Below are 70,611 nucleotides of genomic sequence, written 5' to 3'. Positions count from 1 at the left end.
ATTTATGGGAAGTTTCCTGGATCTGTTCCCTGTTTCTGGGATTTAGCTGGTTGGGCCAACCCTTGTGTCTATATTGCTCGGGTTTGAGCCTTAATCTTACGCCCTGTCCATATGAAGACTTGTTAGGGTCAGAAAAATCCGATCTTGATCACATGCAAGCCAGAGCCTCGAGCGACCACAAGTGACCTGTAAAAAGGGGAAGAACGGGACTCCTCTCCATAATTAAATTAGAATGTATCGAATAAAGGTAGAAGAATTGAACTTAGGTTTTAGGAGTACCTAGATAGGTATTTATAGAAGTTTCTAGATATTTGCATCGAGATATTGTAATCTGTATAGAATATTTGATTGCACGTAACAAGTAGATGTATTTTTCATATATGTGGTTGGAGATAGGAAATATCTCGTAAAGATATAATATATATATATATATATATCAGGATAATGTTCTAAGATAATATGAGAAATATTAAGATATATAGGTAGAGAAATATGCTTAATAGAATTTAGTTACCCAATATAGAGTATTAATGTGGGTGTAGGACGGTAAGTCGAGCCTAACAAGTCGGGCCAAATTTCTAGTCCCAAACATAAGGGCCCCACTCCTGTGAGCTCTAGCTTTGAGAGGTCGCGAGAGTAGATCATCGCCGCATGATTGCCATCTAAGGCATGTAATCAGGAAACCTACAAAAAGACTAAACCTTTGTCGTTTAGATAAAGCGAAGGGTGCTCCTATAGGCAATGAGGCTCAACAGATAGACATTCGATGTTCAATAAGCGAAGGGTACTCCTATAGGCAAGGAGGCTCAAAAGATAGAACTTTGCTGTTAAATAAGCGGACGGTGTTCCTATAGGCAAGGAGGCTTAAAAGATAGACTTTTGTTGTTAAATAAGCGAAAGGTGTTCCTGTTAAACAAGAAGGCTCTAAGAATGGACTTTCGTTGTTAATTAAGCGAATGGTGCTCCTATTAAATAAGGAGGCTCGAAAGATTGACATCCGTTGTTAAGTAAGTGAATGGTGCTCTTATTAGCAAAGAGGCTCAAACGATAAACTTTCATTGTTAGATAAGCTGAGGGTGCTCCTTCTAGGCAAGGAGGTTTTAAAAGATTAACTTCCATTGTTAAATAAGCAAAGGGTGTTGTTCAAATTACCTAAAGGAAGAAGTACCCGGAAACAAGTAGATGCAACATTTTTGCGAAAGTTTATTTCCATTGATGGGAGAGCATCATCGTTGCATAGGTATCAATATGTATAAATATTGAAAATAATATATAGCAATGCATATTTAAGACTATGACTAAATGATAATTTGATAAAGTAAAGAAGGATAGGAGTATTGCTCATCAGAGAATTAATCTACGAGAGTTTTTTTCTCTTGGCGAGAGTGGTTGCTTGACGGGTGGGTTGTTGAGCGAAGCGTGAGTTGTAGAGCGAAGTATGGGCTGTAGGATAGAGCGAATGATATGCCAGCCCCCCTTGCTCATTGCTGTGAAGTGGAGACTTGGATGCTTTCATCTGGTTCCAGGCATTTCGCAGCTTCCTACAATGTATGTCATGTAAAAATTATAGACTTCATGGGCCGCTAGATATAAAGACAGATAATGCACATTGAAATGAAAATTGGGGAAAGCTTGAATTGTTGAAGAATTTTTTTTTTTAATTCAGCTCGAACGCTTTGGAGAAAATCACTGAGATCATAGAATGAGAAATTATGGAGGAAATTAATTAAATTGTTGACTGCATTCCCTAGAAATGATTTGTATTCTTCTTTTTAAACTCAGCAGGGATTCAAGTAATAAACACCCAAATAGCAATTTGGAAAAGCTGAATATTTAATATTTGATCTAACAAAACTTTCTTTCTCTTAATTGAGATTGGGTTTTGTCAAGGAAAGTCGATAAACTATTATGTGAAAAATGGAGGGGAATTGATAGGATTTATGACAAGATTTCAAAAGTAAACATTGATTTGAATTTTGAAGATCAAAATTTTCTTTTGACCGAATGGTGATAATAAAAGTTGAGAAGCGGGGACTTAGCTTTCTTAGAGCAAAGGCATCAAATATCTCTCGCGAGGAGAGTTGCGGCCGTCATGAGGTAGCTTGCTATGGCACTTTATTGCATCGATCTCTGCAGCTTGTTCTGAGGGGTACGCTGCCCCCCATTCTTGAGTTGAGGTTCGCTTCGCTTCTTATTGTAAGAATTGTCACTTCTTGATGTGGTGGAAAACAGCTGATGTAGATGACTTTTCATGTCGTTTCTCACAAACGGCGCCTATGTTGGGATCGGAAAAATTCGATCTTGATCACGTGCAAGCTACGAGCCTCGAGCGACCACGAGCGACTTGTATGAAGGGGAAGAATAGGAGAGAATCTCGATTTCCCTTTTCGATGTTTAAATGAGAATGTATCGAAGAAAGGTGAAGGAATTGAACTTAGGGTTTATGAGTACCTAGATAGGTATTCATAAAAGTCCCGAGATATCTGTATTGAGATATCGTAATTGTGCGCACCCGAATTTCGTCTCGTCGGGGCACGCATGCGCGCGCCTAAATGCAACGCGGCTTGGGAGTGTCCACCTTCCCGGGGACGCGCGACGGACGCACGTGAGAAGGAGTCGCCACTTGCCATTTTACGACCCGAAGATCGAGGGCCGGCAAGTTACCCAGGTCTAGGGGTACGGGGTACACCTAAAATGCTAAGGCAATGGTCTGTACAGAACCGAAAATTCCGAATTCGGAGGTTCTATTACGTGTGGGCCTATATCCCACACACCCTTTCGGTACTCTAGCTTGTCTAGGTTTGCCATTTTAATTTAATTACCGCTTAATTAGGTTCCGCTCGTCTTATGCGTTTTGACACCGTAAATTCGCAGAAGCACTCTGACCGTCCACTCTCCGACCGGTATTTTACATGAATGTATGTATAATATAAAACCTCACATTGTTCTCTCAAATAAATAAAAGACAAGGTACAATGACTAAATCCCGGTCGGTTTGCATTCGGCCATAATTTCACTCATGCTCACCGTATATTTTTGGAAAAGACCGAAAATTAAATTAAATGCGCACTCAGTGTATGGGAATTAGATCCCGTAATCTACGATTGGGGCGTTGGACCCCATGTGAATCGTATCCTAAAGGATCGGGCTCGACCCGCATAACAAAAAAAATGTAACAAGTAAGCGCAAATAAACAAACAATGAGATTTTGTTATTGCCGAATTTACGTGAGTTAATCAATTATTATCCAGGATATCTTGGCATACAAATCTTACCCTAAAACAAACAAAAGGGATGATGGATAGGGTATGTGGCATTCGGCATTATTTTAACGGACTCGACAGACATGATGTTTGTACTCAAGTCTCGAATGAGTGGGTTATTTTTATATTATTCTGTATCGCGACAATATGGCTTTTACAGATTAAGAGTATTTTCACCTAAAACCCAAAAGACATAACCCTTTATTTGACTATTACCCGTATTTGGTTTAAGCCGAGTTTGAAATTAATCCCTTTTTTTCATGTTTTAACCCGTTCTAAACACAAACCTACACTAGAGTGACGGCAGGACAAGAACCGGTAATCATGCCTTGAATCGATAAATATGTGTGTGCATGAAAATCAAGATTACGTTGTACGTATCTCGGTGCTTTTGAAATTGTGAATTTTGAAAAGGGCATGACTAACAGTTCTTGAACTGTCGACGCGATTACAGATTATTAATCGGTTCGTACAATTCATTTAAAGAGTCAAGTGATTTAATTTAGCCAAATTTAACGTCCCGATTATCCCGTATGTAGAATTTTAGGTTAATTAGAAATTTGCCGAATGCTTTAGTCTACGGATTTCGAGCCGTCGAGATAATCATTAATTGACCGCCCGATAAACTCTAATTTCCGACATGATCACATATTACAAAAAAGTAAAATATTTAAATGGAACACATACATTGTCGGTGGGTGATCCAAGTAGGAAAGGGTCGGATATTTTAGAAAATGTCCAGGGGACTGAATTGAACGATTTTAAAAGATCAGGGACTGATTTGAAAATTCTGAAAAAATTGGGGACTGATTTGAAAATTATGAAACAAATGGGGACTGATTTGAAAATTCTAAAAAATGAGGACTGTGTAAAAAATTACTGAAAATGTCCTAGGACTTATTTGAAATGGATATGAAAATCGGGACTGATCTGAAAATAAAAAAAAATGGCCCCAGGACTAAACTGAAACAACTTGGAAAGTTCTTTGGGATGCTTGAAAAATTCTGGGAATTCCAGGACTGATTAAAAAATAATAAAATGACTGGGACTTTATTGAAAATATTTTTTGAAATTCGGGGCAAATCTGAAAAGGGCGAAAAATGGCCCCGGGACTAAACTGAAACAACTTGAAAAGTTATTTGGGATGCTTAAAAAACATTCTGAAAAATCCAGGACTGATTGGAAAATAGTAAAATGATTGGGAATTGATTGAAAATAATTTTAGGGTTCGGGGAAGATCTGAAAAAAATAAAATGCGTCCTCTGGACTGAAATGTGACAAAAGGGAAAGTTCGTAAAATCGAATTCGGGACAAATCCGATCACCCACGTGACCCAAGAACACTCATTTCATATAATATCCATCAAGCAAGCAATAATATTCATGAAAGGAACCCTAATCATGCCACTAAGTCGAGAATTTACCTAGTTTGGAAAGTTGAGGGGCTTCTCTGTAAAAAGTAAAAAAAATCGCCGGATGAAATCGGGTCGGATCGGATCGCCCGCCCGAAGGAGAACTCGGCCGGAAGAGCGCTGGGCCGGACTGGAGCGCGTTGGGCCTGGCTAGGCTTGGGTTGGGCCTGCGAAAAAAAAGGAACTGGGCCGAGGCCCGTTAACAGGAGGCGGTCGGGATCGGGGGGTAGCGGCGGCGACGGTGCCGCGGGAGGCGGTTCTCGCCCCTGGACGCCGCGGTGAGGGCCGGGATGGACGTCGGTGACGGTTCTGGACACCGCCGACGCTTCGCCGAGGTCGATATGGGCCTCACCGGAGTTAAAACGGTCGGGATCGGGGAGAATTTTTGGGTTTTCCGGCGAGGGTTTTCGAGCTCAATCGATCTTCAAATCCGCCGAAACGAGAGCAAATTGTTCGATTCCTTTCCCTGGGTCCTCTTCCTCTCCTCCCGAATTAACTTTCTGTTCATTTAATCTCAATTCCATCCCATTTTCCGTTAAGATTTCGGCCGATTTGGCCGAAAATCGCGGAAATCCGATTCGGGGCTTCCTGGGCTGGCGGGGATCGCGGGCAGCCGGCGAGCGCTGCCTGGCCCCTGCCAGGCCTGCCCGGTCTGCCCGAATCTTTTTTTTTTTAATTAAATGGCCGGCGGGTCACGGGCAGTTGGTCAACGCTGCCCGGCCCCCGCCCGGCCTGCCCGGGATTTGAATTTGAAATTTGTTTTTTTATATAAAATATATATATATATATAATTTAATTTAAATTAATTAATTAATTAATTAATTAAATTAATTTTTTTTTTTAGAAAAGGTAATAAATTGGAAAAATGACGATTTTGTCCCCTGGAGCCGATGGACCGAAATGGGGTGCTGACAGCTTGCCCCTCTTTGGTTGTGTGCTCGGATAGAGGATGCAGCCAAAGACCATATGAAGTACCCCATTTGATCTCGACGACCATCCTGGCATCTTCCCCCATAGCCACTTGTTCTCTCTGATTTTGGATAAATGGGAGGGAGTTGGATAAACGTATGTACCTGAAAGCAGTGAAGAGGTGGTTTATGGATCTAATAACAATAATGGTGGGCTTATGGCCCTAAAAGCAGTAAAGATGGGTTTACGGGCCCAAAAAAAGTAAAAAAAAAATGGGTGTCCAAACCCCAAAATAATAAATGGTGGGTGTCCAAACCCAAAGCAATAAATGGTGGGTGTCCGAACCCAAAGCAGTAAAGGTGGGTGTCCGAACCCAAAGCAGTAAAGGTGGGTGTCCGAACCCAAAGCAGTAAATGAGGGGTGTCCAAACCCAAAGCGGTAAATGGGGGGTGTCCAAACCCAAAGCGGTAAATGTGGGTGTTCAAACCCAAAGCAATAAATGGCGGTTGTCCAAACCCAAAACAATAAATGGCGGTTGTCCAAACCCAAAGCAGTAAATGGGGGGTGTCCAAACCCAAAGCAGTAAAAGGTGGGTTCGGTCATCGAGGATGGCCCGAGAACGCGAGAGAGTTGACTTGGGTCCGATAATGCCAACGGATTTGTCAGATGATGGTGCGAGGTGCCTCCTTGAGGGCCCTTCGCTCGGGTTTGAGATTACGATCTTGTCGCATGAGGCAGACATGAGTCCGTCAGGGAGAGACGCCTCTTAGGATCCACATGCCCGTACCTGCATAGGAGGGTAGCAGCTAACGGTCGTTGTCAGTCGCGTGAAACTGCTGGAATTACGATGTGCAAAGGAAATTTATGTAATGATGCTTCGGGGATCTGAACTTGGTGACCATTTAAGGGGTGGGCATGTCCCAAACTCATGTTTGACCAAAAGAAAGGCTTTTCGCAAAATAAGGGCATGGCCCACAGAGCTTTGAATAAAGGTAAATGGAAGGATCTTTAGGATCCTCCAAATCAAGGATACGACGATTCGACCCCATTTCGAGGCGCGTCTCGAGCCTTGAAAGTCGAGGAGAGTTTGCTTGCGTTGAGCACTGTCGAACCACTACTAGTTGTAGCTTCACGTGGGGTGTTGCTGTTCTTTCGTGGTCGAACCGACAATTGCCCCTAATTTTTGCCCAGGCCGCAAAATGCGTGGCGACCTGACGGGGTATTTTATTTTGACTTTTCTCTCATGAATGCTCTCCTTTTACTACGACCGCCCAAGATAGGGTCCGATCGCATCTCTCGATTCCTCTAACTTTTGCCTAGACCGCCCTTTGCGGGTTTTCAGCCTAGCAAGGATATGATTTATGCTCTCATTTTGCCACGGCTTCCCTTTGCAGGATTTTAAGCCGTGCCCCTCGTTCCCTAACTTTTGCCTAGGTCGCCTCGAGGAGGTTTTCAACCTAGCGGGAAATTTATTCTTTTCTCTCAAATGTGATCTTAGATGGAAAGAATACAGGTGCTGATGACAGAATGCGCTGAAGCGGTATGAGCATGGCGTCTGAAGAATACAGAAGAAGACAAAGGTCGGAAATGAGGCTTGCAGCCTGCGGGTACATAAAGAGGCTGCAGAATGACGAAGAAGGCTATCAAGGATAGTACTTCTTGAGGACGTCAGCGTTGACTGGGAGTGCGTTTTCGGTCCCATCCATGTCGCTTAGGATAATTGCTCCTCCAGAGAAGGTTTCCCTGACGACGAAGGGTCCGTCGTACTTGTATGCGAACTTGCCCCGAGAGTCAGGTGTAATGTGAAGAACCTTTCGCAGGACAAGGTCACCAGGGTTGAACTCGCGGTGGCGGACTCTTGCATTGAACGCTCGGGCCATTCTTTGTTGGTAGCATTGGCCGTGGCATAGCGCTGTTAGCCGCTTCTCGTCGATGAGATTGAGCTGTTCGTAGCGTTGCTTTGCCCATTCTGCTTCTTCGAGCTCGGACTCGGCAAGGACCCTCATGGAAGGAATCTCCACTTCGATTGGGAGGACTGCTTCCATGCCGTAGACCAGAGAGTACGGAGTTGCCCCGGTGGAAGTGCGGATAGATGTTCGGTATGCTAAAAGAGCAAAAGGGAGCATCTCGTGCCAATCCTTATAGGTCACCGTCATTTTCTCGATGATCTTCTTGATGTTCTTGTTCGCAGCTTCCACCGCACCGTTCATTTGGGGACGGTACGGTGTGGAGTTACGATGTTGCACTTTGAATTGCTCGCAGAGCTCGTCGATGATCTTGTTGTTCAAGTTCTTAGCGTTGTCAGTGATGATTGTCGCGGGGACTCTGTATCGGGCGATGATGTTGCACTTGAGGAAGCGTGCCACGGCCTTTGCGGTGACCGAAGCAAGCGTTATGGCCTCGATCCACTTAGTGAAGTAGTCGATTACCACCAAAATGAAAAGGTGTCCGTTGGATGCTTTGGGATTGATAGGGCCGATCACATCTATGCCCCACATTGAAAAGGGCCACGGGGCCGCCATTGGATGTAGCTCATTGGGGGGTGCTTTGATCTAGTCGGCGTAGACTTGGCACAAGTGGCAGTGTCTGACGTGTTTGGCGCAGTCGGCCTCCATGGTGGACCAGAAATAACCCAAACGCATAAGTTTCTTGGCGAGCATGAGCCCGCTCATGTGAGGTCCGCAACTTCCCTCGTGTATCTCTCCCATAAGGCGTTGTGCCTCAATCTCATCGACACACCGGAGTAGTGTGGCGTCGAAGGAACGGCGATAAAGGACCTCTCCACTCAAGAAGTAGTGTGCTGCGAGTCGCCGAAGTGTTTTTCTGTCACGCCGGTTGGCGAATGTCGGGTATTGGCCGGTTTGCAGAAAATGTTTGATGTCTTCATACCACGGCTGTTCGTCAGTTGCCTCGATTGCGTCGCAGTGAGCAGGGCCCTTGGCAATCTCGATTTCGAGTGGCTCAATGAGATTCTCTTTCGTGATGCTCACCATGGACGCGAGCATCGCAAGTGCATCTGCAAATTGGTTCTTGATGCGCGGCGTATATGTGAATGAGATTTTCTCGAAGTTCTCCGCTAACTCCTCGAGATACTCGTGATATGGCACTAGCTTCGCATCCTTCGTCTTCCATTGCCCCAACGTCTGGAAAATTGTAAGCATGGAATCACCAAACACTTCTAGTTCCTTCACCTTGAAGTCGATCGCTGCCTGCAGGCCGAGGATGCATGCTTCGTATTCGGCCACGTTATTAGTGCAAGGGAAATCAACCTTTGCTGCGACCGGATAGTAGCGTCCGTCGGGGGATATCAGCACTGCGCCAATGTCGGACCTAGTGGAATTTACTGCGCCGTCGAAATACATCCTCCATGCGAATTTGTTCTCCTCACTGTCCCCTTGGAGAATCCCTTCGTCCGGAAAGTCAGAGTTGATCGGCGTATCGTCTTCGATTGGGAACTCCGCTAAGTGATCCGCAATTGCCTGCCCCTTAACTGATGTGCGGGGCACGTATTCAATGTCGTATTCCGTCAGCTGACATCGCCACTTTGAAATATTCTTCATGGAAAATGGACTATCGAGCAAGTACTTCAGGGGATCCGCTTTTGACAATAAGCGGATAGTATGATAGAGAGTGTACTGCCGAAGCCGCTGCATGACCCACACCAGCGCGCAGCACATCTTCTCAATCTCCGGGTAGTTGGACTCCCCTTCGGTGAACTTCTTACTTAAATAGTAAATGGCATGTTCTGCGTGCGTGGACTCGTCTTCCTGCCCTAACATGCATCCTAGGGATTGCCGGCGCACTGTCAGATAGAGAATAAGAGGGCGATCTGGAGTAGGCGGGACCAATACCGAGGGTTGAACCAAGTATGCCTTGATAGTGTCGAAGGCCTTCTGACATTCTTCGTCCCACTTAATCGCTGCATTTTTGCGAAGCAAGCGGAAGAGTGGTTGACATTTGTCTGTCAGGTTTGCAATGAAACGCGCAATGTAGTTCAGCCGTCCCAGGAAGCCTCGTACTTCGCGAACTGTCGATGGTGGAGGTAACTCCCTGATTGCCTTCACCTTGTCGGGATCGACCTCAATGCCTCGTTCGCTGACCACGAATCCTAACAGTTTCCCTGACTTGGCGCCGAATGTGCACTTTGCTGGGTTAAGTCGAAGCTTGTATTTCTTGAGTCGGTCGAAGAGGCGTTTTAGATTAACGAGGTGATCCTCTCCTTCTTTTGATTTAGCAATCATGTCGTCGACGTAGACCTCGATCTCTTTATGCATCATATCGTGGAATAGCGTGACCATGGCCCTTTGGTATGTTGCCCCGGCATTTTTGAGGCCGAAAGACATGAGTCGATAACAGAAAGTGCCCCACATTGTAATGAACGTCGTCTTGATCTTGTCCTCATCGGCCATCCGGATCTGGTTGTATCCGGAGAAGCCATCCATGAAGGAGAACAATGTATGGCGTGCTGTGTTGTCAACTAAGACGTCAATGTGAGGCAGGGGGAAGTTATCCTTGGGGCTGGCCTTGTTGAGGTCCCGATAGTCGACGCAGACTCTGACTTTTCCATCTTTCTTCTCTACCGGCACAATGTTCGCCACCCACTCAGAGTAATTACAAACTTCCAGGAAGCCCGCGTTGATTTGCTTGATGACCTCTTCCTTAATGCGGAGGAGAAGGCCGGCTCGCTGACGCCGTAAGTGCTGCCGTTTGGGTGGAAACCTCTCCGTATCGAGCGGAAGGAAGTGCTTAACTATTGAGGGATCCAAACCTGGCATGTCGGCATAAGACCAAGCAAAGACTTCTTGGTACTCCTTGAGGAAATCGATCATCCGAGCCCGCTGTGTGGGGTCGAGACCCGTCCCGATTTTCAGAATGTGAGGCTCTTCTTCGGTACCCACGTTGAACTCTTCTGTCGGCTCAACTGAAGTGAATTGACGGTTCTCAAGGCGGCGCAAACTCTCCTCTATCTCGGGCACTCGACCATCCTCGTCGAGTCCTTCCCCGAAGTATATGGGTCGGGACTCTTCGAGGTGTTCCTCGGATGAGTTCGAATCGACGTGTCGATGATTTGGATTCGAGTGGAGCCTGGCAATTTAAATGAGTAGTCTTAGAAATTTAGAGCGTTGCGAGATAAGTGAAAGAAAGGAGAAAGTAGACGCGGAAATTCAAAAAATGCGTGCAGAGATTTTATTAATGGTGTAAGCATGAAGCCATAACAAAATCCCTCTTCCGTCATGTGGCTTATGGCTATGCCGACACGCGGGGAAACATCAAACACATAGATAGCCTTACACATCGGCGATCACAACCGAGTAGCACGGGACTGAGGTCCAGTTGTTGAGCTCCTCATTCTCCTGTGCAAGGCGGATATGGACCCCTAAAGGAGTCTCCTCAGTGACGGCGCATATGGCTGGCAGATCGACAGCTCGACGTCTGAAATCGAGGACGGGCCTTCAAGAGTACCTCCGACGATGTGCGGCGGTGCAGGAAAAAAACGAGAGAGTGGGAGAACTGGGATGCCCCTGTTGACTTTCCCGTAAAACGCGGCGAGATGGTGGAGGTGTTTGCCCTTACGGGCCTCAATAATCTCTTGGCAAGAAGGGCGAAAACCGAGTCCCCTTCTGTTCTTGTACTCTTCAATCTCGATGGGGCAATTGATCCCCTGCCCCTGTGCTCCAAGCCCGGTACCAGGAACGTAGTTGTGACGCAGAAGGACCTTCCCGACCATGCGGTCAGCACGAGATGGACGAACCTCTCCATAGTCCCGAATGACGGAGATGGTCTCGAATGAATGGAATGGGAGGTTCTCGTCGTCTCCGATGCTAATATAGGGCACAACCGTTTCCTTGTAGATGGCGTAGTCCTCTTCACCCTTGACCGTAATGAGCCGACCATCCGCGATGAACTTGATCCTTTGGTGCAGAAACGAGGGAACGGCTCCAGCTGAGTGGATCCAGGGTCTCCCGAGGATCAGGCTAAAAGCATTCGGGATGTCAAGGACCTGAAATGTGACGCTGAATGAGCACGGGCCGACATCGATCAAAAGGTCAATCTCCCCATTCACTTCCCTCCGCGAGCCGTCAAAGGCTCTAACCGCGGTTTTGCTCGGGCGGACGCGGTTGAGGTCCACATTCATTTGCTTCAACGTGGACACTGGGCAAACATTGAGGGCGGAGCCGTTGTCGATCATGACCCGGCCAATGATGAAATTGTTGCACTTGCAGACGATGTGCAACGCCCGTGAGTGTGCCCACCCTTCGGAGGGGAGCTCGTCATCTGAAAATGAGATGGCATTGGAGAAAATCGAGCTGACGGTCTCTTCAATCTGATCCAGGGCTATCTCCTTAGGAACCTGTGCTGCAGTAAGGACCCGTAGGAGGGCTTCTCGGTGTGGCTCCGAACTCAAGAGGAGAGCAAGTAGTGAAATATGAGCTGGAGACTTACCCATTTGTTCTACTACCTTGTACTCGCTCGCCTTGATCACTTTCATGAAAGCCTCAGCTTCTTTTTCGGTCACCTTCTTCTGTGGGATAGGCGGGGCTTCCGGAGCAGTTCTGGATGCAGCGGGAGCCTTACCCTTGCCTGCGATCTCCGGGTTCGTGTACACCCGGCCCGAGCATGTCACGCCCATGACACTGAACTGCTGCTCAAGATTCCCGACACTTCCTTCGTAAGTCCAAGGGACCTTACTGTCCTGGTACGGCTCTCGAGCGGGGACTTCTATTATGAACGGGGCGGGCGCGGCACTAGACCCTGTGAACCCTACGGTGGCTTCCGCGGGGACATACTCAATTATAAATGGAGTAGGGCCCTCCTGTTGGCTCTCGTCCTCTCTCACAGTGCAAATACTGATCATATTGATGGTGGGCCCCGAGCTCGACCCATGATCAGGGAGAGGGTTAGCTTGCACATTCGGGGGCCTAATGGCATTGAACGAGATCTTTTTACTATTGATCAACTTCTGAACGTCCTCCCGCAATTTCCAACAGTTGTCGGTGGTGTGCCCGGGTGCACCTGAATGGTACTCGCAGCGTAGACTCTGATCTTGGTTTGCCGGAACGAAACTGGGACCGGGAACCGTTGGTCGGATCATTTCGCCGGCTAATAGTTGCCTGTATATGTGGGAGAGCGGGGTAGGCAGGGGTGTGAATTGTATGCGCTGCCGAGCTTGCATTGCGCCGCCTTGTTGACCCTGTGGGGCTGGGGCCTGTTGCGACGGCTGAGGAGTTCTCGAAGCCGGAGGCCTGTACTGCGGGGTCTGAAGAGGAGCGGGAGCATAATGATGGACGACTTGTTGCGGGGCCGATGGAAATGTTGTCGGCGGAGCCGAATAATAAATCGGTTGAGCGGGATGCTGAGACGGATAGGGCGAAAGCAGTGGAGCATACGCCGGGGTAGTAGATGTTGCGGGCGTGAAGCTCACCGAGTACTGTTGCGGCGCGTTGTGGCCCACATTGACGGCATTGACTGATGCCTCCTTACTTCTTCTGCAGCCCGTGGGGGTGGCTGCTGAGGCAGTCCTCCTCGAGGACTCTCCTTCCCCTTTCTTTGTCGGGCCCTCTAACCTTCCGAGTTTGATGCCCAGGTCTACCTGCTTCCCGGCCATAATCATCTCCGAGAAAGTAGACTTGTGACCCATGAGGTGAGAGTAGTAAGCCCCCTTGAGAGTCCCATGAAACATTTGGATTTGCTGCGCTTCGCAAATTGGAGGGAAATGTTTTGCTGCTTCCGAACGCCAACTCGTGGCGTAATCCTCAAACTTCTGCCCCTCTGCCATTTCCATCGTGCTCAACTCGAGGAAGGACGGGGGCGTCTCCATGTTATACTGATACTGCTCAACAAACTTCTTGGCTAGTTCGGTCCAGGAGGGGATGTCCTCCGCTCGGAGAGATATGAACCAATTAAGAGCCGGTCCTGACAGGCTCTCCTGGAAAGTCGCGATGACGAACTGTTCGTAGTCCCAGTAATGAAGCATCTTTTCGTTGTAGTGACGGAGGTGGTGTCGCGGGTCTATAGTTCCATCGTACTTCTGAAAATCGGGTACCTTGACTTTCGCCGGTAGCTGCATTCCCGGGAAGAGAGTCGAATCTAGATAACTAGTGCTATGTCGGGGATCACTAGCTTGGAGGGCCCTGATTGTCTCTTCCATCTTCTTCATTCACCTTTCTTGCTCAGTTTCCGTTTCAGGAAAGAAATTTGTGGGTGGAGCTCTGGGAGCCGCTTGAGTCGGCGTGCTCGGTTCGGAGAAAGTAATATTTATGGGAGGTGGAGCTTGGTAAGGGAGGCTGATATGGGGTTGTGGAGCTTGGTGAGGGAAAGGCTCAGTTGTGTGAGCAGGAACAGGGGCGCTCGATGTCGGGAAGCCCATCGGCGGAGGAGCAGTATAAACGGTAGCTGGAGCTGGCACGGACACAGGAGGTGGTGCAAACATGGTCGGATCTGGCACGGGAATCGTCATGGGCGGAAGTGAGACAGCTGCTGGAATGGTGGACTGAGGATGGCCGAAGTCGACCGGGTGAATTACCGGCGCGTGCTTCGGATGAGGAGCAGGCACTGGGATAATTGCTGGCGCGGGGGCGGCCGCTATGTCGCCCTCTGATGCATGGGTTGGCGGGACCCAAGGAGCGGGGTCGACAGTTGGCCCGCGTGCAAGAGGCGGGATAGAGCTCGAAGACGCGCGATTTGGCCCCCTGAGCAAGGCCATCATCTCGGCCATATTAGCGGCCATAACGTCAACCGTGTTTTGAAGAGTTGTGACGTTGCCCTCGAGCGTGGCCATGCGAGTAGGATCATGGGCAGGCGGTGGTGTTTGAGTCGCCGACGACGGCGCGTGCATCGGTGGTGGCGGCGAGTGCCCAGGTGGTGGTGGTGCGTACCCCAGCGGTAGTGACATGCTTGATGAAATCGGTTGTGGGAGATGGGCCGAGGGAGTCCCATGATGTGCTAGTGGTGTGCCTGCAGTGGTAAGTGGGGGTGGCGCGTTCATCGTGGGCTGTGGAGAATGAACCGGCGTTGGTGATGTATTCCCTTCGAAGACAACGAGTTGATTTTCTTCTGCCATTCTTAATTGGAAGCGTGTGGGATACCGGTGGGGCGCCGCCAGTTGTTAATACCTGGATTCCATAAGTGTGTGAGTTTCGATGCAAGAATATTCTTTTTTTTTTGTTTTAAATAAACATGCAAAGTAATGAAGAGGGAATGCATGAGATGCATGAATTTTGAAAACTAATGCTGTCATTTGTATTAACTCTGAATGGTTCAAAGTGCAATACAAATTTTGAAAAGATAGTCCTAAGTCGATTTTCCACCGCGCCCGGGGAGCAAGCGACCATCGCTATGGAAAGCCCTAGTTCGAGGGCCCAGCGGAGGTGTCTATCCTAGGGTGCATATGGACCCCGCGAGCCCTTTTCCTGGACCTCTCCAAAGCAGCGTTCGCTCGTACCAATTCCTGATCGCGCCTCTGTAGCTTGGCACGGGTCTGGGCGAGCTCTCTCTGTAGTTGGCGCTGATCAACAAGCTGCTCGTCCTTCTCTGCGACTTCCCGGCGAAGACGATCTCTTTCTGCTCTGAGATGAGTGAGTTCGGCTTGAATGGCCATATACGGAGTGGGAGTTGCGACGAGTGACCCGCCATCTTTAACTCGCGGAGAGTTGAAGAGATCCTCGTGTGCTGCTGGACCCCATCGGTAGAAGCGAATGATGTATTCTTCTGTAGCTTGGAAATCCCGCTCATCAAGGGTCGGATGCTCGGGGAAGTATGGACGCTTAGTAATCACAGTTTGCCACGCATCCAGGACCTGTTTGACGTTACTTTGGCGATCTGCGGGTGTCTGATCCCCCCGCCAAGTATGTTCAAATCTAGTTCGCGCCGTATCCTCGGGGACCGTCTGTAAGCCACCGAGCTGCCTCACTACTCGCGCCGAAAAATAAGTGGTGGACCCCGCATGACTCATGAGTGGGACTCCATAAAAATCAGGACACCTAAGGGAGATGGGTCCCGGTGGCATCCACGCAGCACGCCACTTGAAGCCCCTAGGTGCTATTTCAAGAAAAATTTTGATCCACTCAGAGATCTTGCGTTCTTCCACACGCAGGAGGGACAACAATCGAGAAATGATCGACTCTGGGCCATTAAAGTACATAACCGGGCGCACTAGACCGAAGGGGTTTGCGTGGCTTTGAAACCAAATTTGCAAAAGGATGGGGGATCCTCTTATTCTTCGGTCGCGTGTTCTCAATACACGGTCGAGTGACCGAATGGTCTCAGCTACAAGGGCTACCTCGTAACCGCGCCCTCCGACCACTTGGAGGACAACGCTGGCCAAGGCCGCGTCGATGAGACCATGCGAGCGAGGAAATAAAAGGGTCCCGAAAATTAGTAGTAAAACAGCATGACATAAATCCTTTCCAAGAAAATCCCCCTGGACCCTGTGTGCTCGGGACTCAATAAAAAGGAGAAGTTTCTCGATTGTTATCTCCGTGCTGCCGGAGTATGCGAGTTCAGCATTCAAACGAGTCGTCGGAACCCCGAGTAGGCGTGAGACTAGGGTTGATCGGGCAGTGTGGAAGTTGGGTTCCACAATGCTGTGGACAACTGTGGTTCGACCGATGAGTGTCCGGTATTCCTCTATGGTCGGCGTGAGCTCGGTACCCTGTATGTCGAAGACGGCGCGACTTGGGTTCCAGAATGTGATGGCGGCCTCGAGGAAATTCCAATCGACGTGTCGGGTAACCAGCAAGGGAATATCTCCCACGAATGCAGCGATATAGTGGCGGTCGACCGAGCGCAGCATCGTCCATATGCGGGCAATCTCCTCGAGTGGCGGTATGACTCTGTCGAGGCGTGGGCAGGAGATCGGGCGTGACATCCCTTACCAAGATGAAAGGAAGATCGACTTAAGACTAGTTAATACAAATGACACCCTAATTTTGAAATTGGATGATGCATGCATGCAGAAGATAAAATGCCAACGGCTTAATGAATAGTATACATCGTACATCTCTCTCGAAATAGGAAAAGACTCAAATGGCACGCAGGCCGACTCAAAGGACGATTGCTGAAGTCGAGTTGGAAGTTTTCATGGAGCTCCTGCAGAATGCATAGTTTTAGTACTACAGGGACCGTGCTACGTAAGGATGGGGGCTCCCGACTCAAGGGTGTCAATTCCTTGAAATCGAGCGGGGATCTTTGGGGGCCTAATCGACGGTCCAACCGTGCGACGTACCCTTACTCGGAACCCCTATCTAACCTGTGTTTCCTAAAATCGGTCGTGGGACGCGACCCGTAGGTACCTAGAAGCTAGTATGATATGCAATGCGTGCGCATAAATGAAAGTGCGTAAAGTATATAAGCGAGAAATTACAGAAAGCGATAAATAAACAAGCAAACAAAGCAAGCGAGAACGAGCCCGAACCCTCTAAGTGTCCCCAGTGGAGTCGCCAAGCTGTGCGCACCCGAATTTCGTCTCGTCGGGGCACGCATGCGCGCGCCTAAATGCAACGCGGCTTGGGAGTGTCCACCTTCCTGGGGACGCGCGACGGACGCACGTGAGAAGGAGTCGTCACTTGCCATTTTACGACCCGAAGATCGAGGGCCGGCAAGTTACCTAGGTCTAGGGGTACGGGGTACACCTAAAATGCTAAGGCAATGGTCTGTACAGAACCGAAAATTCCAAATTCGGGGGTTCTATTACGTGTGGGCCTATATCCCACATGCCCTTTCGGTACTCTAGCTTGTCTAGGTTTGCCATTTTAATTTAATTACCGCTTAATTAGGTTCCGCTCGTCTTATGCGTTTTGACACCGTAAATTCGCAGAAGCACTCTGACCGTCCACTCTCCGACCGGTATTTTACATGAATGTATGTATAATATAAAACCTCACATTGTTCTCTCAAATAAATAAAAGACAAGGTACAATGACTAAATCCCGGTCGGTTAGCATTTGGCCATGATTTCACTCATGCTCACCGTATATTTTTGGAAAAGACTGAAAATTAAATTAAATGCGCACTCAGTGTATGGGAATTAGATCCCGTAATCTACGATTGGGGCGTTGGACCCCATGTGAATCGTATCCTAAAGGATCGGGCTCGACCCGCATAACAAAAAAAATGTAACAAGTAAGCGCAAATAAACAAACAATGAGATTTTGTTATTGCCGAATTTACGTGAGTTAATCAGTTATTATCCAGGATATCTTGGCATACAAATCTTACCCTAAAACAAACAAAAGGGATGATGGATAGGGTATGTGGCATTCGGCATTATTTTAACGGACTCAACAGACATGATGTTTGTACTCAAGTCTCGAATGAGTGGGTTATTTTTATATTATTCTGTATCGCGACAATATGGCTTTTACAGATTAAGAGTATTTTCACCTAAAACCCAAAAGACATAACCCTTTATTTGACTATTACCCGTATTTGGTTTAAGCCGAGTTTGAAATTAATCCCTTTTTTTCATGTTTTAACCCGTTCTAAACACAAACCTACACTAGAGTGACGGCAGGACAAGAACCGGTAATCATGCCCTTGAATCGATAAATATGTGTGTGCATGAAAATCAAGATTACGTTATACGTATCTCGGTGCTTTTGAAATTGTGAATTTTGAAAAGGGCATGACTAACAGTTCTTGAACTGTCGACGCGATTACAGATTATTAATCGGTTCGTACAATTCATTTAAAGAGTCAAGTGATTTAATTTAGCCAAATTTAACGTCCCGATTATCCCGTATGTAGAATTTTAGGTTAATTAGAAATTTGCCGAATGCTTTAGTCTACGGATTTCGAGCCGTCGAGATAATCATTAATTGACCGCCCGATAAACTCTAATTTCCGACATGATCACATATTACAAAAAAGTAAAATATTTAAATGGAACACATACATTGTCGGTGGGTGATCCAAGTAGGAAAGGGTCGGATATTTTAGAAAATGTCCAGGGGACTGAATTGAACGATTTTAAAAGATCAGGGACTGATTTGAAAATTCTGAAAAAATTGGGGACTGATTTGAAAATTCTGAAACAAATGGGGACTGATTTGAAAATTCTAAAAAATGAGGACTGTGTAAAAAATTACTGAAAATGTCCTAGGACTTATTTGAAATGGATATGAAAATCGGGACTGATCTGAAAATAAAACAAAATGGCCCCAGGACTAAACTGAAACAACTTGGAAAGTTCTTTGGGATGCTTGAAAAATTCTGGAAATTCCAGGACTGATTAGAAAATAATAAAATGACTGGGACTTTATTGAAAATATTTTTTGAAATTCGGGGCAAATCTGAAAAGGGCGAAAAATGGCCCCGGGACTAAACTGAAACAACTTGAAAAGTTATTTGGGATGCTTAAAAAAAATTCTGAAAAATCCAGGACTGATTGGAAAATAGTAAAATGATTGGGAATTGATTGAAAATAATTTTAGGGTTCGGGGAAGATCTGAAAAAAAAATAAAATGCGTCCTCTGGACTGAAATGTGACAAAAGGGAAAGTTCGTAAAATCGAATTCGGGACAAATCCGATCACCCACGCGACCCAAGAACACTCATTTCATATAATATCCATCAAGCAAGCAATAATATTCATGAAAGGAACCCTAATCATGCCACTAAGTCGAGAATTTACCTAGTTTGGAAAGTTGAGGGGCTTCTCTGTAAAAAGTAAAAAAAATCGCCGGATGAAATCGGGTCGGATCGGATCGCCCGCCAGAAGGAGAACTCGACCGGAAGAGCGCTGGGCCGGACTGGAGCGCGTTGGGCCTGGCTGGGCTTGGGTTGGGCCTGCGAAAAAAAAGGAACTGGACCGAGGCCCGTTAACCGGAGGCGGTCGGGATCGAGGGGCATCGGCGGCGACAGTGCCGCGGGAGGCGGTTCTCGCCCCTGGACGCCGCGGTGAGGGCCGGGATGGACGCCGGTGACGGTTCTGGACACCGCCGACGCTTCGCCGAGGTCGATATGGGCCTCACCGGAGTTAAAACGGTCGGGATCGGGGAGAATTTTGGGGTTCTCCGGCGAGGGTTTTCGAGCTCAATCGATCTTCAAATCCGCCGAAACGAGAGCAAATTGTTCGATTCCTTTCCCTGGGTCCTCTTCCTCTCCTCCCGAATTAACTTTCTGTTCATTTAATCTCAATTCCATCCCATTTTCCGTTAAGATTTCGGCCGATTTGGCCGAAAATCGCGGAAATCCGATTCGGGGCTTCCTGGGCTGGCAGGGATCGCGGGCAGCCGGCGAGCGCTACCCGACCCCTGCCAGGCCTGCCCGGTCTGCCCGAATCTTTTTTTTTTTTAATTAAATGGCCGGCGGGTCACAGGCAGCCGGTCAACGCTGCCCGGCCCCCGCCCGGCCTGCCCGGGATTTGAATTTGAAATTTTTTTTTATATGATACATATATATATATATATATATAATTTAATTTAAATTAATTAATTAAATTAATTTAATTTTTTTTTTAGAAAAGGTAATAAATTGGAAAAATGACGATTTTGCCCCCTGGAGCCGATGGACCGAAATGGGGTGCTGACAGTAATCTGTATATAATATTTGATTGCACATAACAAATAGATGTAATTTCCACGTGTGGTTAGAAATAGGAAATATCTCGTAAAGACCCATCTTGCATGTCATTGTGCATCACATCGTCATGAATAATCATAGAATAAAAAGTTAGCATAATATATAATATATGATATATCTCTTTATATATATAGTTCACACGTTCTATTAAGAGTTATTTAGAAGTTAGAACACGTATATAAGTCATTAAGGTGTTAGAACATGTAGGCTAGTTCATATATCTCGAGCCATGATCACACGTCAATGTCATTAATTCAAGTTATCTTGCTCAGTTGCATTGGCACATGAAACATATAAAAACTAGCTAAGCTAATGCGACGTCCAACTTAGGGAGTTTGTGTGTGAAGCAACCCCAACTGAATAAAAACAGAAGAAGCCCAGGTCCATTTGTTGAAATCCAAATAATTCATAATTTAATTTTATCATGAGTCAGAAACTGTTTCAATGTATATATAAGTACCAGAAAGTTTTTTCACCCTATGAATGAATCGATTCCGAAAATAAAGTAACCTGGAAAAAATAAAACAATGAGATTCCGGAAATAAAGTAATCTGGAAAAAAAAATAATGAGATATATTTATTTATCACATGGTATATAAGCACTCTAAAACAAATCATTTCAACAATGACTCCGACAACATGAAATTTGTAAGAATATACCTCATCACCGGTACAGCCGATGCATACATTTTAATTGCGGGGAAATTCGTTTGTTGTAGGCGATGTGGGATTGATGCAATTAGAAACAGAGAAATCGAAACTCTACCAACGGAGATATGTGGTGGTACCCAAATAGAGAAAAATATTCACCGGTAAAATAGAAAATATTTATCAAAAAGAATATAATGTAACGATACATGTCATCGCCTGGTAATCAAGAGGTCCTCAATTTGATGCTCAGATAGACCACTTGTACTCTTTTATTAGATATATAATATTTCTATTTTATTGTTCTAAGCATGCCTTTTTAAGTAGAAAAGGTAATATTTATAAATTAAAAGCCTTATATATTTCTCTCCATCCTATACCCCATTACGATCCCGCACATCAAAACGAGTCGATCTCTTATTTTGCCTATCTTCTTACTCTAGAACCTAAGATTATCTCCAATGAGTCTCTTGATTTTAAATCTCTGAGCTGAGCCATGCTTTGCCATATAGTTGCCACATCAGACAGAGACAGACTAAAAAAAAATAGAGATACCTACTCCAATAGTTTTTTATTTTGGTATCTCTGATTCGAGCTCACATATATTATTATATTAATTAAATGAATTTAAGTAATATTATATATAATTAATATTTGCTAATTATAGTAATATTATATAAAATTAATAATTAATATATATTAAATAGTAATTGAGCGGGGGAGAAGAAGGTAGCAGAGGGACGACAGCCATGGGAGGACCTTCCCCCATTTTCGAACGGCGCCAGCTCCCGCTCCGGTAAAATCGACAAAAGCCCATGCCATCTCCTCCCGTGCTTCCTTCAGTGGTTGCATCAGACCACAACCTCGAGCCACCGGCAAAATCGACATCAGACCGCTGCCCCTCCCTCCTTTATCGTTCTTTGACCTTCACCGGCTGCCGTGGGTGTCCTGCCAATCATCATTCTACATCATTCTCCTCCAGAATCAAATCGAACCAAGATCGAATCGCACACCATCACCCACAAAGATCTCCATCGTTTTCCACCACACGGCGAGTCACACCCGATATATATGTATATGTCAAGATATATTCTTGAATTACGGTATATTACCAATTTTTCAGTATGTATTCTAGTATTCTGAAACTCAATAAGGCTCCTGCTAATACAATCGAGTCGGATCAGCCTACTAAGGGGTACAACTCTCCTAGTCAGGATTTTCTCTAATCATAAGGCTCGAACCTCATACCTTACTTAAAGAAATAAACATTTTACTGCTTAAATCAATACATGTTGATATTATATTACCCCTTTAAATATATGTTGAGATGGTACAAAAACCAAACAATCTAAGAAATTAATGGAATATTTTTCGCTTTGAGAACGCCCAACGACTGCGGTCGCACCTTGCTATCTTGTCTGACTGTGGTCGGGGCTCTCCAACCGTGTCCAGCAAGCATTGATTCTGCCTCAAGTCATCATCGTTACAGCAAAATAAACCCCGACTTCACTTCCCTGGCTTCTTTTGGTAGTTTCTACCTCGTTTATCTAGATCTTTCAGTTTTCGAACTTAACGCAAGACATCCCAACACATGAAGTATAAGAGCCATCTGGCATCTCCTTAATCATGGAACTTCTAGGGCCGTAGACTCTTCATGTATGGACGTGCATATTACATAGATAAATATAAACATGGAGTGCTCAGAGTTCCATGTGGTGCGTGAAGGTCATGAAAACAGATGAAGTTCAACCCCAAACATCATTATAAATTAAACCTTAAACAGAAAATTAAAGTCAGATAAGCCCCCAGCCACTAGAGGATCTTTATTTTGCTGTAGGTTGTTGAATGAAGCGTGGCCACAATTAGAGGATTCTTACGAAAATCCAATACCCAACCCAGCGTGCGCATATTTTAATCTGTCCATGTTAAGTGATCAAAAATAAAACACTGGAATCTTCGTGAAGATCTTCTAATGGTGCCCAACCGAGGCATTTCTGGAGTCTGGGCTCACATATAATCAGGGAAATTGATGATTGAAATGATGAATTATTTGACGACTTTGACTTAGTGCTTCGGAAAAGAAAGTGGAGGACAATAATGGATAATGAAACGGCCGACATTTACAGACCACATATTACTGTAGACCATTTTGACAATTTTTTTTTTGTAAGCATTTTACCCCCTTTTTTTTTTCCAGTGAAAGTCGAAGTATCCTAAGCCTCTTTCCCGGTCATGCATTGGATTGGCCCGCATCTTTATCGTAAGATTTTTCTGATGAGTTTTGGACATATGCAGTGCAGGTGAAATCTGCTCACTTTGAGCTCATTTTCATATTCTCATGGTTAATTAGCATTTTGAACTTTAGTCTTGATGATATGACTTGGACTAAGGCGCGGCATAAAAAAAATGCCGATATATTGGAATATCACCCCCACTTCATTATTTCAAGATTTGATGCTGCAGGTTATTGGTTCAGTTTATTACCTCTGCCTCATTCACTTAATATGTTGCCATCACCTCCGCAGATTTTGTGGCAATGCATATTTTGCGCCAAAGTCAATCACTTACAAAATATAAACACATGCTTTCTTTGTCAGCCGAACACGTAATTAGTTATTTATTTATTGGCAAAGTAATTTTGACATGATAATTACGAAAAGTCATTTCACAAATAACGAAGGATAGAATAGGGAATGCGTATAAGTATTATGTGGTTCAGGACGATAGCGTATATTTTTACATCCACGAAAAAGAAAGATCGATTGATTTTCTTATTATGCAAGTAACGTGGAGTACGAAAATAAAAGCCCTACCGCACAGAATCCTGAACTCTCAACACAATTTGAATTTTGTTGTTTCCACTTAATCAAAAGGAGACAAGAAAATTCACCCACCAAAAAAAATATATATCAATAGCTCATATTGACTAAATAGGTACAGCATGAAAAGACACTCTTCCGAGTTACACCTACGCTAATGTATGTATAAGCAAGCATCAGTGCAAATGCATGGGAAGGGCATATGTTTTCTGACAATGCCAGTTATCAAGAAGAGACAAAATTTTCATAAATATAATAGGTATAAATAATCTAGAATATATATATATATATGTCTAAAAATAAAGTGCTCAAATTCACCCTAAAGAGTTTTAATTTTTAGTGGGCCAACTCAATTTGATTAGATTAGTCGGGACCTATTGAACTTTCGGATATCATAGTATTTAAAAAAAAAAAAAAACGTTTGTTGGGTTGCATGCCCTATCACTGGAGCAAAGCCCCGCCTCCTCAAACTCGAATGTTTCACATGGGGCAGGGATCACCGAGAGATAGTGAGACTAATGGTTCTTTCACTAGGGGGTCAATAGGGCAAGCCTCAGATTCCAAGTTTTCGAAGGACTGCAAGAGCAATGGGAGTCAAAAGACCCATTTAAGAGTCCGGAGGAGACTCATTCGGGACCTCCCATTGAAAGGCCGGTTGTACAGACTCCAATCCACTATAGATACGAATGTGGATCGATATAAAATTGAAGGGATGCCTGCCACATGCAGTCTGAACATGAGAGTTTCAAGCATCACTTAGCCGCCCACAATATGTATATATACGAAGTTCACTTCTTTTGCGCATTGTAGAAGTTGAGTACAATTTATCATGGCACCTTCACTATTCCTGGCTTTCCTATTACTATCATCAGCTGCATCATCGGCAAATTCATCTCCTATTAAAGATTCTTTCATTCAATGTCTCAATTCCAAAACTGATCAATCTCAAGTTCCTCTCACCACGTTTTTCTCCCGGGACATCAATTCGTCGCTATTCACTGCTCTGCTCGAATCGTCGGCCCAAAACCTTAGGTACTTGAGACCCTCCAAGCCGAAACCCGAATTCATCTTCACTCCGTTGACCGAAGCCCATGTCCAATCAGCAGTTGTTTGCTCAAAAAAGCTTGGCGTCCACATGAGGGTCCGAAGCGGGGGCCATGACTATGAGGGCATCTCATATGTTTCTGAGATTGAGACCCCTTTTATCGTGGTCGACATGTTGAGGCTTCGCTCTGTGAGCGTCGATATTGACAGTAGCACGGCGTGGATTCAGGCGGGAGCAACCATAGGAGAAGTTTATTATAAGATCTCTGAGAAGAGCAAAGTCCATGGATTCCCTGCCGGCCTATGCACGAGCCTTGGAGTCGGTGGGCATATTACCGGAGGTGCCTATGGGTCGATGATGAGAAAGTATGGCCTTGGGGCAGACAATGTTCTCGACGCTCGAATAGTAGATACTAACGGGACCATTTTAGACCGATCGGCAATGGGAGAGGATCTATTCTGGGCAATCCGAGGTGGCGATGGGGCGAGCTTTGGGGTGATCCTCTCCTGGAAAATAAGGTTGGTTCCAGTTCCCGAATCCGTGACGGTCTTCACTGTCACCAGGACACTAGAACAGGGCGCCACAAAGTTACTGTATAGATGGCAGCAAGTGGCAGATAAATTGGATGAAGATCTCTTCATTCGGGTCATCTTCCGAGTGGCTACTGTCGGGGAGAACAAGACCGTGAGTACATCATACAATGCCCTTTTCCTCGGAACCGCCGACAGGCTTCTCCAGGTAATGGAGGGGAGTTTCCCGGAATTAGGGCTAACACTAAGCGACTGCATTGAGATGAGTTGGATCGAGTCGGTTCTCTACATCGCTGGGTGGCCAGGCGGGACTGACCCTGAGATTCTTGTCCAGGGCAAATCCTTGTTCAAGAACTACTTCAAGGCGAAGTCAGACTTCATCACGGAGCCGATACCCAAACCTGCCCTGGAGGGGCTATGGGAGTGGCTATTCAAAGATGAAGGCCCGCTGATGATATGGAACCCGTTCGGGGGCATGATGAGCAAGATCCCCGAGTCCGAAATCGCATTCCCTCACCGGAAGGGGAACATATTCATGATTCAGTACCTCTCGAACTGGCAAGAGCGCGGCGTGGATGAAGCCAACAGGCATATGGAGTGGATCAGGAGGCTTCACAAGTACATGAAACCTTACGCATCAAGAACCCCTAGAGCTGCCTATATTAATTACAGGGACCTCGATTTGGGCATGAACTGGATGACTACGGATACTGATGTCAATGACGATAACGGATGTATAAGGGCTCGGAGTTGGGGTGTTAGATATTTCAAGGACAATTTCAATAGGTTGATGGAGGTGAAGACCAGAGTTGATCCTGAAAACTTCTTTAGGCATGAACAGAGCATCCCACCTCTCCCTGTTTCTTCCAAGGAAAAAGCTTGAAGACTGAAATGAGAAGTGGGTCAGAGAGATCAAGTCAGACAGTTTGTTTGTAGAAAACACACACTTCTGTTATGCAGCGGTTGTATTTATGTTTGTGTCTTCTTTTTTCCACCTTTTTCTTATGTTTTTATGCTTCAAGGTTCAGTACTGTACAGACAGTTTAATAGAGTTTTACTCCATACCTATCACAATCTTCTGAGCAGAACTAGAGATGGTTAGACTCCTGTATTCCAAAACCTCTCTACACATCGAATATCTTGTAGCAGCTATCCGCAGCAGAAGACATGGCCTACTGATTCTGAAGAGTGGGCCATGGCGATGACGGCTTATGCTGTTTTGCAAAACCCCATTTATGCTCATGCACCTTGTGAACCTACATGGAATGGAGATCGTGGCAACCCTCAGGAAACTAGGTGATGATGTCCAACGATGATTATCCAATTGACTGCGATGCAGTCCTACTTAGTCAAACATTAATGGGGAAAGATTTAATTTTGTCTGAGCATTACAGGAGGCAGAGGTGCCTCCTTCCGGATTATATACTCTCGTCTCATGGAAGATAGTCTAGTCTAGTCCAGGTCCCACAGATTGTGACCCCTCTTCATCATCATCCTTTCGGCTGTAAAGGGGCAGTGAAACTGGTTCACCATTGGTGTTGCCGTTATGCTGCCAACAAGTTACCTGAAGTTTCATTTAGGAAGCCATCCTAACTGAGATGAAGAATGTGCGAACTGCTTATGCTGTTTGTTTCGGGTTAGAACAAAGAATCTAGTGCCACTGTTTCACTGAAATCTCCGAGAATCCGGAGTGCATGAGCGAAGAAAACTGAAGCCGCCGACCAAACCTGTACCGGAGACTACGATGTGAAGGATATGGCGATGTCGCCTAAAGATAACATCTTTACGTAAAATATACGTGTTTCTTCTCTTTTTTTTTTACATTTTCAGTTTGGTTTATGTATATACTTGGCATATTTCTATTGCGGTCCTTTTATCATGTTTTCGATTTGACATCTATTTGTTTTCAACAATATCAACATCTGCTTATCCGATGAGCGCTTCTTCTAGTCGACAATTACAACTTCTAAAGATACGCATAATATAACCTCTTTATGTAAATTTATGTTATACCAAGTAGACATGATTAATGTAAAACTCACAAATTGTGCGTGAAAGTCAAAGAAGTGAAGTCTTAATGCAAAATAAATACTGACTTTACTCATGCAGAAATACAAATAACATGTGCATATAGAGACGGTAATCTTGTAATACGTGTAGATGTATATGCAGAGTGGGAGAATCGTTATAAAAGTTGGATTAGTGCGTACGGAAAACTATAGCGAGGTAGAAAAACGATTTACAAATAAATTTTCATGTCTCCTATTTATATAATATTTAACATGTTAAATATGAAAAAGAAAACACATTTAAGAGTTCTTCTCCATTATCGTGATTTTATTTGACTTGCCTTGATTGTATTAGGACGCGTAGGTTGGCCAAGATAAATCAAATGACTAAGATACCCTCAGCACATATCAATAGGATACAGAAATATAAACAGATTCGTCAAGTCCCCATAAAAGAATTAAACAATAATATCTCTCATTTCAGATCGAGAGCAGCGGGTATTAAGCCCAAGAGAGACTGCCTTCTAGAGTTGATATATGCTGCTCTGAATCTTAAAAATTTGCTTGTCGGAATATTAATTGGACGGACCGACCGAATTGAAGGCTGGGATTGTTCAATTGATAAGCCAGAGGTACATGACTACTACATGTAGTAGGAGGCTGCTGATCTGATCACTCTAGACACATTGCAGCCATGCAACTGCCGTACAAGCCAAGACTCAACACAGCACAAAGTAATTCTTAACGTTAAGCTCAATACTCGCCATTTATAGCTCTAGGAATGTGTTGAAATTATCTAGCTTAGCTAGATGCATCCATTTGCGCGTACGCATACCCGATGCTTCTGTTCTAAATCACCTTGCCTACTTTCTCGAACCGAGCGAGAGGCTTGTCTCAAGCTTCGGTCGAGTCTATCCATTCAACATTAACAACATCAGAAATCCAAGTCCACCCTGAATTCGTTGAGTATGATTTTGACTTGAGCTCAGCCCGGATACGCTCAAGCTCTAGTTTTTCAGCTCAGACTTCACCTCTAACCTAGTCTAAGAGAGGTTCATGTATCTTGTGAAGGAAAAATGATAAATAAGAAGTATAAGGTAGCGAGAATCAAACCCATAATCTTTTATTCTATGCGAGAGTATCTATCACTGTATTACGTTTCATTTCTCATTGTATACTATTTCTCCAGTAAAACATAGAAGCCGGCAATTTACTATTGCCATTTTTATATAAGACAAAGAAGACGGTTGATTGATCTCTTGGCAGATTTTTTCGTCTTTGGAAATTTCACATTTCCTGGTTCTAAGCTGTTGAACATTAGCATAAATCAGCCGTCTTCGCTAACTCAAACTTATTATCAGGAATCTCCAAAGTTCAAATATTCCCCCTAAATCCACTCTAAAAACGGCCGAATAGGGTTGTGATCCCGCGAAGATGGACTTACTCTAAAAGAAACCTGTCCTCAGTTCAGATTGCAGACCGCAAACTCCATATATATATATATATATATATATATATCATAACTCATAGCCGTAAAATCCTGAAATCCTAAACATCACAGGACATGAGAAAGATGATCAGGTGTCTTAGTTTTATCCATGTTCTGCTGCTGTCTGTCTCTTGTTTTGCTTCAGGAACCGCCAGAGGCGATTTTGCGCAATGCATGTCGGCCCAACTCACTCCGCACATGGATCCCTTCACGGTCATCCACTCTTCAAAGTCATCCTCTTACTCGTACCTACTGGAGTCCTCCCAGCAAAACCCGAGGTGGGTGAACTCAACAGCCACGAAGCCTCTCTTCATCATCACGCCCTTACACGAGTCCCAGGTCCAGGCTGCTGTGCTCTGCAGCAGGGCCCATGGCCTGCAGATCAGGGTCCGAAGTGGTGGCCATGACTATGAAGGCCTTTCCTACCTTTGTGGAACTCTGTTCGTCCTCATCGACCTCGTAAATCTTCGGTTAGTGGAGATCAATATGACCGATGAGACTGCTTGGGTCCAGTCTGGGGCGACCCTCGGGGAACTGTACTATGGTATCGCAAAGGAGAGTCAGGTCCATGGATTTCCTGCCGGTTTGTGCCCCAGCGTAGGGGTTGGCGGGCATCTCAGTGGAGGCGGATTCGGTACAATGCTTCGGAAATATGGCCTTGCCGCGGACAATGTCGTTGATGCATACCTCATTGATGTCAATGGGAGGGTGCATGATAGAAAATCAATGGGAGAGGATCTGTTTTGGGCCATAAGAGGAGGTGGCGGGGCGAGCTTCGGGATCGTACTGGCATGGAAGATCAAGCTCGTTCGGGTTCCACCAACAATGACCGTGTTCACGATCCCTAAATGGCTCGATCAAGGAGCAATCGAACTAGTCCACAGGTGGCAGTTTATCGCAGATAAATTGCCGGAAGAGCTCTTCATCCGGGTGATCATTCAAAAGGTGAGTGATGGAAAAGCAGCACAATCTATCTTCAACTCCTTGTTCCTGGGTAAAGCAGAGAGCCTGATACCGTTGATGGACCAAAACTTCCCGGAGCTTGGACTCAAGGCCACAGACTGCACCGAGATGAGTTGGATCCAGTCCGTTATGTACTTCGCAGGGTACCAAAAGGGAGAGGGTTTGGAGGTTTTACTTGACCGGACGACCCAATACAAGAGCAACTTCAAGGCAAAATCCGACTACGTAAAGGAGCCCATACCCGAAACTGGACTTAAAGGTATATGGGATAGGATTTCGGAAGAGAAGATAGCGTTCGTGATAATGGACCCATATGGTGGAAGGATGAGCGAGATATCGGAATCCGAACTTCCGTTCCCCAACCGAAAAGGGAATCTTTACAACATACAATACTTGGTGAAGTGGGAACAGAATGATGCCAGAGAGACCAACAAGCATGTACATTGGATCAGGATGTTATATCGGTACATGACACCTTACGTTTCAAAGTCACCTCGATCTGCATATGTGAATTACAGAGATCTCGATTTGGGCATGAGCGCCAGTGGCAATGGAAGTTATCTTCGGGCTAGCATTTGGGGACCAAAGTACTTCAAGAACAACTGGAAGAGATTGGGCATGGTGAAACAAGTTGCTGATCCGGAAAACTTCTTCCGAAATGAACAAAGCATTCCACCCTATGTCGCTGCCGGGCAAAGGTACAAATAGAAACAGTACAGCTTCTCTGCAACTCGAAAAAAGAAAACATGGTCTTCTTTCCGCCAGTCTTTTCGTTTGCCCACATTTCCAAGCTTCTCATCAGAAATTTAAAAGGTAATCGAGTCTTAATTCAAGTTCAACTCAAATGTACAGTTTTAAGAAGTCTACTTCCTTCCGAACTACTATATGTTGATGCCAAAGGCATGTACAATGATCTATGCTTATCTAAGACAACAAGAGTCGGTCGCCAGGAGGCAAAACTGAAGCCGCAGCTAACAACATATCCTTGGAACTATCCACAAGTACATAAAAAAAATAAAAAAGAAAAAAAGGCAACAGCAATGGCACTTCCTGTGTTCGTCGCCAGAAAACTATATGCCAGGATGCTGATGCCAATTACAGAAACCTGAACGCGTAGGATCATGCCAAAAATTTCTACTCAGTGAGCCCAAAAGAAAAACAAACAATAAATGAAAAAATCGAGCAACTCTAGGAAAATCTCAGCTTTTTATTGGCAGTTGCCAATCGAAGAAGGATGTACATCGAGGCTTGCTCTTCTTTGCTAAGGGAAGAAAACCATTTCCCAATAGCCCGAGCAGGAACGCTGACACTAGCCGTGTCTGGAAGAGTCGCGCCATTGTCAAGGATATTCTCAAAATCAAGAGGCAGGAGAGAAAGCAAAGCCATCACTATACTACACTGAATGGGAAACCCGAATTTTGAGGTGCAGGCTTGGCATAGAAGAGAATATAAGTGACACCTCAGACTCTCAATTGAAGTATCGTTGCATCCCGAAGAGTCGACTCCGAACCTGAAAATTATGACAAATTGATTAGTAACCAAAGCAAAGGTACAAAATTCCTTTTATGAGATTGTGAAGCATACCATAAATTGCAGCACCAACTAAGAGAGTACAACTTGAAATAAATTTATCAAGGAATGTAGTCTTTCAATTCCTATTTTTTTTTGCTGGGTTATTCTTTCAATTCCTTACTGAAGACCAAAATGAATAGTGGTGCTTCTAGCATCAGACTCAATATGTATACAATGTAGTTTCCAGAGCATCAAAGTCAATGGTCATATCCTCGTCTTTCGTACCAAAAGTTATGTTGATACGAGAGGGGTCGATGCACTTGACATCTTTGGAGCACCGCAAAAACATATTTATTATATCCAAATTGGGAGAAAGAGTTGTTCTGTCAGTCCGAAGCAACAGATATTATATTACCTCCCAAGTCGACCAACAAGGATGACAACAGCAGCAGCACTTCTTTCCTGCACACCTGATTCCAGAATTTTTAAGAGCTGTGGCAAGATTTTGGTTTTTGTCCATTCCCAACCCTGCATACGAAACATAAATGAATGAGCATAGACGAGCAAAGTTACCAACACCGGAGAAAACTAATATCTGTGTGCAAGGTAAAAAAGAGACCATTATTACAGCAGAATGTGCTTTGTGAGCAAAAACTACAACATCGAATCAGTTCGTGGCCGAAGAGTGTGCACTTATGTCGGCTTTGCTAGAGTATCCTAACCATGAAAAGAGAAATCTGCCAAAAACCATGGCAGCTCACATTTCATGCACAAAAAAAGCACATCAACCTATTCAAGTTTTTTCTACAGAGAACAATCATGGAATACCTCAATCAGCACGGTCTAGTGGACAAGGCAAAAACTTCACTGACCATATTAAATGAGTTTGAGTCATGAGAATTTTCTAGAGGAGCTCTCGTATCCCGACAGTAAATAGCCATTATCTTGAGTATTTAACAGCAAGATATAGCAAACCCACAATCATGATGAACCACATTTCTTTAACCAATTGCTGATAAATTAATAAAACCTATAACAATTTTATGTGCACAAGCAAACTCTTACTTCTAGTATGATTAGAAAAATCAGAATGTAACAATATGAACCGCGATAAAATGGATTCCAAACTGAGATTCGGCACTCAAAAATTTATAAAGAAATTGGTCTATACGCATGTTTAAACTTTAAAGTGCACATAACCGAGCGCGCTGCTGCCAGCTAAATCAGAACAAACTTATACATAGGAGCTTAACTAAAAGGCCAGCAGAAGAGTTAAGACTGCAGACGACTCATATTGGACAAAACGTACAAGTCGACATAAAAGTTGATCCAATCAACGAGTTCCAACAGTGAGAAAGTAAAGAAGGAAACATACCAGGTTGAGTGCAATGAGCTCCACCAATAGAAATAAATCGTTGTATAGATCAGTCTGGTTATGCAATTTAGTATCAGTCGTCCCACAGATTTTTAAGCAAGAACTATCAGGGTTCCCATCAGGCCGAGATTGAACATCCTCATAAACCTTTAATCCAATGTTGTCTCTAACAAGGACCTCATCTTGTGTAGCACTGATTAGTTCAATAACCTTATTGTGACCTTCACCACAAATACCAACACTCTGTAGCTCTTCCAGTAGTAATGACAAAATCACATCCGGCGGAACTGCTTTGTCACTAAAAGGGCATTTGACACATTGTATTTCCCCCTGTGACAAAACACATACTGAACCAGCTGCATTGCCAGCGCCCTCAAGAAACACCACCAACGAACTCAAAACAGTCATCAGAAGACTCTGGCTCCTCAATGTGAAGTAGTTCCCTCCAGATATGTGTGCAAAAACATGAAGGATCGTGAGCACCACAGAAGAATCGGCTCCACGAATCCAAAATATCCGGTGCGAAGCCTCACAAATAAAATCTATTTTGTCAACTGCTGCACATAATGCTGCTAACATCACTGAACCTGCAACCAACAGCTCAGCTGATGCAGTTCCTGAGGATACTAAAACATTAACACCCTCCAAAACTAAGCTGATTCTTCTCTCACAGGTGATTAACTCTTCAGAACTCATTTCAGAGCATAAAATAAGCTTCCCTTCCACAAGGAAATCCTCAATGAGACTCAGAAATTCATCTATGCTACATAATTCTTCTAACATGATTCTAGTCTCTGCATCAGATATTACTGCAGCAAAAAAGCAAAAAGGAAAATTAGCACTTGCGATAATACTATACAGTAACAAACCAAGAAGAGTAAGAGGAGAAATAAGACAATATATAGAAGAGCAGTCAAGAGCGTCTAATGAACCTACCATTGCGTATATGCTCATCGAAAGAATCTATACAACTGACGGCATCCCTGTTTAAGGCTGGACCAAATGTTCTTATTGCTGAAAATTGTAGCAACAGCATTGAGAAGAATGCGTAAGCCTTCTCCCTGAAAAAGCCAACACAGAAAAACCATAAATTAGCATAACTCATAAAGAAACTTCAAAACGGTAAAAGGGTTCAATCCCTTTTAAATAATACAAACATATGCCGCAAGATGATTGAAAACAATCAGATAATACATTTTAGCACAGAGTGAAGTGATATTTGATGAATGACTTACTTTGACAGGAGCTTCTCTTCCATTTTGAGCTCAATCAAAATGTTACGCAATGACCAGCCTGAATTTGAAACAGAACACCGACCCATGCAATTCTTGAGCGCGCATAAGATCCTAGAAATGCTTTCTAGGTCTTCAGTATCATAATTACCAACAAGAAAATTGGGAATAACGCCTCCTTGCTTTTTGTGCAACAACTTTTCTCCTTTAGTTTCAGACAAAGTGAAGCTCAATTTGCTTGAGTCAACTTTGATGTTATTGACCCCATGCTCAACTGAAGGTGCTAGACTCTCTACTCTACAAGGAACTCCTTGGTGTGTGTCTCCATTTGTTTTTAAATTAAGTGCCTTAATCCCCTCCATATCGATCTCAGGAAGAGTAGGAGACAAAGGCCTTTCAATTGCCGCCTGGTACCACTCTTCATCGGTACAGTTATCCAACTCCAGCAATTTCATATAATCCCCATCTACTAGCTTAGAACTACCCATAATATCATTTAGGAAAGGATCTAGCAAATCCTCCCTCTCCTCCAGAATACTCATATGTGCCTCATCGGAAGCCTGTCTGCAGAAAGTTTCAACTAGACGAGCTTCAGATTCCAAGTGTTCCTTGCTCCTCCCTTGATAATCCAAGCACAAATTTTCACCTTGTAATTTCTCTTCATAAGACAGCGTTTTATTTTGAAACCTTTGCTGAGATAAAGGATCATTATCAGCAAGATATCTTCTATCATCCACTGGTCCCTCCAATTGTCCCATCAGCATATCATGAAAAATTGTTAGTTTTTTCTCGATGTCAAGATGCAACTTTCGACTTTTCAAACACATGCTCTCTACAGATTCAACTACATCAATCAACCTCTTCCTCTTCAGACCATGCTTATTTACTTCATCACCGTCAATGACAAGAGGGCATCTGACACTGTTCTCCGCCACCATTGCAGTATTTTCATTGGAAGAAATTCTGTTAATCCCATCCAAGGGGCTGGAGGCATTTGTAAGCTGATTCAAGTGATCTTCTAACAGTCTTGCAGATTCGCTAACAGTTATATCACCCTTGTCCTGTGATCCCACCAACCCTCTATCAGAAAAAGATGCCAGAGCAGAATTTATGCCAGAATGCTTTAGTTTTTTTCTGCGAGAGCCCCCAGGAGGAAGCCCTGATTTAGAATCGATACCTGAGATAAAATCAGTGGAACTGCCCCCACATGTAGGATCTTCGAAGGATGCCTTAAAAGGTTTCATAAGTTCATTATTGGAGAACGGTTGCAAGCCATAAAACCTTTTTTTCCAGCTTTGCATCTCAGTATACTCATTCTGCAATATTCAGGCATGCATTGAGTGAGTAAGATCATTTCTGGATAATAAGTACATGGAACTATTAAAAAAATATAACTCCTTAAACAATAAAGCAAGCAAATAATTAGCAAAAACATCTCAAGGGTGCCAAGCAAATCTGACCAGTACACCAAAAGCATATTTAAAGGTACAAGATAGTTCTCTGAAGGAAGCAGCTAGCACACTTAATCAGACTCTACAACTATCTAATTTATATAAGAAAGAAAAGTCGTTATAAAGCAAAATTTTGAAAAGCGGCCAAATAAATAGCATTGCTCTGTATATAGTCTTGCTAAGCTTCATAACAGAACATTTACGGATACACAACTTCACAAAATTTATGGATTTATATATGTACACATACACATAAATATAGCCCCATTCCAGCAGGCCATCAGATAAAAAGCCACCATAGTTCATTTCTTGCTCAATTTCACGACATCATATTCAAGATTTTAAAATATATCAATCATTATGCAGCGTATATTCATTGTGGATGATACCCATAAAAACCATGTTGGAAGTGAATATAATAAGGCGTACTCTTGCAAACGAATAATGAAATCAAACCTTTTCCCGCTCATCTATGCCACCATAGCTGGAAACAAGACAGTTGTCTAGCATGTCCAGGCGACGGAAAATTTGTCCAAAGTCCAATTTCAGGCGCTGAACTTCTTGTAGTATAATACGTTGTCGAAATTTTTCCAACTCAGCCACTTCTTTTGCATGCTTCGCCTTCATTTTCTGAAGCTTCAACTGCTTTTTCAAGAGTTTCAGTTTTGCAGATTCATCAACAGTCTCTGCAGCAGGTCGGAACATTGGAACCTCAACTGGTTTGGTCAAGGAGTGTCCCAGCTGCTTCTGCTGGACTTCCTGGTTCCTTTGTCTTTCCACGTTTAACCGTGCAGAGAGCTGATCCGCACGGCATTTTTCTTCCAAAGCTCTCCTTTTGTATTTCTTCACCAGATCTCTTCGCTCTTCTGCTTTCCTTTTCTCTGAATCTGCTCGCTTTTCCTCACTTAGCAGTTTCTGTTTACTAGCTTCAGTCTTTTGCATCTCTAAACAATAATTATTCTCCTTCTTTGCCATCTCAGACCCCGAAATTTTATTAACATCATCAACATGACCATCACTAATCTTTGTGGAAAGATCACGTGCCTTCCTTTGCAACTTCTCAATCATCGTATTACTTTCTTCAATCTTCCTAGACAGATTATCAGCGCGGCATTTCTCTTCCATCAATTTCGCCACATTTACTTCCACGAGCTTCCTTTGCTCCTCTGCTCGAGCCTTCTCTGCATTTGCACGTTGTCTCTCCTTTTTCAGCTGTTGCTTCTCCAATTCAAGCTTTTTGTTTGCCTCTGCATACATAGATGTCTCCAACCCCAGTTTCCGTCTTACTTGATCGGCTTCTTTCTTTAGTGCCTCCACTGAAAGCTTATATTCCTCAATTTTCTGCTCCAAAACCTTCCTCTCTTCATCAGCTTTACTCTTTTCAGCTGCCACAGTTTTCCATGCTTCACTAGCTCTCTTCTTCTCTGACTCGGCATTGTTCTTTTCCGAACCTGCCCTGGCTTTCTCTTTCTTAAGAAGCTCCTTCAAACGATTGATTTCTTTATCCCCCGCCGCAAGCTTAGCTTCAAGAACAGTAACTTTCTCGTTCTCATGCCCTCTACCAGAAGCAATTTCCTGCTGCAGGGATGATATCTCAGACTTCAGGGAAGAAATCTCATTCTCTAACGGAACTCTAATAGCTAATTCCCTTTCCTTCCCTTCTTTCTCAGCACGCGCACGATCTTCCTCGTATCCTGCATCAACAGTTAAACAGCAAGTATGTAAAGAGCTGTCATACAACCAACAAGACCAATCGATGAATACAGCAGCATAACAAAAACATCTTCTAAAACTCGGTCACGGCGAGTTACCTTTCTTGAGATTGAGGTTCTCAGTTTGAATCTTGTCGAATTCCTGCTCAAGAACCTTCACAGCTTGCCTGAGATGGCCCCGTTTCACTTCGAGCTTGGAGTACTTCTCCTTCCACTGCAACAGAGGAAGCAGAAAAGATCAGGTCATTCCATCCTTCCAAGCCCTTTAAAGTAGCCTATTTCGAAATGCTTTGCAAGTCCCTAACTAGGCCGGAAATCGAATCTACCAAGAAAACAAAGAGAGCCCAAGAAGGAAGATCGCCTACCTTTTCAACTTCAGCTTGGCATTGACATGGCGGCTGCGGGGGCGGAAGAAGCTGCTCGGACATAGCCGAGGGTGATGAGACGTAGCGGTGGCAGTCGACTAACTGCGCTGGTTAACACTCGGCCGCAACCAACCAACAGCAGAAGAAGAGAAGCAAAAGGGGGACTTGGGATTTTGACAAATGTTGAAGAGAGTGTCGATGGAGAGAGAGAGATTTTGAACTGAGGCGGCGCATCGGAAGCAAAGGCGAAGCAGCAAGGATCAGTCCACGGGGTCGGTCGGTCGGCTCGGCTCGCTATCGACAAATCCCGACGAAACCCTAAAAACCCTAAGCTAAGAACTGACCCAGCCAGTTAACTTTAGTGTTGGGTCGAGTTGCCGAGAGGCCGACAGATAGAGGAGAGGCTCGCCCGAGAAGGAAGGGAGGGCACGGAGTCCAGTCGACATGACTTTTAAATTCATTTACCTTCAATTTAATAACATAATTATTATTTTTTTTTAATTTTTTTATCTTACATTACCTACCAATCAATTTAATTTTTAATACTAAATTATCTCAATTATTTATTATTTTTTTCACAATTCAACAACACAATCATTATTTTCTTTCAACTATTCAATAATTATTTTTCATTTTTTTCATAATTTAACAATACAATCATAATTTTTTTATTTTCTCCATCCACCTTATTATTATAATCTAATTAAATATATATATATATATAATTGGAATAGAGTTGAGTTTAACTCAATTCCATTTCCAAACAAGGCCAAATGATTGTACGGTTCAATTGTGAAAAAAGTAATGAATAATTGAGAGGATTTAATATTAAAAAATTAAATTAAATAGTAATTAAGATAAAAATAAAAAAATAAAAAAGGGAAAAATTAATGTTTGTGTTTGAAAAAGTATAGTGAAGAGGAGTGGAGAATATTTCCACTCCAAAACCAAACGGATCCTTAGGGGCCGTTTGGATTCAGAGTTAAAGTTATTTTAATTTTGATTTTGATTTTGGAAAAAAACAAATGAGATGTGATTATAAATTTGACTTAGGAAACGTGTATTTTTGTTGTGTAGTATGCTGAGTTAAAGTTAAAGTTAAAATTTTTGAATTGGAAAATGTGTATTTTTGTTGTGTAGTGTGTTGAGTTAAAGTTAAAATTAAAGCTAAAATCAATTGTCTTTGAATCCAAACGGAGCCTTAAAGTTTGGTAGTTTTATGTATGTTTTCAAGTGAATTTTACAAGAACTAGGTGGGCAGTTGCGCCTGCCCCTCCCCCACGGGAGCTTATGTGGTTTCATCCCTAACAGTTTGAGTCAATTCGATCCACTAAGGATGTAAAGTTCTCATTGTATGGATTTTCTTCATCCATTATACTCAAATCTGAGGATAAATAAGCATAAAACCTTAAATCAAACCATGTTGATTCTTTCAAGTTCTTCTTTGTTTCCTCTTTTTTTATTTTCTTTATATTTGGTTGTTTTAACTTCTAATATTATTTTCTAAGTTCTAAAATTAATGGATAAAAAAAATAAAGGCATTACAAAAATACATTACTGAATGTATTGGCCTTATTTAATCAAAAATAAATGTCTAGGCCTTAAAAGTAAAAGAGACAAACGTTGGGGCCAAATTGATACTTACCCGCATACTTTTTTGGGGTGAGGAACTTACCCCTTTTATGAGGAAATTACTCCATCTGACCCAACATTTGGACTTTGTACCAACTTTGGCAACACTTTAAAAAATTGTTAAAAAAGACATGACCTTTTGTTTTTGTGTCAAATATGACACACCATAATTTTTTTCATCCAAAATTAATGATTTTGCTGATGTGGCGCACCTATTTGACAATCAGCGTGGCTGCTCGGCTGGACCCAATCTTTGCATGACACGTCAAAAAAATCGTTAATTTCTTACGAACAAAATCTCGATTTGCCGAATTTAACGCAAAAAAAAGAAAAAGTTATGCCTTTTAAAACAATTTTTTAAATTGTGCTAAATGTGACATATAATATAGTCCAAAATTTGTGTGATATGATATATTTTTCCCTTCTTTTATTTGGGGCCTCTACATACACATTCGTATTGTGAATTTCTTATTACATAGGCTTTACTCTTCGTTTTCTATATGCAACACCAGATATCCATATCCCATCCCGACTCTCCCCGAAAAGAAAAAGGACATAAATAAGCAAATGGACTCTGGAAAAAGAAAATTCAAAAAGACTTCAATTTAATATTCTTTCCCCAAATAAAAAAACGAAAATATCAAAATTATAGAGGTAAGCAAGTGGTCACTGGAGAAAATTTACCATTGGGAGAGTTAATTCTTAATTGCCGACCACATTTGAATCTTGACTTAATCGGGATCATTAGGTTTCGGAAATCAGGTGGTGCATACTAAAAAAAAAAAGAAAAACCAATGGACGATAATTCAAAAATTGCATCTCTTGAACAGTAATATAATTCGCAGCATCATAAGGCAATGAAATCAAAGGTGATCACCAAAGAACTTGTCTTAGTAATGCCCTTGAAATGAAAGATTTTTGTTACATCTCGGGTAGAAAAAGTCGTTCTAATGTGAGCTGCGATATGTTCGTGACCGTGGTCTTGAGAGGCAAAGGGCCATCTACAGCTTTCCACGTTATCTCCTCTTCCGCCTACATCGTGACCCATACATATCGGAGTAAGCAACGTCCAGTCCACTTATCCAAATATACAGCGTTGGAGTTTTCGCCATTTAAATTCCAAGTATGTGTACTTGAACAAGTGGATCGGATGTAGTTAAGCTCAATAAGAATGGGTCACGACAAAGGTAAATGAAGGAAATTGCACAAAAAGCACCAGATGACTCGTGCCCTCTCACCACCGTGGTGTCGAACCATCTCAACAAACACATGATAGATGGACCCTCTGCACCACGTACCCTCGGGGCCTAGGTTCTTCCCATCCATTCGTTTGAAGCAATATGAAGCAGAAAGTGAAAGTGAAGGGGGCATTGAGAAGAGAAGAAAGCCATCAATATATTATATTATATATAGAATATAGGAGGGAAGATTCACCGAAAAAGGAATATGAGGGAAGAGGCCTCATAGGAATCAAGAAAAAGATTTGTTAAATCTACCCAATGAAATGTTATCTCACGAGGCACATATTATATAGATACATGGGTTAGTAATGGATGATGTGCCTCCGATTTTCAATCTTAATTGTATTCCATTTTGAATTAATAAGATATAGATTTTTTTTCGCAATGTGTTGCAACATACCATGTATAGAGCTCGGTACACTCTATATGGCGGCCGTAACAGAGAAGTCTTCATTTTTTTTTCCAATACTTAATATATGGCATGTCTCAATCACCGAAAAAATATATGGCATGTCTCTGATTTTCAATCTCTATTGTATTCCATTTTTAATTAATAAAATATAGATGTTTCATTTGCAATGTTGCGACATACTATGTATAGAACGATACACTCTATTTGGCGGTGCAGGTCGGAACAGAGAAGTCATTTGTGTACTTACTATTTGGAAGTCTAACGACTAATTTCGTTTGAGCTGGGTTGATCCACCAAAGGGTAAAACTATTTCAATATGAAGTTTTTCATTCACAAAACTCAAACTCGTAACCTTATTTAAAGGAAATAAGCATCGAATTATTTGAATCAGGTCATGTTAGCAGAAGTTTTTTTTTTCTTCCATAGAAAGAAGTAATTTTTGTTCAATAGTTAATATATGGAATATCTCATTCACCGAAAAAATTTATGGCATGTCTCCGATTTTCGATCTTTAAGCGTATTCCATTTCGAATTAATATGACAGAGATGTTTCTTTTGCAGTGTGTCGCAACATTTTATGTATAGAACTCAATAAACTCTATATGGCGGCGCAAATCGAAACAGAGGAGTTAGTTTTTCTTTTCAATATTTTTTTGGTTAATCCATTACAACTTGTTTCATAACAATGAACATCAACGCATGACGCCCTTTATTAGTTATTAGAATTTTTATTTTATTGTAATAGGCTCACGGCCTCCCTTATTAATCTTCGCTATGCTCATTGTGAAGCTCACTTTCCAACCATCTACGGCTCCTGATTCTAATCCAACATGATATAATAGCTATTATGCAAACATATACTTTTGCAAAACCATCGATTATGTTGCATTGGCATAATATATATATGTATATGTACACGGTTATATGGCACGAAATCAAAGCAGTTGAACGTCGCATTTCTTTTTCAAAAGGTTGGGGAAGCCATCTCTGGACTCTGATCAAGATCCAAGCTCGGAAACACAAGTAGAGTTAATTCTACGGTAGATTCTACAATAAAAGCTCAACTTGACGGAACATTAATTTCAGTTATTAGATTCCACCAACTTTTAATCTCATTTGTTTGTTATTTACATATTTTACTCATATTATTTCTAGCCCTTCATATTTTCATTTCACAATTTTCTCCTACAATACTATACCATTATTCCCGAATCTTCTCACCACGTGTACCAATCACATTCTGCCACGTCACCCATTATCGTCATGTCACCGAAATCAGACCACAAAACTGATTTTTAAAGAAAATCGGTCTAATATAAGCATGACATGTTAGTAATACGTCATCGACATGTAAGTGGATTTTAATTTATGGACACATCAATGACACGCCATCGACACGCAAGCAACCCTTCAAATTTATTGTACTTTACATGTGCCCCGATGGATTTGTGAAGCCATTAAAAGATTTATAGGCAAAAATGTTGTCTTTAATTTTAAAAGGACTAGAAAAAAAAACTAGCATTCCACCATGAAATATAATTTGACATTCCATTGTAGAATTTGCCTAATCCTATTACCATACACATAAGGGGTTTTAATACCATATACCCTATGGTTTTATATTTTTCTCAAATCAATCCCATGATTTTAAAATTACGTAAAAAGGCCCAACATTTGTATTACGTTCTAATTCCATTCTGTTGTTTATACATTATTTCAAATCTATCATGCCGTTACAATTTTCGTAAAAAATCAACGAAAAAGCTGACGTTGCCAGTTAAGGGGTAACGATGCCAAGTCATTGGTGAACTAACAAATAAAATGACGATACATGTATCCTTGGGCCCACTCGCTATTTAAAGCACCCCAAAATTTCACATATTTTAAATTTGACCCCAAAATTTCACATATGTATCCTTCTACTTCTCCTTCTCCTTCACAAGCATGAGCATGATGAGGAGGGGGGCCACCTGGTCACACTTTGCGCCGCGCACGTATAGGCCAACTCACTTTGCTCCGCCTCTGATCCGCAACACTCGCCGCCATCCTTGCGCGATGCCCTGTTGTTGTGCCCGCTGGAGTTGCTTACTCTTTAACTAGCCACGTCAGCTTTTCCGTCAATTGTTTACATATATAATAATGACAGGATAGATCTGGAACAAGTTAGAAACGTTGGACCCTTTTGGGTAATTTTAAAATTATGGGATAGAATTGAAAAGGGTTTAAAACCATGGAATATATGATGTTAAAACCCTACATATAAAACAACTTAGATTTAACTTGTTTTGGTTATAACGAAGGTCAATGGGACTAGTTAAATGAAATAAAAATCCTAAATATATCTAATAAAAAGATACGGGTAGTTCCAAGTGGATGTCAACATGTGACATTTTGATTACTAGGTGATAGCGTATGTCACTGCGCTACACTCTCTTTGATACGGAATTGAAATTTTCATTCATATCATATTCAACATTATATTAATATTTAAGATATACTAATATATATTTTTGGATAATAAGATATATTAATATATTAATAATTTGTAACCAGCGCAACTCAAGGGTTTTGATCTAGTGGTTACGGAGGAGTTCAAGTATACACCCGATCCCAGGTCGAAATCCATTGGAATCATAGGAATGCCTTTGACGTTATTACTCGGATTGTGCATCGCCGGGGGTTCGCGGATCCACGGGGATTAGTTGAGTGAAATCTGAACACCCCGGACTAGCCAAAAAGAAAAAATTATAACCAGAGCAAATTTTAATTGAACCTGATGATGTCTCTCGGCTTCTTGCGGGCGTCAAGGGTCTATCGAGGAGGGATTGCCTTTTTTTTTTTTAATGGAAAAAAAAGAAGGGATTGGATTTGATTGTTGAAATTCGCCACATCTACAGAGAGGGGAATTATTGCGCCGACTGACTTGCAAGTCGCTTCTCCTTCCTTTAGAGCTGCAGCTCTGCCGTGACCCACCTGCTCGGTGTGAACATATTGCTACTTGGTGATTCTCTTGGGGCCTTCATACATGGTACTTGTCCTTTGTAATTTTTATGTTTCTTTCTACTCATATACGAGAAATTATCATTCATATTATTTTCGATTATAAGAGAGACTCTAGGTCTAATAAGATAAAATAAAAATTTTAATAACTAATAAAATCGCATGAATAGTCCCACAACGAATATTGATCCAACATACACCACTGTGCTACACCCTTTTTGATAACTATAAATATCATCTCAAAAATTATAAATTTAATACCATCACTAATAATTTACTATATATATATATATATATATTATATCTTACTATATATTACCAGTATCTTTTAAATAGATTACATAGCATCAATGATCAAACTAATTTTCAACATTGTAGTCATATATCGCTCAGAGTTATTTTTTTAGATCGTGCATATCGACTCTATACTAACCCGAGTAATGCAACGGCAATATAACTAGCCGACCTTGATAAAATTCTCTCTCTTTCTCATTAAACTGAGCACTCGGAGGCTCTTTGGTTGCGAAGGATGGCTCCACTTTTCCATTCCAAGAAACTTCTTTTATACTTACAATTCATCGAGGTTTTATGGTGATTGCATTCTATTATAATTGTATATCTTCATCAACGATGCACGCACTTATGCCTTTGAGACATCGATGTAGTTTAATAAGTGCTCTAACTGGAGACGGTTCGTTCTCTCATAAACATATATCCGTCATCAAGATCTGCTCCCAGGGACCGGTGGTGTTGGCACTTGACCGTTATATATTGAGCTGAGGCATAGCTTTGCAGGGTTGTATCTCCTAATAAGCTTGACATAAGGAACAAAAGGTCGATTTCATTCTTATAATCTTCAAAGTGATTCTATTCTACAGTTCGATCTATGCAATGATATATATATGTGTGTGTGTGTGCGTGTCCTCTGTTCTATTGAAGCAGAACATTATTTTGCGCAAGAAAGAACCCAAAATAATTTTGTAACAGCATATACTTTATATACCAAATAATGCTCAGTTCATGTATCCCTTTGACAGATCTGCAATATGGAACAGTTGAACAGCCAAAAGTGAAGATATGAACAGATTTATGGCCATACCGGAACTATCTAAACTAAAACATTAAATTTTGTTGTCATAACGGGATTATCGGCGTTTCTCAGTCGTGATAGGTGGAGGAAATGTCCCAAACACCCTATCCCACAGTGGCGAAGTGATCCCAAAACCCAAGTTCTGCATTCGGTAATGGTGATTCAAGTGGTATTTCTGCAGTAACGAATCAAATATCTCTCAGTTCGGTGGCATTAAAATAACATTGTGAGTCAATGTTGTCGGAAAATGTCGCTCGAATAATATTTACCTTTAGTTTTTTGGTCATTTGGCTTGATGGTTGGCCGTGGTGAAGGTAGTAATGCGTAAGGTCATACATTATGTAGCCCAATAGACATCCAGCAAATATTGCAGGAGCAGTTGATGGAGTGGACAACACCCTAATGAGGCTCCACACCTAGTATCAACATAAAAACAACAATTGGAAAATCGAACAAGATTAAAAGCAAAAAACACAGGATGACATTATCAACCAACGTAATATTTTTTCCAATCACGAAAAGAAAAAAGAAAGAACAAAATGTCATATGGCCTGTGAAAGAATGAGAGAGTACCGGAACAGCAAGAATAGCAGTTGCTGCGGGGGGGAACACGAGCCGCAGGCCATCCATGGGATGCTTGTGGTGGCAGCCATGAAGAAGATAATGCATGGTATTTGTCCTGCATATGTATAAAGATTCGGTTAAGCGGTGGGATCCAGGAAGTAAGATGGAAAGAAAAATAACGATACAGAGAATAATGTGTTGCTTCGATCGGTTACCAGTAGTTCTTGGTCTTGACGTGGAAGAGGAACCGGTGCAATGTGTATTCCGACAGCGTCCACACAGCAACCCCGGTCGAAACCAATAGTATGAGCTGAGGAGAGGAGTGTCCCATGCCGGCAGATAATGAGACGAACCAGCACACCACTGGAACCCAAACGATGGGGACCACCCACCATCTCGTCTTGGTGAAGAACTGATATATCGGAAATATGCATTCGTCAATATTGGATTAGAGAATCAATCGAACAGCCCGACCGGTTGACACTGAATATTAATTACCTCCAAAATGTCACTTTCGAAAAACCGAGGCCCTTCTTTGCTCACAATAGGCTGGTGAACCCACTCCTCATAATCTTCGCGGAGATGCCCAACCTGGCATACTAGGGGTTTACTCAGGTCGACTTGGAAGCCTTGGGCGGCCATGGTCAAATTTGGCCTTCTGGTGGAGGGAATGAAAGGAGGGAAAAAAAATCAAGAAACAACCGAGAAACCGAACACAGAGGTAGGTTATGACAAAACAAACCAAATAGCCATCACGTACTTTACCTTAAAGGATGGTAGGAATCTCACAAACGAGTTGAACCGATCCAGCAGCTGCCGCGGCAGCAGAGGAAAGGCCAATAGTCTTCTCTTCGATTTCGCCCTCGAGTTGGTCGTGTGTTTCCTTTGGATCTGTTTTCTTGACAAGGAAAAGGAGTATATCTCTCAGACCCTTAATTAAGAGATGACAAATTTAAGCCATCCATTCATTCAAAAGAAAAACTATTGGAGAAGGTAATAAGACAGCTTGTACTCCCATCGCAGCCGTTGCTATTAACGGCTATATTAAGCAAGAATTCATCTGTCATCCAGTCAAATAAAACTTTCAAATCAAGAAACCGGGCAACAACTACCTGGCCACCTATGCTGCCGGTTTGAAATATTGCCCCTGTTGAATGTTAATCACTTATGTTGATTCGTAAAATATTTTATACATACCATACAAGACAGAAGGTCTGCGCCTGGGTATAAAATCTTTAATTAAATTAATGAATCAGTCATATTATCGTCTAATATGCCGTGCATATATCATTTAAAAGTTTTTATAAAAATAAAAATATATTATGCGTATGAACATTAAAAATTATGAAAATTCAAAAGATATACTATAGATAATCACATTTTTATTTAAAATTAAAAATAATTGAAGTTCTAATTTTAAACAACGATATTAAAATAATAATAAAAAGCCTCGAGAGTTATTGGATAATGTTATTTAAAATCTGATTAATACTAAAAAAGGGAGAAAATTTCATTGGCTAAAGGAAATCTGAGCCCATCTTGCTTGTCCCACCTCAGCTTCTATTTTATTTATATGCTAGATAGAAGGCCCCGACAATGCCTCAGTATGAAACACTTAGTGCATTAAAAAAATAAAATTTAAAACTTAAAAGTTGGTGATTAATTAATATTATAAAAATTAAGAAGTTTACTTTGAGTTTAATTAAGTATTATTTAAATTTTAAAAATCTAAAATTGAAAAATATTTAGTTGTACCATTATAAAATATTATTCAATTTGAAAAACTAAAAAAGTATGATATATAGAATATTCCATAATAATAAACATCTCATCAAAAAATTTAACAAAATATTATGTTTTATCCAAATCTTTCAATATAACTTTTACAAAATTGAAAAATTAATAAATCTTATAAAAATTGGTCGGTCATAAAAAAAACACAGTGCATTAAATTAAAATATTTATATAAAATAAAAAATTTAAAAGTTTGAGATGAATTACATTACTTAAGGTTATAATCGCTAAAAGCTTAAGATTTATTAAATATGTGCAGATAATAGATCCCCATTGGAAAAAAATTATGTTTTTTCTACATCTTATCATAAAATATTTATTCAATTTAAAAAGTTCAAGAGTTCGTAATAAATTGAACATTCTTTGACCAACAACTTCATATCAAATAATTAAAAAAATAATTTTATCCAAATCTTATCATAAAATAAATTTTCAAATTAAAAATGTTAATTTGAAATGAATAAGAAAGATCATTGTAAAAAATTATAAAAATTCGAGAAATCGAGAATATTCATTGAGTAATATGGATGTTGTGAAACCATCAAGCTAGCTCGGGTCGTCTCAATTCCGCTTTCATACATATATTTTTATGTATATACAATGTTATATTATATATATATATATATGTCACGAGAATAGTGATAAATATAATTATTTATGACAGTCATGAAAATTGTCATTATGCTTCATTAAATGTTAAATTGAATAATTTAAGTAATTTTTAAACTTCTCAGAGAAAAGATTAATACATACATGTTTGTTATACGGTGCAAAAATCAACATTTTCTCCTGTTTGTTTTGATTTTAGCTATAACTAGGAAAGGTGCTCGCGCCTTGGAGCGGTTAATCGAGTTCACATCATATCTTAAATTATAATTAAAATATTGAACATTTGTTAAATTATTTATATAAAATGCATTCTTACTATAATTACGGCCGGGACATGGAGGAGACTTGAATTGAAACCTAAGATGCCTAGGCAGCAACTTACCATCGATCTTCACCTGATGAGATTGATGCGAGGGGGGAATTCGAGATGCAGAGGAAACTTTGGGGGTTACAATTGGAACTAAATGCCTCAACAATCAAGAACAGTCAAGACAAAACCCATAATCTTACCATTGATCTTCACCAGTATAGGGTTTGGAGAAATGATCGCCGTCGGCTGGAAGGCGAAGAGTGGAGAGGAGAGGCCGGCAGCCGAGAATGGTGATGATAAGATCTTGACACTACCAGAGCATGTGAAGCATCACATTCTCTCCTTCTCATTGAGCATCAAGAAAGTAGTGAGGACCAGTTCACTTTCGAAGTCGTGGCTTGAGACATGACGGTCATTCCAGATCACCGACTTCGAACCATGGCTCATCATGTTGGAGGCGACCTTCTGCAACCTCATCGAAACCAGGCGGGGGAACGAGTACAGCGAGAGGTTCATCAGGTTCGTCGACGATGCCCTGATGAGGTGCAGAGATGGGATGCGGAGGTTCAGGCTCCACGTGTGCATGTTCCTTGATGCCTTTGAGTGCACATTCAGCTCACACAGGAAAAGATCACAATAATTTCCAAGCATGAGCTACTAACCATATCTTCTCGACTGTTCCCAATTCTGACTTGCCTTGCCAAGGAAATTATTTCTTGCTGCCATGTACATGCATGAGCGCATCTGGGTAAAAGTGTGGGTCTTGTCTTAGAAAGGATCGAAGTCATTTCCTTGTGAGTGCTACCAGTTATGTGTGCTCAACTAATTGCCATCTAATCAGCCTGGCTAGGAAATTTCCCCAATTTCCTTCTTGATTTGCCATATCGTCACAACTGTCCAAATGGGTCGTGCCATGATTTCCCGGGTCAGGTTTGAACATTCGACCGTGGGCCACCTCCTTGCTTGAGCTCCTTCGTACGTCCAATATGTAATGTCGTCTGGTGAACCTCTACAGGCCCCAGATCGACCAATTAAGTCCAACAATGTATCACATGGATCACGGGTTCCATAATCTATACTTGGTGCGAAAAACCGGTATAAACAGATTTATAGTTTATGTATTTTATTGTAGAAGCTTTAATTTAATGCCTTTTCACTTTGGATGAGTGGGTTGTGAGTGTAAATATTTTTTTGCTTTTTTATGGGTTAATTGCACTGGTAGTCCAAAAAGTTTCATGAATATTTCAGGTTGGTCCAAAATGTTTTTTTTGTAACTTATTGATACAAAAAGTTTCAAAACCGTTTCAATGTAGTACATTCCATCAATTGTCCATGAAGCCGTTAGCATTTTACTGACGTGGCGCGTCTTATGTGTCACTTTTATTACGTGGCACCAATTGTAGTATACCACGTCATTTAAGAGGACATAAAATCTGAAAAAGTTCAATAAAAATATAGAAAATAATAAAAAAAAAGTAAAAATCTAGTAAAATAATTTTAAAATAATTTTAAATTTAAATTTTAAATAATTTAAATTTAAATTTTTAAATAATTTTATTATTTTAATTTTTAAATAATTTTATAATTTTAATTTTAAATAATTTTATTATTTTAAATTTAAAATAATTTTAAATTTAAATTTTAAATAATTTTATTATTTTAATTTTTAAATAATTTTAAATTTAAATTTTAAATAATTTTATTATTTTAATTTTTAAATAATTTTAAATTTTAAATAATTTAAATTTTAAAATTTAAATTCTTTTTCCCCCCTTTTAAAAAAAATATTTTAAAAATAATTATTTATTTATTTATTTCTATATTTTTAGTATTTTGCTGTATTTTTTATTATTTTCTATATTTTTATTAGATTTTTTCATATTTTATGTCCTCTTAAATGACGTGGCGCACTGTGATTGGTTCCACATAACAAAAGTGACACATAGGACGTGCCACGTCGGTAAAATGTTAACTGCATCAGGGGCAATTGACGGAATGCACTTGTACGGAACCGAATGTAGACTCTCGTCGGAGCCAGCATCACGCGCTTTTGGATCGCGTGGCTTGGGGATTTCCACCTTCCGTGGGACGGACACTCGTGAAAATGAGTCGCCACTTATCATTTTACGACCCGAAGGTCAAGGGCGGATAAGTTACCCGGGTCTAGAGGTATGGAACACCTAGTTTTGCTAAGGCAATAGTTTATGCAGAACCGGAAAGTCCATGTTCGGGGGTTCATGTTACGTGCGGGCATATATCTCGCACGTCCTTTTTCGGTACTCTGGTTTGCTAGGCTTGCATGTTTTATTATTTACCACGTTGATTAAATTGCGCTCAGCTCGCACGTTTTGACACCAGAAATTCGGTGAATTAAACGATGTCGGTAGTGAAACCGAGAGAGAAGTAAATCTGCATGTCGGGGAATTGGCTCACAATCTTACTTTACAGTTCATCAAACCATGACGTTTGAATCCCTGCGTGAACCAGAACCGTGAGATCTTGGATTTACTTTCCTTTGGGCAAACATGAAACCGATTCGAATGATTCGATTCTCGGACCGTTTGCTTACCAACTGAGATTCTTACAAATTGAATATACAATATAAAATCCTTACAATACTCTCAAAATACAACAAATTACAAATAGCAAATGGTTGAATCCCAGTCAGTTTGCTTTCGGTTATTATTCTGCTCAGACTCGCCGTGAATTCAGGGAAATACCGAAATACTGAAATTCAACATGCGCTCTCAGTGAATAGAGCGTTGGACCCAGTGATCGAGGGTTAGAGCGTTGAACCCGAAGTGCAATGCGTCCTATGGGTCGGGCTCGACTCGCATGGACAAACAGGAGTAGAAAAGTAACAAAACAGCATGTGGATTGCAGACAAGTTGTTTGTCGTTGCCAACTTTACGTGAGTTAACAGATTATTAATCCATGGGTGTTTTTGCAAGCAAATGCCTATACTAAACAAGCAAACGCGTGTAAAACCTTCTGCATTCAGCTTTGCTTTGAAAGCTTGACAGACATTGCGTCTGTAGTCAAGTCTTTCGTGTGTGTAGATTGCTTTTACAGTTGTTCTGTATTGTGTCACTGAATTACCACTGAATTAACAAAAACTCGTGTTTTGACTCTAGATTTGGAACCTAGAGTTCCCCTAACCATTGTCTAGCATTTGGTTAGGTCGAGTGAATGATTAACCAGGATTTTGCATGTTTTGTAACAGAGACAACCGTTCTAGTTACCCGAGTCTATGTTAGGATGACAAAAACTCATCAGTTAGATAAGAAAAAGGCTATGCAAATGAACCTGCGCCTGAATGGGTAACATGTTCTTATCCCGTACTGTAGTATTTCTGTCATGCTAACCCTAAGGGTGTCGCTGAATTGTGAAAATACGATTTTACCCTTTATTTGAAAATTAATTTCAGAAAAGGGGAAACATCGCAGTGCGGGCCACCTCAGCCTGTAGCCGGTGTTGACCAATTCCCTAGATCGTCCAGGGTTGTGCAAGAATCTCGAAAAAGCCAAAGAACCGATCGATCTGCCCGAAAGTGATCTAGAAAGATCTTCTGTATCATGACCTAAGTTACCTGAAATCAGGTAAAAACTCAAGTTGAGACACAGAAGCCCTTTCCAGACGTCCATGCTACATTGGACCGCGCGTTTCGAATTTTTGAAATTGATAAGTTTGAAAAGGGCACCAACGTCATTTGACAACTCATTGACGCGAGTTATCAGTTAATGGCCAATTCGTGCAAACTTTATCAGTGTGAAGTGGGTTTAATTATGCGAGCGTCCCGATTAACCCGTTTGTGGATTTACAGCTTAAAATTAAATGTCGAATGCAGTAATGTGCGAGTTACAAACAGTCAGACAGATCATGAATTGATCCACTGAATGGAGTCTGAGTACCCAAAAAGCTCAATTTAATGAAAACAATTCATGACACGACGACCAAGACGGGTCTAGGAAGATCGAGGATAATTGGGTCAAAATGACCAAAATACCCTTGGAATCCAAATGGGCCTGAAAGAGTCATTGGTACATGAATTTATGCATTTTTCCTTTGAAAACGATGTTCTAAAGGAATTTTAATGCGGGATTTGTGATAATTTTGAAATTGAAATTTGCACAAAATCCGAGAAATGAATTTCATCGGGGTAAAGAGACCATTCTTGACCCGATTTCGACTACTTCTCGCATGCTCAAGCGTTAAACACGATAAGTGACATGATTTTTGCAAAGTCGATATCGCCATAATATCGAAAAAGTGCGTTTAAACATATAAACACACACAAACATGTTATTTACGGAATCAATAAAAAGATACCAACTTCATGGATGCGGAAAAACATAAAACTCGAGAAATGACTTAAGTCGGGGCAAGGAGGCCGGTCATGGCCCGGAAAAATCAAGAAAAACTCTCGAGTACTTTTCCAAAAGTTAAGCCGAGAGCTCCTTTGGTCATTCCGAGCCAAATCGGTCTCCTCAACTCCGATTTAAATCCGTTCCCGACATGATTGAGATGTTGAACGATTAAGACATGCATGACATAACGTTAAAAAAAAGCATAAAAATGTAAACTTGGCATGTAAACTGGTCTCGACCCGCCTTATAACCCCACAAACGCAATGATAATGTAAAAGTCTTAACTTCTTTAAGTCGAGAATGGTTATACCTAGCCTCGAGGGTCGAGGACAAGTCGATAAAGTGGCTGGAAAAGGCTTGCTGGAAAATCGGATCCGAGGTGATACTGTTCACCCGAGAATGCACCCGATTTTGGCTAGCTTGCACCGGTGGTTCGGGATGGTTGTACAAGCTGGCTCGGCTTGGGACACCTCTCAAGGGGGTGCCGAAGGTGCCTATGGGTGGCTCGTGGCGTGCGGGAACCTGCGTTAACTTGAAAAGGCAAGAAAACCCAATAAGCTCAAAACTGTCGTTTTACATTCGGTTTGGAAAAGCTTGAGTTTGAATGGGTTTGAATGGGTTGCTTGATGGATCCTTCCTCCTGGAAGACCCTTGGGAAGTGTATGAGGATATGAACGAGTTAAATTTCCAACGATGGTCCGGTTTAAGATTTGGCACGGCGCACAAGTCTGCTGCCACCCGGCATCCGAATTTGGACAGATTCTGGACCGGTACTGACCTCACCTAATTCGGGCTGTTGGAGGCTTCAAACTTAAAATCTAATCTCGGAAATGGATAGAGGGGGTAAAAAACATGGGGGATATGAAGTTTGGTGAAATTTGAATTTAAGCCGGGATGGATTTTGACTTAAGTCTTGAGGGTTTTGCTTGGTTTTTGGCTTGAGGATGCTGGCTGGGGTTTTGTTGTACTCCTTGAGAGGTTGAGAGCATTTGTTTGAGTGAGAAATGCTAGAGAGAGAGTGCTTCAAGGTAAGTCCTTAGCTTAATCACTTTAGAGCAATATATAGGCAAAGTTAATGAGCAATTAAGCAAAAGCAAGTGCCTTTAACCCCTTGGATTAAGCTTGGGCGGTTTGATTAAGGAAATATCAAGCCTCATCTTCTTCCATTGCATTAATGAAGAAGAGATAGGAGCATTGATGAGCATTAATGAAGATGGAGTGTTGTCTTCAAATTGTAGGCTTGATATTTTTCTAAAAGGATGCAAGTTGCATGGAGAAGATGACAAGGAAATGAGGGTGAATGTGGACCACGCAATCTTGATGAAGAAGAGCCAAGAAGCATTGATGAGCATTGATGAAAGCTTGAGTGTTGTTTTGGAAGACTTAGAGATATTTTTCATGCAAGTGTGCAAGAGAAGCTTGGGGTGGACGGTTTGGCAAGGGAAGAGTTGCTCTTGGGCAATTTGTGGGTCCCATGGCCGAAGATGAGAAATCGGGAAAAAGCTCGTGTCTCGATTGATTGCGTATTCGAAGCTTATGGTTCGAATTGAATGTCGAATTATCGATATACGCAAGAAAACGGATTTAATGACCCAAAGATTGACATTTTTCGTGGAAAAATGCCAAAAGTCTGTATGAGGCTCGGAAGCCGATTTTGCTCATTTTAAGCACTCAGAGCGAAATTGTCCACTTCTGACAGCATATCTTGTATCTGCATTTCACGTTGGTCATTTTGACATAAATTGTCAAATAATGTGGACAACTGACCCTTAAGCCAGTAATGCAAATGTGGAGCCGGAGATGTCCTAGGAGGCCGAAACTGGATTTCCCAGATTGCTTTCTGAGTTGCTTGGGCGATCCGGAGATTACTGTGATCTTTGTTTGTCGAGATGGGATCTCTAAAGACATGAAAAGTGCATCTGAGACCCTTAAAGTATTACTCGAGAGGTCTAGATGAGTTGTGCAATTCAGTCCGATAATTTTACATTGAGCTTTGGGGTGTGTAGCACTGTGTAGGGCAGGCATCCGGCGTCAAGTTTCCGTAAAAAGGACCTCCGGATATGCATTTCCACTGAAAATGGCAATTTCTATTCCTCGGAGGTTACTCAGGAAACTGATAAGGGTTCTGCTATCTGTTTTGCCCAATTGTGGATGTTCGCTAGAGTTTTCAGGGCAATGCAGTACGAACTTTGTTTGTCGTAATTCCATCTGACCAGTCTCCGGTTATGCATTTTCGAAGAGGGGTATACCTGTTTTGTCACTCGGAAGTCATTCGAAGTGTCTGTGTGGCTTCCAAGAGACAATCTGAAGTAGTGCTCATGCTCTGTATGCTTGTGGGGCATAGTTGTATCTGACATTTGGAATTGGCTTTTCTCCGGGAAACCGGCATTTTTGGACTTCCACTAAAAAGTTGTATGTATACAGAAGGTTATTTTGTAGAGAGCAGATGATTTGCAAAATGCTTTTGAAAACACTTTTCATCTGTTTGGCACTAATGTGGATTTTTGAAGTTCAATATTGGCTATCTTCCAACGGTCGAGCGAACTATCGGAAAATATGACTGTTCATGTGGTATACTGAAAATGCCAGTTTTGGATATTGTTGAGCTCTCTAGTCGCTCTGTTGCCTTTCGGTGACCCCAGGGATCCTTCCGTCATATGGACATGTCATCTGCTTAATTTTTTTGACTCGAGAATGAATAGTGATTTCTTGCTCTGTCGAGCCTTCTTCTGTATTCCTGCTCGAGTCGTGGCCTGAATTGCTACTGATACTGTTGTTTGGATTAATGAGCCAAAATGGGGTGCTGACAGCACTATATTGATTCGGTTTTGAAACTTTTTGTACCAATAAGTTACCAAAAAAATATTTTGGACCAGCAAAATATTTATGAAACTTTTTGGACCATTAGTGCAATTAACCCTTTTTTTTGTGAAAATATATGTTAAAATACTTTTTTGCTTTGATCAATAAAAATCTCAACAAGTATCCACACACACGCTTTTATATATATATATATATATATATATATATATTTGCCATCTTTCACATTCATACTCTGTTCTCCTGGTGGTCCTCTTTGATATTTAGGTACCATGACTCTAATATGATTCTCAAGAGAATAGCTTCTTGTAGATACGGCGAAACTTAAAATGACTCAATAAAATTGTGCCATATAAAATGTATGTCTTTTCGAGAGTTTATGATACTTATTAATAGGCTCAAGATAGTTATGTAAAAATATAGATACCACTAGTTTTCTATCTGTGCGTTGCATGAGTCCATTTTCATATATTCCTACACCATTTTCTATTGTAACTATTTACATTTTTTGAAACATGAATTTACTAATTAAAAATAAAAAAGTTTTCAATTGTTACTTATAATTTCAAATATTTATCTTAATATTTTTATTAAAAATTAGAGTAAGCTAATTTTTTTTCACATAGCAAGTTAATTAATATAATAATATTTTGAAACTATTTATTTCAATTAATATGTATCATCATATTTTTGTTAATTATCAATATAGATTAACGTATATTAAGTTTAGTAATTAATATAAAATTTAATTTCTCCCGTTTATCTAAAAAATATTTATGAGATTCTTATTTTTTAATTTTTAATTTGATTTTATTTATGAGTTTAAGCTCATAGTGCTATATCATAACATTTTTCATTTATAAGACCATAATTTTTTTTGAAAATTATATTTATATTTATGAGCTTAAAACATTTATCTATCATTTTTATAACAATTATTCTGAATTTTAGAATATATATTGGCTTCTTAATACAATAAAATATTTTTAATAATTAATTTCAAGTTTCATACGATATTAAATCATAAATTCATGACTAATTTTGCATGGTTAAATATGTATTTTGTAGCAACCGGTCCAATTAGTAGCATTATATTATATATTTATTTAATAGTAAGTACATCAGAGAGATTTATTATAGATGACAACCTTATGATAAATTCACATATATTTATTTCATTAGCCATTTTTAAAATATGCAAATTTTGTGACATCCTTTTTAAAATTTTTATATTATCATAAGTTCATAAATAATAATAACAATTTTAATCTTATAATAGAAATTAGGTTAACATCCAACTAAATAAATAAAATTTCACATGATTAAATTCACTCTCTTAATTTTTTTAATTTGTTCACTAATGAGAGATCATTTATTAATGTGGGAGTCAATTTTTAATTTTTTTTAATGTATGTTATATAATAATATCCAATTAAAATATTTCATTGTGATATAAATATAAATTTACCATTTTAACCCTACTAACTATTACCCTTTTTTTAGCTAAATAAAAGGCTAGGTCGGGTTATTAGCCCGCTATGGCTGCTCCAATTAAGGGAACCTAATTGCCACGGAATGTTCTTTTCGCCATAGTTCATTGAGACTTTAGCCCAACTTGGTCACCATAACCCCACCAACACACTAGTAAATTAAGTCCAAGGTCCGCTGAATCAAGTATTATGGACCGCCCATTGCCATCCCATAATACACCCACATAGTGGCGAGCTCTGCATTGTCAGTGAGGTTTGAACTCGTGATGTTCAAGTGGAGTACTTGATACTTAACTACTAAATCACTGTGCCGGTGGTCTATTAACTATTACCTTATTTAATGCAAAGTAGAGTCAATTTTACTATATATATGGATGAATTAGTTGTTCTTATTATCAATGATCGATGTGCAATTAACTGATGATGTAAATGGACATAGTTTTATTTCATATATGTTTATTTATTTTTAGAGCTTTGTCAAAATTCATGACTATAGCTTCAGTTAGAAAAATAGTCATGATAGATCCATAGCTATCGATTTACTAAGTTCTTCCCACAAGTATCACGATCCTAAGAATCATTATGTATCTCTTACAGTATCACCTTTAAAAAGTAGTTTAGCAAATCACGTTAGAGAAATAATAAATTAACCATCTATGCATATTCTAGCACATTATATATCATTTACACCACATGACATTGATGTTAGTATAAAAAACATATTAGATTAACACATGCACATGCAATGCACGTGCTATTACACTAGTTTACATAAAAGATCTTTAAACGATGGTACAAAGCACATAAATATAGTACGTTAAATTAATTATAATTTGTTTACACCATAAATAGCACGTGCCCTATTTTGAGATCAATTTTTAGGAAGATTTGCTTAAAAGGGAGGAGAAAATGTATGAGGATTGCAATCAAAATATATTCAAAAGGATTATAGAGGGATAAAGGTGAAAATTATATAAATTAACGAAAATATGAATTTTTTTGGAAAATTAAAAAAAGGAAAGGAAAATGGGGGGCACATATTATGGTAAGGTTAAGATGAACCTCTTTTAGCTATATGCTAGGAAGAAGCCCGCGCTACGCTGCGTGTCTCCAAAAACTCTTTTTGCTGACAATTGATATTTTCATATGATCAAAGTATGATGACGAATATTAGTAATATTGAAAACTAAGTAATATTGAAAACTATGTTAACAAATTAGTATAGCATTACTCATTTTAAAATTGATTTAACATTCTAATTTCAAAATTATTTCAATTTTGTAAACATATATGAATGTGGAGGAAAAATAAATGAAATAATTATGAAAACACAAAAGTTTATATGAAATTTTAAAAATAATGATTAAATAGCTTTTACATGAAATAAAAAATAAAAATGAGAAATGTATTCAACTCAAAAGTTTAAGATTAGAAGGGAAAATGCAACAAATTAAAAATTGTAGTAAGTTATAGAAATCCAAAGAAAATTGTAATAAAGCAGACATTTTGAGAAAATGTCTGTGAAGTCATGCGGCTCCCTGAGATTAAGATAGATTAATAGTAATGTATAATAAGGAAGATAAATTATATTTTTCTAGTATTGGGTGGCTAAAAATCAATATAGATACATGTTACTTATTAATTATGCTTTATATCATATAGCATGTTTGGAAGGATAAACACAGAGAGTTCGAAGAATTGAAATAAAAAATCAAGCTAAAAAGGGGAAAGAAAAGAATAAAGGAAATTTTGTATCTATATTTCTTTTAACCTTATTATATATTAGTGCTATTTCAATCCTACAATTCTTCTAATCACAAATATACTCGTTTACATTAATAAAAATATTTATATGGTTATATAGAGTATAATATTTATATATTATGTGTTACTTCTTAAATTAAAATACTACACTATGATGTTCTTGCTAAACACCTATATTGTCATATAAAGTATCAAATGTAATCTACGAACAAAATTTCGTTTAGCACTATTAGGTAAAAGTATATCCAAATACTTGAGTTAATAAATAAATTTAATGAAATTAACTCATTTTTTACTTATCAAAAAAGAAATTAATTTAATTTATTGTATCATACTTATTCATATACATTTATATATATATATATATATTAATTTTCTAAGAACTTATATAAGTTAGGGTCTTATCCAATTATAATTATGAGTTTATGACGTTATTTTGAATATATATATATATATTTTTTGAGAGAGAGATAGGAAGAATGATTTAACAAAAATGATTCTTTGTTTAAACAAAAAAAGAAAAAATAGACAAAAGAATTGAGAGATCGATTAAAATCAGAGACATCATCATGGAGAAATATTATAACAGTGCAATAGAACCCAATTCATTATTATTTTCTTTATAAATTAATAGAAACAAAAGCTGCGTGTAACATTGTTTAGAGAAAAAATATATGCGAGAGTATTAAAGTGATACTCTACTCTATTTTTGTAAGATGTAAAATGTTTTAGTTAATTAATGTATAGATAATTAGGACATGTTAATTTTGAGATTTTTTTGAAAAATGTAAGAAGAAATCAATAGAAGGGACAAAAAAGAAAAATGGTCAAACTTGGTGGGTAAATTTTTAAAGAAAAAAGAGTAGATTAAAACGAAAATGGAAAAAGCAAAAGGACAGGTGTCTACAGTATGACTTAAGAATGCTAAATAACAGTTCTACATTTATTAAAGACTAGGAAGGAGCCCGCCAATGTAGTGGGTTTACGAAAAAGGTGTCAATCAATAATATTTTCATATAATCGAAATGCAAAAATGATATTTGTTATGCTAGAAATTATAAAATATTAATAAATTAATATCATGTGACATACTTTAAAGTTGATATAGCACTTGAAATTTGAAATTGTCTTACTTTAATGGACATATAGATGTAGAGAGAAAAAAGAAGAAGAGAAACTTAATTAAATGATAGGCTAAGAAAAGTATAAAAACGTAAAAGTTTATATGAAATATTAAAAATAGTGATTATGTAGTATTTATGTATAGAAATGAGAGAATTACATACACGATGGAGTTTTAATTAATTCCGTTAAATTGAAAACATTAATCCTTATTTTGTAAATATATAACTATGCCATATCTATTTGTATTACAAATAGATTTACCACCATATTTATTAGTATATAATTCTAGCTAATTTCTCCATGTGAAGTATCCCATATTTTTTTTTATATATTACTATTATAGCTTGTCATTACCCCAATATATTTCATTTAATCCCCGATAACTTTTTGACATATAATATCAGGTTAGGATGTTTTAAATAATATGAGAATTCTTTTATTTAGTAATAAAGAGCAAAAAATATATGGGTCATTGTATGTTAGAAGGATCCACCATATATAATAATATAACGAACTTATAAATACGAAATATTATAATTATTGCAATTTTATAAAATAAAAATTTAATTGAAAATTCTAATATTAATTTTATCTAGAAAAGCATACATTAATGTGCGATGAATATAAAAAGAATGTAAATAAATAAATAAAAATTTAGTTTGAAAAAATCTTGTTTGAATTAGTCTAAAAACTGTAATAGGGAACTCTATTAATTTTAAGTGGTTTTCGAAATTCATTTAAAGCGTGTCATGACCACGATGAAACTAATGCCAAAGCGAGGATTGCCAATAGGCTGGTGTAACATTGCATTTCGCCGAGAAAAAGAATTATGATATTTTACAAAATCATGATAAAAAAATACACAAATTTGTGGCGACTTGAAATAAAACTATTATATATCGGTAAAAAATTACTAAAAATATAAAAATTTGTATATATACATTTAAAATTTTAGTTGATGGTAATATGAAAGGTCTATCAAACAGAGACATGCTTCGTCTTACGTGACACATTCTGGTGCGTCACTTCAACTTTTATGTATACTATCCTATATGAGAGAAGAGAGCAGCTAGTGTAGCTTTCTCTTTCTCATATTGCCCCACGAAAATATATCGTTGAAATTTATGAGTCACTGGATTAGAAAGAAGTTAGGGATGGATTAATCAATTCATTTTTTTAGCCATGCATTTCTCAACTTCTCCCACAATTTTCTCCCTCTCCCTCTTTCTTTCCCCTCTCTCTCCTCTCTCACTCTCTCTCCTATCAGCCTTCTTTAATCTTTCACATTGCCTTTATTAGTTTACTAGTTAATCTATCCCGTGCATCGCACGAGATTGTTATAAATCTATATATCATTTTTATTATAATTATTAATTTTGAAACACTAGTTTTCTTATAAAAATAATAATATATTCAATTATTAAGTTTAATTTTTAAAATAACTATCTTCAATAATTTTTTTTACAAATTAGAGTAAGTTAATTATTATAATAATAATTTGAAGCTAATTGTTTCACTTAATATGCATCATATATTTAGGTTAATTATTAATTAGATTTTCACATATATTTAGTAATCATACTAAATAATTAATATGCTTAACATATTTAAGTTTTATCTTTTATTTTATTTGTGAGCCTAAGTTCACAGTGTTATATCATGAATTTTTTTATAGGATCATGATTTTTGGGGTTATTACGGCATATATCCCATGATTTTACTCTTTTTTCTCAAATCTATTTCATACTTTTAAAATTATCCAAAAGGCCTATGGTTTACATATTGTTTCAAATCTATTCCGCTGTCAATTTATCCGTTAATAAAAAATAATGATATTTCTAGAGATTTTAAAAGACAAGAAAAAATTTATATAGAAATTTTAAAAGTTTTGGGGACAGGATTTTCAGTTTAAAAAGTTTTAGGGAGTCAAATGGGATTTTCCCTTTTTTCCCCCCTTCTTTTTGCCTTTTCTCGTTCGCTCCTTCGCCTTCTTCCTCAGTTCAGCTCATGGTCAGTATCACACATTTCCTTGTCTCTCGATCACTCTCATCACTCTGCCAAGCCTACGGATATGATGGCGCTGAGGCTGGGAAGATGTGTTTCCTCCTCTCCTTCCGTTGCTTCAGCGGGTCTTCGTGCTTTTAAACGGCTTCTTCAACAGCCCGTAAGCTGTCCTCTCTTCCTTTGCGAACCTAATCTTCCCCTTTCGTCCCCCTGCTGTAGAAATTTCTGCACCAAAACTGCAATTTCTGATACGAAGAAGGCTGAGTTATTCTTGGATGAAGTGAGGTACAGATGCAAGAACGGTGGATTTAGAAACCTCGACGAAACTTTGTCTTGTTTTGAAGGGATGATCAGAATCCGGCCCTTGCCTTAACCCGCTGATTTCAGCCTGCTGTTTGGGGTCATTGGCAGGATGGGGCATCACGCTGCCGCTATTGGTCTAATCAAAACGGTGAATGTTGCCGGTGTTAACTATGACCTCCATAGTTTCAGTATTTGGATGAACTGCCTATGTCGATCGAAAAGGGTGGATCTTGGATTTGCTGTTATGGGCAGAATGCTCAAACTCGGCTTTAAACCAGACGTGGTGACCTTGACCACTCTGGTCAATGGACTATGCATTGTGGGAAAACTTTCCAGAGCTGTGGAGTTAGTCGATGTTATGGAGGAGAGAGGGTTCGAGCCCAATGCAGTCACGTATGGAGCGATAATTAAGGGCTTAGTTAGGACAGGCAAGACGTCTCTGGCCCTCGGATTGCTCGAGAAGTGGGAGGGCAGAAGAAGCTGCAGGGTGAGTGTTGTTACATACAGCACTGTACTCGAGGGTCTATGCAAGGAAGGAAGGTTGATGGAGGCTTTGAAGCTCTTCCACAGGATGATTGATCAGGGTGTTCAACCCAATGTCGTCACATATACCACCTTGATTCATGCTAGGTGCTTAGAAAGACAATGGGAAGAGGTTGAGTTGCTCTTAAACGAAATGACTCAAAGGGGCATCACCCCAGATGTTCGAACCTTCAACACGATACTAGATGCATTTTGTAAGGATGGGATGCTTTTTGAAGCGGAGTCCATTCTTGATACTATGATTCGAAGATATATTGAGCCTACGATTGTCACGTACAATTCTCTGATTGCTGGATACTCTCTCCAGAATAGAATGGATGATGCTGAGAATATATTTCGTTTGATGGGGGAAAGGGGTTGCTCCCCCGATGTTTTTACTTATAACACACTGGTAGATGGATGTTGTAAGGGGAAAAGATTGGACGAGGCAGTGATTGTGTATCGTGAAATGCTTCACAAGGGTTTGGTTCCAAATGTCGTGACATATAACATTCTTATTGGCGGCTTCTGTCATATCGATAACTTCCGTGCTGCTGAGGAGCTTTTCAAGGAGATGCAAGATGCTGGTCATCATCCAAACCTTCAAACGTATGCTATCCTCTTGGATGGATATTGTAAACACGATCACCTCAATAAAGCATTGGCATTGTTCCGACAAATGGAAGAGCAAGGGGTCAGTCCCAACATTGTAATCTATAATATCCTCCTACACGGCATGTGCAATAACGAGAAACTCGAAGATGCCAAGAGATGCTTTAGAACCTTGCTTGGGAAAGGGTGTCAGCCAGACGTGGTGACGTTTAGCACTCTCATAAATGGATTATGTAAGGAAGGCCATGTATACGAGGCCCATACGTTGCTCCAAGAAATGGGAGAGAGCGGATGTTCTCCGGATTCTGCCACTTTTAACATTCTAATTAGGGCTTCTCTTAAGAACAATGAAGAGTTAGTTGCTCTAGAGCTTATCCGAAAAATGCGTGATAGTGGCTTTGCTGTAGATTTGTCGACAATGGAATTGCTCTTAGACGATAGATTAGATCCGAACATTCTAGAATGCATTAAAGAGCTTCTTCCATAAACTCCTTCTCTACTTTATTGGTTTTTGCGGAAACCAATGGGATTTTTTGTTATATTTACTTAATTATATTATTAATATCTATTGGAAAGCATGAGACTGGCTTGTCACATTTTCTTGTTTGTTGATAAAAAGTACTAAGATAGTTCTTTTAGAGGTGTTATGTACTCGACAGTGTTGTCAGCTCTTTCGAATTATATCATATGCTGCCGAAGCTGATGATATAATTAAATAATTAATACCAAATTTATGCGAGAATTGTTGAGGATATTTGAGGCTATCGAAGCCATACTTACCCATATACCTGAAGAAGTTCAGCCATAACACTTTTGGAGATATATTCTGCAGACACGGGTTGAGGTTATTGAAGCCATACGGGTTTTAATGATTGAGCATGAAAGTTTCGTTTTTCCTCAGCAATATATCCATGTGAATATAACAAAATTAATTCAACAGAAATGGAGAGGAATGGGAAAAGAGCCGAAGGGATGGAATAGAACCGAGAGGATACAAAAATGGACTAGGGACAACCACCCTACTACAATAACACCTCCTAATAATGCTTTTCCGAATTTTGTCAATTCAGGGGGACAAGGATTCAATACAGCCAATCGAATGGCTGCCGGCCTGTCGAATTCGGCTCATCCACGAGTGATTGCAACATTGACATCCACAAAGTTGTATATAACATAACAACCATTATATATATGCAAAACTTCACTGCTAATAAGCTCTGCTAGCAGCAGTTCCCCTGTACCTCGGCCCTTGATCAGATAAAGTTGCTCGCCCGAAGCTCACCCAATGACCTACAACTCAAGATGAGCCTTGCGGCGACACGCGGATGTTCACCATGCAGCGGTTCCTCCAGTATCACCTCCAGATCGTCATCCTACTGAGAAGCAGCCACCACATGATAGAGCCATCATGCTTTACGCTGTATAAATGCTTTGGTTTCTTCTATTTCTTCTATTTCTGTATGCATTCCACCGGTGCCGCCTTTTCCTTCCCTCAAAGGGTGTTACATGCAGCTTCTGCTTCATCCCGTCCGTTCTCCCTAAGTTTGACACTTCAAGAACTACTCTGGACAAAATTAAATTTATCATGAATTCATAAACCCCTTTAGAAGAAATTTGATTAAAAAAGGGCATAACTGAAACCACATTTCCAAAACATTTCAAGCGCGTAACTTGTTCTGCGAAAATACTAAAACTCTCAATCAAGAAGTGCATATTTAGTCGAGTGCTTTCACCCGAGCCCTAATTGAGGAACTATTTTACCTGAGGCAATGGAAAATAGTCATCACCTTTCTACGACAAATAAAGGGAATGAGTGTCAAACGATATAGTCATGTTATGGTTCACTAAGTAAACATTTTCAAATTGGACTTTCAATGTAGAATCCTAAGATGCCTCGTAATCAGCAAGTGATCTCACAGAACTGCATCATTAGAACTTGGTTAATAGGAAAGACCTAGAACTTAGTTAACAAGTGCAAGATATTTTCTACCCAAAAAAAAAAAATGCAAGCGGAAAACATTTTATGAAGAGAGAGAGAGAGAGAGAGCAAAATAGTGGTTCCTCAGAGGATGTTAGCGTTGCTTCAGTTGATGCATGTCGAAAAGCACCTGTGGCACTGGTTTTGCCAAAGAGCTTGTCAGGTAACGCGTAGTTCTCGCACCCTTTTTGACCTTAACCTGCTATATACCTTACCCCTCTGCAGAAATTCACAGTTACACCATCATATGGGTATTATGTAATGGGATAGAGTTAAACAAGAGAGCACGCATTGATACCTGACAGAAAGCAGTCCATACATGATCAGGAGCCGTAAAGGTGTTGCTCGCTGAATCCCAGCCTATACCAGTACGTTGAAGCAACGTTGTAAAGGCATGCATAATACTTTTGCTTCAGTCAGTCTACCTCCTTCAAACCTCTCAACACCCAATCTAATATGAAGCTTATTCGCCAACTCTGCGTCTATTTCCTCCCAGTCACACCTTCTGAGCGACGGTGTCAGTGTCTTCCTAAACCTCTCAACCAAAATCTCAAGGAAGACAAGCTCCATCTCTTTGGTCCACTTCACCCTATCGCTTTTTCCCCCACCCTGTGAAGCCATCCACTACTAGAGAAGTGAAACTCCATGGATAAGCATCAATTGGATATAAGCAAATGGGAACTATCATCATAGTACCAGCAGCGTAGGGAAGCTGTAGTAAAACTGAACCATGCCAAGCAATGATAATCCCAACAGGGCAGCAAAATTAAAAAAAAAGCAGGAGCAGAAAGGCAGAGCTGTCGAGAAAAGCAGGAAGGAAGAGATGAGGTTCCGACAGGCGTAGCTGCGGAGAAAAAGCACGGGGCTGAGTTGGGTTCACCTACGCAGACTGGGCCTTTAATTCAAAATTTGTCTCTTTGCCTCTTGTACGGAAAAAGCCTGTTCTCTACTTTTGTCCACATGCAGCTTCTGCCTTGGGGAGGCAAATGGAGTGGGAAAGGAGTTTCCGCCGGAAGGCGAGGAAAGGAGAGGCGGGGCTGGCGGCCGAGATGGATGTTGACAAATTCTCGACTTTGCCCGAGCATGTCCAGCATCACATCCTCTCCTTCATACCGAGCATCGAGGAAGTAGCGAATACCAGTTTGGTGTCGAAGTCGTGGTTGGGGACCTGGCGATCGTTCCTGATTACCGACTTCAAACCATGGCTCATCCTACCGGACGCGGATGTCAGCGACTTCATGGAAACCGGGCTCGGCGAGTACGGTAAGAGTTTCGTCAAGTTCGTGGACGGTGCCCTGATGAGGTCCCGCGAGGGGATGCCGAGGTTCGGGTTCTTTGTGAACGCGGAGTTGGCTCCTCACCTCGATCGATGGTTAGGTATGGCCTTAGACTGTCACGTTAAGGAGCTAAGCATAAACATCATGTCCGATTTGCCATACTCGATTCCCGCAAGGGTTTTATCTGCTCACTTCATCAAGACCTTAACATTGACTGGTGGGGTAGAGATTGATGGGATTAGTGCCGTGAGCCTTCCGTCTCTGCGATTGCTTCATTTGGTATGTACTCTTATTGACAATCAGATGTTTCAGAGACTCCTCGGCGGCTGCCCTTTACTTGAAGATCTTTCTTTGTGCTCCTGCGGTCTCTTATCTGAGATCAAAGTTCCAAATCTCCATTATCTCGAGAGAGTAACGGTGGCTGGGATGGGCCCTGAGATTAAGGTTGTCAGTATTGAAGCCCCGGGCTTGGAAAGCTTTAAGCTTGATCGCGGATACCAATATGTGCGTGTACGGGACATTGGTTTAGCAGTTCATGTAAGTCCAAATGTCAGGTACTTAGAACTTCTTCATATCGGTCTTTTTAAACCTTGAAAACCGTTTGAATTTTCTTTTTGTTGGCTCTAGAGGCCAATGATTGAGCATGAAAGTTTCGTTTTTCCTCTGCAATATATCCATGTGAATATAACAAAATTAAGTCAACAGAAATTGAGAGGAATGGGAAAAGAGCCGAAGGGATGGAATGGAACCAAGAGGCGAGAGAAATGGACTAGGGACAACCACCTATACTACAATAACACCTCCTAATAATGCTTTTCCGAATTTTGTCAATTCAGGGGGACAAGGATTCAATACAGCCAATCGAATAGCCGTCGGCTAGTCGAATTCAGCTCATCCACAAGAGATTGCAACATTGACACCAACAAAGTTGTATACAACATAACAACCATTACATATATGCAAAACTTCACTGTTAATAAGCTCTGCTAGCAGCAGTTCCCTTCGGCCCTTGATCAGAGAAAGTTGCTCGCCCAAAGCAAAACCCGATGACCTACAACTCAAGATGAGCCTTGTGACAACACACAGATGTTCACCATGCAGCGGTTCCCTCTGGTATCACCTCCAGATCGTCATCCTACCGAGAAACAACCAATACATAACAGAGCCATCATGCTTTATGCTGTAAAATTGCTTTGGTTTCTTCTATTTCTTCATTTCTATATGCATTCCACCAGTACCGCCTTTTCCTTCCCTCAATGGGTGTTACATGCAGCTTCTGCTTCATCCCATCCATTCTCCGTAAGTTTGAAACTTCAAGAACTACTCTGGACAAAATTATATTTATCATAAATTCATAAACCCCTTCAGAAGAAATTTGATCAAAAAAGGGCATTAACTGAAACCACATATCCAAAACATTTCTTCAAGTCTATCGCCAAATCTATAAAACAGAGCATCGGAAATCATTGCCTTCAATCTGATCTCATGATCTCATGGCTAATGGTTATACCAATGGCATTCAGCAAGAAAAAACCAAATCCCTCTTTATATGCCTCGATAAGACACTTCACTAGTGCCCACACTAGTATTTCTCATATAATGCTCTCATCCATGCCAAGAATTCCTGCAATTGGCTCGGACCTACAACAGGATAATATCTCAAGTCTATCGTCAACACTAATATGATAACTTCATGTTAGAAAACAAAACAATGTATTTTATTAAGGTCGAACACAATTTTGCTTTTACCTTGCACTCTTTAGGTTTGATCCCAAGATTAATGATAACCAAGCTCTGAACTCTCTCAGTAATTCACAGGGACGACCAAGCTGCAATAAGGTGACCCAGACGGCCAAAATATCTCATCCCTCAAATGAAGCTGAGACTTCAATTAAAAGATCTGCTGCACATCCATCTGCTCCACAAGCAGACCTAACAAGAGCTTCCCATGCTTCCAAATCAACTTTTACCTTTCTCTTCACCATTTCTTCGATAACAAAGCATGAGCCACCAATATTGCCCATCCTTATCAGCCCAAGTACAAAAAATCCAAACATTTCAGAACGAGGACAGTGCTGACTTCTAACCATTGAGCTTAGAACCTTCAGTCCTCCCTCGAAATAATCAACCTTACAAAGCCCATCAACCATCATGTGATAGGTTGCTACATTCGGCTTGCGACCCAAAACCAGCATTTCAAGAAATACTTTATATGCCTCACTAACTCTACCTTACACATATCATTTATCAGTATGTTATAGGTCACAACATCAGGCTTAAATCGCCTCCTTTTCATCTCCTTGAGCAAGTTCTTGGCCTCCTCGATATCCCCTCTCTTTCCAAGGTCCCTCATCAGAACGCCGAAATTTGCAAGATTGGGCTTACAACCTCTGTACTCCATATCAAACATGAGATTCTTCGCCTCCTTATATTTACCAATCAAGCACAAGCCTTCCATTAAAAGCTCGTAAGTTACTGCATTGGGGCGAGTCCCTTTCACCTTCATGTTCTTGAACAAGCTCGTTGCTTTATCTACACAGCGATTCCGACACAAGAACCCAAGGAGGCTATTGTAAGTTACAACACTAGGATATACCTTCCTCTCAAGTATTTGATCGAGCACCTCCCAAGCGGCCTCTCGCTCACCAATCCTGATCCAACCCTTCATAATAATGTTAAAGGACACCGAGTTCAAGCGAAAACCTATTTTCATGGAAGAACCCAACAATGCAACCATCGTTATCAACAAGAACATTGAGAATTGCCTATGTATAATTACATTATAGTGTAAATATGGTGATGTTACTAAATAGATCTAAATATGTTTGTATCCTCATACTGAAAATGAAACACAAAGGCAGAAGTAGAAGAAGAGGTTGAGGCTAGAAAAATGCAGCTACGTCTTATCTTATAAAAATCTAATGCAGCTACTAATGTTTACAGAGCACAATCAATCTTCAATGAAATTTCAGCGTGCAGTAACATTACTTTACTCAGGCCAATTGCGTAGGATGGGAAAAGAAAGGAGTCCAACAGCAAAAGCAAGCAACATTATGAATTGAACTCTGGCTGATTACATGGAAACCAATATTGTCAAAACCGAGTTTTATATAGGAAGCGGTGCGGGTTACATAAAATCGAAACCTAAGATCGTAAGTTTTCTATGAAGATGAAGACAATGCTTAATAAAACCATATTTGTATGACTAATCTAATAAAATCATCTGTGCACGGTGCTCTTATCCCCCAAAAAAAAAATCATAAACCATCATCATCGTCAGCAAAAACCATTGATTGGCCATGAGCAAGAGACGACACTAGCTGCCCCTAATTCTGCCATATGTCTCTGCTGCTTTTTCTCTTCTAGACGTAATAACCAATTGGTAGATTAGGATACTCAATCCAAATTCTTTGGATTTTGAACGATGATGAGTATTTGGCTGATCATATCACTTTGCGTCTTGATATCTCCATTTTCGTATTATTGTAATTTGCATGTGGGTCTCAAACATTCTGCTCGAATTGGAATTTTGGTACCTCAAATTGCTAAGGAGCTTCGAATAGGGCATTTAGGGATGAGGACATGATAAGCATGTTCGACGATAAGCATAGAATTATTTATGTAAGAAAGAAAGAGGACCGGTTGAATGTTGAATTGGGATACGAATTTTCTTTTTCTTTTTTTTTTTTATGTATACCCTGGCATTCGGAAGCTCAACGTGTCCTAATAATCTAGTTCTAGCCTAGTCGGTAGGGGTAAAACTTTCATAACATGAATTTTTTTTTTCATTCACAATACTCGAACCGGTATACGAATTTTCTTAATTCTTTATCGGGGATGTTAGCGGGGATTGTATAGTGGAGGTTTTGGAAAGCTTTTTTTTTTTATAGGAAAGTTGTTTTCTTAATGGTTTGTCTGGTTGATTCAATATAATCATATGTAAGTTAAAATCTAATATGATATTACTGTAATTTAAGAGACATGACAATTATCTGTAGAGTGGTCTATACCATGAGTTATATTGTCAATGTATTTGGAACTTGTACCTGATTTATAGTGAAATCTAAAAGTGATTAACACACCGCCATCTATATTCCAATTTGTTTACGTTTTTTTTTTTGTGAATTTCTTCATCATTAGATGTTCGTTATTGGACACTGTGCTATGTATTAGAGTTGTTGTCTCACATCGGATGAAGATAATGGATGCTACAACAATAACTTGAGATTTTGAGTTGGAAATATACCAATTATTCTCCTATGGGCTCAATGGAAGTTTTATATGGTGTTAAGGCCACGTGTACATTACACTAGGGTTTCGCTTCATCATGTCAACCAAAGGAAAATCGGTTGAGAAGAGCCCGATTGATCCTTCATCCGCTTAC

The 70,611-nt window shown here is 40.5% G+C and overlaps 8 protein-coding genes, 1 long non-coding RNA gene and 1 pseudogene across 11 annotated transcripts; 4 read left to right on the top strand and 6 right to left on the bottom strand.

Moving 5' to 3' along the window:
- Positions 1 to 10,960: 10,960 nt before the first annotated feature.
- Positions 10,961 to 13,741, bottom strand: LOC116214392. The gene has a single exon (XM_031549802.1). It carries the CDS (start codon positions 13,739 to 13,741, stop codon positions 10,961 to 10,963), a length of 2,781 nt encoding a protein of 926 aa, XP_031405662.1.
- On the bottom strand, positions 13,742 to 14,362 carry LOC116214391 (leucine-rich repeat extensin-like protein 3). The gene has a single exon (XM_031549801.1). The coding sequence runs from the start codon at positions 14,360 to 14,362 to the stop codon at positions 13,742 to 13,744; it is 621 nt and encodes a 206-aa protein (XP_031405661.1).
- A 10,020-nt stretch (positions 14,363 to 24,382) lies between these two features.
- On the top strand, positions 24,383 to 26,265 carry LOC116213305 (berberine bridge enzyme-like 13). The gene has a single exon (XM_031548185.1). It carries the CDS (start codon positions 24,460 to 24,462, stop codon positions 26,086 to 26,088), a length of 1,629 nt encoding a protein of 542 aa, XP_031404045.1. The 5' UTR covers positions 24,383 to 24,459; the 3' UTR covers positions 26,089 to 26,265.
- A 2,212-nt stretch (positions 26,266 to 28,477) lies between these two features.
- LOC116213551 (berberine bridge enzyme-like 22) lies at positions 28,478 to 30,374 on the top strand. Its single transcript, XM_031548552.1, has one exon. The coding sequence runs from the start codon at positions 28,779 to 28,781 to the stop codon at positions 30,372 to 30,374; it is 1,596 nt and encodes a 531-aa protein (XP_031404412.1). The 5' UTR covers positions 28,478 to 28,778.
- Positions 30,375 to 30,449: 75 nt separating this feature from the next.
- LOC116213550 lies at positions 30,450 to 37,714 on the bottom strand. The gene is made up of 8 exons (XM_031548550.1): positions 37,314 to 37,714; positions 37,048 to 37,162; positions 35,693 to 36,930; positions 33,789 to 35,101; positions 33,490 to 33,614; positions 32,554 to 33,362; positions 31,594 to 31,706; positions 30,450 to 31,176 (listed from the first exon to the last, which is right to left on the bottom strand). The coding sequence occupies exons 1-8, from the start codon at positions 37,374 to 37,376 to the stop codon at positions 30,855 to 30,857; spliced, it is 4,098 nt and encodes a 1,365-aa protein (XP_031404410.1). The 5' UTR covers positions 37,377 to 37,714; the 3' UTR covers positions 30,450 to 30,854.
- Positions 37,715 to 44,571: 6,857 nt separating this feature from the next.
- LOC116213275 (dihydroceramide fatty acyl 2-hydroxylase FAH1-like) lies at positions 44,572 to 46,227 on the bottom strand. 2 transcript variants are annotated; one of them, XM_031548148.1, is made up of 6 exons: positions 46,018 to 46,226; positions 45,751 to 45,910; positions 45,468 to 45,664; positions 45,262 to 45,367; positions 44,958 to 45,104; positions 44,572 to 44,863 (listed from the first exon to the last, which is right to left on the bottom strand). In XM_031548148.1, exons 2-6 carry the CDS (start codon positions 45,892 to 45,894, stop codon positions 44,744 to 44,746), a joined length of 714 nt encoding a protein of 237 aa, XP_031404008.1. In that variant the 5' UTR covers positions 45,895 to 45,910; positions 46,018 to 46,226; the 3' UTR covers positions 44,572 to 44,743. The 2 variants fall into 2 exon arrangements, with proteins under 2 accessions (XP_031404008.1, XP_031404009.1); XM_031548149.1 differs by having other exon boundaries at positions 44,609 to 44,863; positions 46,013 to 46,227.
- Positions 46,228 to 61,522: 15,295 nt separating this feature from the next.
- On the top strand, positions 61,523 to 63,623 carry LOC116214130 (pentatricopeptide repeat-containing protein At3g22470, mitochondrial-like). The gene has a single exon (XM_031549444.1). The coding sequence runs from the start codon at positions 61,948 to 61,950 to the stop codon at positions 63,457 to 63,459; it is 1,512 nt and encodes a 503-aa protein (XP_031405304.1). The 5' UTR covers positions 61,523 to 61,947; the 3' UTR covers positions 63,460 to 63,623.
- A 294-nt stretch (positions 63,624 to 63,917) lies between these two features.
- LOC116214137 lies at positions 63,918 to 65,516 on the bottom strand. The gene is made up of 2 exons (XR_004158239.1): positions 65,249 to 65,516; positions 63,918 to 65,169 (listed from the first exon to the last, which is right to left on the bottom strand). It is a non-coding gene; the product is annotated as an uncharacterized LOC116214137 (long non-coding RNA).
- On the top strand, positions 65,255 to 67,484 carry LOC116214134 (F-box/FBD/LRR-repeat protein At4g26340-like). Of its 2 annotated transcripts, none has more exons than XM_031549453.1 (2): positions 65,255 to 66,781; positions 67,064 to 67,484. In XM_031549453.1, the coding sequence occupies exons 1-2, from the start codon at positions 65,937 to 65,939 to the stop codon at positions 67,215 to 67,217; spliced, it is 999 nt and encodes a 332-aa protein (XP_031405313.1). In that variant the 5' UTR covers positions 65,255 to 65,936; the 3' UTR covers positions 67,218 to 67,484. The 2 variants fall into 2 exon arrangements, with proteins under 2 accessions (XP_031405313.1, XP_031405314.1); XM_031549454.1 differs by having other exon boundaries at positions 65,262 to 66,764.
- Positions 67,156 to 69,787, bottom strand: LOC116214135 (annotated as a pseudogene).
- Positions 69,788 to 70,611: the final 824 nt, after the last annotated feature.

The sequence above is a fragment of the Punica granatum genome, chromosome 7 (assembly GCF_007655135.1).
Source record: "Punica granatum isolate Tunisia-2019 chromosome 7, ASM765513v2, whole genome shotgun sequence".
Lineage (NCBI taxonomy): Eukaryota > Viridiplantae > Streptophyta > Magnoliopsida > Myrtales > Lythraceae > Punica > Punica granatum.
This window is presented reverse-complemented; position numbering and strand designations above follow the sequence as displayed.

What these genes read in the sequence shown, in the direction of transcription:
- LOC116213305 (XM_031548185.1), top strand. Translation starts at nt 24,460, where the DNA reads ATGGCACCTTCACTATTCCTGGCTTTCCTATTACTATCATCAGCTGCA.
- LOC116213275 (XM_031548149.1), bottom strand. Translation starts at nt 45,894, where the DNA reads ATGGCCGCCCAAGGCTTCCAAGTCGACCTGAGTAAACCCCTAGTATGC. An exon ending in TCGAAAGTGACATTTTGGAG is followed by an intron (nt 45,665 to 45,750) that starts GTAATTAATATT and finishes CCGATATATCAG; the next exon opens with TTCTTCACCAAGACGAGATG. An exon ending in CTGCTATTCTTGCTGTTCCG is followed by an intron (nt 45,105 to 45,261) that starts GTACTCTCTCAT and finishes TGTTGATACTAG; the next exon opens with GTGTGGAGCCTCATTAGGGT.
- LOC116214391 (XM_031549801.1), bottom strand. Translation starts at nt 14,362, where the DNA reads ATGGCCACGCTCGAGGGCAACGTCACAACTCTTCAAAACACGGTTGAC.
- LOC116213551 (XM_031548552.1), top strand. Translation starts at nt 28,779, where the DNA reads ATGAGAAAGATGATCAGGTGTCTTAGTTTTATCCATGTTCTGCTGCTG.
- LOC116213550 (XM_031548550.1), bottom strand. Translation starts at nt 37,376, where the DNA reads ATGTCCGAGCAGCTTCTTCCGCCCCCGCAGCCGCCATGTCAATGCCAA. An exon ending in GCCAAGCTGAAGTTGAAAAG is followed by an intron (nt 37,163 to 37,313) that starts GTAGGCGATCTT and finishes CCTCTGTTGCAG; the next exon opens with TGGAAGGAGAAGTACTCCAA. An exon ending in GAAGAGAAGCTCCTGTCAAA is followed by an intron (nt 33,615 to 33,788) that starts GTAAGTCATTCA and finishes TGGCTTTTTCAG; the next exon opens with GGAGAAGGCTTACGCATTCT.
- LOC116214134 (XM_031549453.1), top strand. Translation starts at nt 65,937, where the DNA reads ATGGAGTGGGAAAGGAGTTTCCGCCGGAAGGCGAGGAAAGGAGAGGCG. An exon ending in CATGTAAGTCCAAATGTCAG is followed by an intron (nt 66,782 to 67,063) that starts GTACTTAGAACT and finishes TTGTCAATTCAG; the next exon opens with GGGGACAAGGATTCAATACA.
- LOC116214130 (XM_031549444.1), top strand. Translation starts at nt 61,948, where the DNA reads ATGGGGCATCACGCTGCCGCTATTGGTCTAATCAAAACGGTGAATGTT.
- LOC116214392 (XM_031549802.1), bottom strand. Translation starts at nt 13,741, where the DNA reads ATGAAGAAGATGGAAGAGACAATCAGGGCCCTCCAAGCTAGTGATCCC.